The sequence below is a fragment of the Lynx canadensis genome, chromosome B2 (genome assembly GCF_007474595.2).
Source record: "Lynx canadensis isolate LIC74 chromosome B2, mLynCan4.pri.v2, whole genome shotgun sequence".
Classification (NCBI taxonomy): Eukaryota; Metazoa; Chordata; class Mammalia; order Carnivora; family Felidae; genus Lynx; species Lynx canadensis.
The window spans coordinates 110,017,639-110,089,727 of record NC_044307.1 but is presented as its reverse complement, the minus strand read 5'-3'; the positions used below and the strand labels follow the sequence as shown (position 1 = coordinate 110,089,727).

General features: G+C 36.5%; 1 protein-coding gene across 1 annotated transcript; it reads right to left on the bottom strand.

Annotated features, from left to right (window-relative positions):
- Positions 1-49,896: 49,896 nt before the first annotated feature.
- On the bottom strand, positions 49,897-63,031 carry GJA1 (gap junction protein alpha 1). The gene is made up of 2 exons (XM_030316252.1): positions 62,849-63,031; positions 49,897-52,832 (listed from the first exon to the last, which is right to left on the bottom strand). The coding sequence occupies exon 2, from the start codon at positions 52,814-52,816 to the stop codon at positions 51,668-51,670; it is 1,149 nt and encodes a 382-aa protein (XP_030172112.1). The 5' UTR covers positions 52,817-52,832; positions 62,849-63,031; the 3' UTR covers positions 49,897-51,667.
- Between the last annotated feature and the right edge of the window lie 9,058 nt (positions 63,032-72,089).

The following is a 72,089-nucleotide window of genomic DNA, read 5'->3' as shown; positions in this document are numbered from 1 at the left end:
AAACAATTTAAATCATGTTGTGAGGAATGAGCAAGATGTTTTAACTGTTCATGTCTTTTTTCCCAAACTGGTAGGCTAAGAGGAAAACCACTGAAACAGTCTAGAATAAGGGTGTGGTTATATTCTTAGGGTGCATCAGCCCACAAAAGTACTTTCCTACATTGGTTAAGTTAATATTCATACATTTATTTCCTCCACCACAATGGTCACTTAAAAGAAACTTATAAGCAACTAAAAACCACAGAGTTTCACTACTATAATATCAGTAATGCACTCCCTTGCATTTGAAAGCAAACATTTAAAACAACTTTACCTCTTTCTTCCTCATTCTTTACAGATGCCTATTGTTATTGAGCAATTTTAAGAAATTATTAACTCTGAATAAATGGATATTTTATTGATCACTGAGTTGGTTCCAGGTACCAAGTAGATCCTTTCTCTTTAAACCTCACAGAGAAAAAAACATCTTACATTATAGAAAAAAGATGATTCTTAGAAAAGCAAAAGAAAGAAAAAGAAAGAAAGAAAGAAAGAAACGAATAAAGAAGAAGACCGGGTATACCTGGGTTGAAGAAAGAAAGAAAGAAAAAGAAAGACAAGACGAAAGAAAGAAAGAACAAAGAAAGAAAGAAGAAAGAAAGAGGGGTGACTGGGTGGCTCAGTCGGTTGAGCGTCCGACTTAGGCTTAGGCTCAGGTCATGATCTTGTGGTCCATGAGTTTGAGCCCTGCAACAGGCTCTGTGCTGACAACTTGGAGCCTGGAGCCGGAGCCTGCTTCAAATTCTGTGTCTCCCTCTCTCTCTGCCCCCGTCCCCATTCACACTCTCTCTTTCAAAAATGAATAAATGTTAAAAAAAATTTTTTAAGAAGAAAGAAAGAAGAGAGAGAAGAAAGAAAGAAAGAAAGAAAGAAAGAAGAGCAAAATACTTTATCAAATAAATGATATGAACAGGATTTTGAACTCAGATCTCCTAACATCCTACCTTCTCCTAACATTTCTGTTGTTCCTCAGGTGCCCCAATTAATTTTGTCTTAATTTATCTAAAATAGATATCATAGAAATAGAAATAATAGAAAATCATAGAAAGAAAATAAAGAATGTCTATGGAAATCAGGAAATCGCACTTAGAAACATCTCAGGCCCAGGATCACCCCTTAGTTCTAGGCCAGCAGTGTCTAGCCTCACTTCTTCCTTTCCATTGCTCTTATTGTCACCCTGCAAGGCCCTTCAGGGTGTTCTTTCTTCGTGATGAGGGCTGTGGCAAGAAACTATACTGCTGATCACCACCACCTCAGGTTCAGGTAGGGATGGTTGCCTTGAAGACAAACACAAAGGCCCTTTTTATTTAAAAGTATTGTAATCACCGTGGGGAAAACTGAAACAAGATTTGAACATTAGCTAGTTACAAAGTTTATAAACTTCTACAAGAATGGTTTTCTGGCTTTCACAGGACTCCCTTCAGATAGGAATTGGTTTGTTTGAGGTGGACCTCCCTAATCACTTCCCTTATCTCCAAAAACACCCTGTAGATGTTTTCCCTGTGAATGAATGAACAAACCAGGCTTGAAAATTTTAGCAAGACAAATGTGTAGGCATCTCCTAGCTGCAGGTAGACAATTTGTATCTTTAAGAAACTTCAAATAAAAGAAAGAAAGAAAGAAAGAAAGAAAGAAAGAAAGAAAGAAAAGAAAGAAAGATCAACTGAATTCTATTTAGAAGGTCTGTGTCCTGTCCAGCAATGATCTTCTCTGGGTATTCCTCACAATTCAATAAAGAAGAAAAAAGTCACTTGCATTCAACAGACAAGAAATATTCCTTGCAGCAGACAAATCTCTTCATCCACTTAAAAAGATCTTTAATTCTCCCTTGGAAGCTGACTCTCATTGAGCAGTAACAGGTTCACTTGTGACACAAATAGGGAAAAAAATAAAAGCAATATTCCAAAATAAAATATGTAAACCTTTTGCCTGAAACAATAAAGTCAAGTTTAGTTGGTTTAAGTTTACAAATTATGACTAGTTTAACTAGCAGAAAACTCAAGACCAACATTGTTTTATCTATCATATTCTTCATAAAAGGTCAACCACAAGATTATATACTGACTTTTACTGGTAGTGATTTTGGGCCACTTCATGGTAAGATACCCAGTAAATCTATGAGAATGAACTCTATGGAGCAATAATAAACTCAAGTTCATTTCTATGGCTGAGCCCTCAGAGGTCTCCCACATTGCTCATTTAATTATACTGTTACCCTTCATCTTTATCAGTTTCAAAGTTTTCTAGCATATAAGTATATAATAAAAAGAATGCTAAAGAGAGTACAGAAAAGTGTAGTAGAGTATGTGGCTATGTAAACTGTGATACATTCCCTCAAAAGTTGCAGCAAATAATTCTTGACACATAGATTTAGAAGTCATTTTCAAGGTACAAACTAGTTTTCAGTTTTGTTAACTATAAAAATAGAGGGTTGGACCAGATGATCAATAATGTCCTGTGTGCTATAATCTTTCTATTTAATAGTGACTGGATTCAATTCTTGGATTTGCAGCTGGGTGTGAATAAAACTGCTGCTTTACTCAATCAGATTTAATTTTCTTTGAAGTGCAGTGTTGAAGTAGTCATAATAGTTGGCTTTGAAAGGAAAAAGAAACTTTTTTAGTAACTTGAATTACCAAGTTGGTTCCCTTTATTGATTGCACTGCTGTCCTGCAGGTCATGTAGTCACAGGCTTTAAAGCACAGCTTTACTACCAGTCATGTCATTAGATTACTTATTAGATTATCACTAAATTAACCATTGATTCCTTTCCAATATAGATATTGTGTTCAATCTACTAATAAGTCACTAACAACTTTTATTTTGTTGATGTCATTATTACCACAACATGACCTTAATCCAAATAACCATAATCAAAATAAAATTAATGTCACTACTACTACTACACACACACACACACACACACACAACCTTTAAAGATTAACCTAGTTAACATGTTGTATATCCATTGATTTGTGTTGGGGATTTTTTTTAATCAATAGTTATCATTAAAAACACAGTCCATTTAAATACAAAGCCAAATGATATCAAATAGGGAATAATAACCACTTCAGCCTTGTTTTCCATCTAGTTTTTTTTTCCCTACATATTTGATTTTAACTTTAGAGAAAGCAAATCACCACAGGTAGTCCACCTACTTGTGCTAGGCATTGGCTTGCTGCTTTCATACAGTCTCTTTTCATTATATGCAATTAACTTTTCCCAATTTGGATGAAAAATTAATCATTAGAGGAATCAGTGCTAATACTTTTGGTCTCTTTAAACCACTTTATTACCATAAATCTGATTGATTTTGATAGAGGTGGAAATAAGAAGAAGGAATAAAAGATAAGCCAGGAAGGAAAATTTCAGGTGCTTGAATTCACAGAGTCACAGGATGAGGAAAGTAGGAACCACGTGCCTCTGTCTTAGGCCCAGCAGCCTATGGCCAGGAAAGGAAAGTCACAGAAAGACCCACAGAGTCAATGGGTAGCAACAATTCATTAAGCCACTCTCTGTAAAGATCTACAGAACCAGTCACCAATGTGACAACCAATGTTTGTATCTTTGCATCAACACTGAGGTTCTGAGTAATTAATGTGACTCAGCTTTCTAGATCTCTTTGGGAAAGTTTTACCTGCTTTCTGGTGTTAGCTGCAGGATATGTTACCTGTCCTGGAAGGCCTGCCCCTCTTCAAGTCCTCTGGAATTAAATTAGAACCCACAACTGAGATATATTCAAAAGAATCACTTTTATATACAAAGTTAACTGCTATGATCTGTCCTTTCAGACTTGTTTATAAGGTCAATTTTCTCTTTGCCAATGGATACTTCAATTTCTCCCTTGTTTTTATTGCTCAGCTGTTGAAAATCCACTTCATGTAGGAGAAGACAATAACGTTCAATATTGTTTGTAAACCACTTGGTCTTAATTTTTATGAATAATCTAGAAATATTATTTTACATTTTATACCTACTTCCACATATGATGTCCGTTATTTCGGTACCAATACAAGTTCATCTTAAAGGTCAGTTAACTTAGGCAGATGTTCTCCCCATACAGATTTCTTATCCTTGTGTCATTCACTGACACACATTAAACCATGAGAAGTTAACTAAGGGTATCAAATAATATATATGATTGTATCACTTTTTGATATACTAACTCTCAATTTGCAAATTATTGAAGGATTAGTAATTTTATACTCTGGTCCAGTTCAACATCTTATCAATATTTCTGTGACCCAATGCCTCCTGTCTGGACTTGAAAAAACAGGAAGTTGCTCACCATCTTCCATCCTAGAGCTGGCCACAAAGTTACTCTAGCTACCTTCTGTTTTCTCTTTGTTTTGAGAGCATCTCTTTATAAGTTTCCTTCATCTTTTTTATTTCTGTCAGCATGGTAGTAACAATGTGTTACTTCAGAAAACACTCATTTTCTTGCTTAAATGGTTGGTTTGTTATTGTTGTTGTTTTTCCTGGTGTAGAAGTGTGCATAGCAGGTAGGGTCAACTTTATTATTCATTGGTTCCAAGTGACTTCTTTGAGGTCCAGTCACTGAAAAATAGCTACTCCGGAATGGAGGAGTCTGTACCTGAGTGTGTAAGGTCAAAATCTGCCCATTCTTGCAAACTACCACAACATTTAAAAGATAATTATTTATCGTTTCTAGCCCTTTTGTCATTGAAATGAAGTTGGTTGGATAGTTCAGAAAAAAAAACATGCGGGGAGCTGGGGGTGGGGGGACATTTACATATGGACTACCCAGAAACAACTGAACTGGCAATTTATCAAAAAACTTTAATGATATGGGAACATCTTTATGATAAATACTGAGCAAAAAAATAAGAGACATATTAAGTCTGATCTTAACTAGGTAAAGAAAAATTCATCCAAAAAAACAAGATATGAATCTATCATACTGTTAACCTCTTAGTATAGTTGCATCATTTGTTTTCTGCTTCTTTAGACTTCTATGGATATGACCAGACTTCTATCATGAGCACGTATTCTTTTGATTGCATGGGGGAAAAAAACTTATAAAAAGAAAATTAACAATGAGAATTAATGATCGTCATCATAATTCATATTTTAAGTACTTATGTGTCATTTAATTTACCTGTATTATCATGTATCCTTATAATAATTATTGTAAGGTAAGGTATCACTCCTTATTATAGAAGGTAAAACTGAGATTCAGACAGATTAAACAACTTTCCAAGGCAACACAGGAAGAAATCAGCAAAACTAAGATTCCAATACAACTTTGTACTTTTTTTAAGACTGTTCTCTTTCCATTATACTATTAAGGGAATGAGTAATCTATGTAGTTTCTACTTCCATGATACATTTTGAGGGAATACAGAGGAAGAAAAAATAGGAACCAGTTTAGAATGAAAAGGGGTACCATGGACACAGTTTGGAATGGATCCAAAGTCTCATGGGTCCAATATGCAATAAGAAACTTGATTCTGGAAAAAAGTTTTTATAGTATTTACCTAAGGTAAACCATCATGACTTATTATTAAATTACTTTTCTTTTTAACTGTAAGGGAACAAAAGTGACTTTATTTTGTAAAAACTTATTATGTCTGTATGAATTGACTTAGCATTTACTACAGATAGATAGTTACTTCAAAAAAAATTTCCTCTGACAGTTCCAAATCAGGTCATTTCTGGAAAAAGTCAGTCTGTTCCTTCATTGAAAAAAAAATACTTTGTCAGGGACTGAGTGGAGAAACTTTATTGTCATATGATTTGTGATGTACCGAGTAAATTTCAGCTTCAAGTTATTATTCTTTCCAAAGTAGTCTGGTCTTTATCATGGTTGAGACTCCCCAGATATAGGGCATACTAGTTTTGCAAGAACTGCACTTTCTTCTTCCCTGTTATTTTAGTATTACTAAGGCAGTGTATGCACAATGTTTTTATATCAATTTATATTCTTTGTATATTAATGAGGGGTTTTTTTTTGTCATTTAACCTTGATGTATCAAAAGCAATTGGAAGATAGTGATTGAAAAGAGAAAATTGCCAAAATTATTAAGCTTGCACATGAACAAGAATAAATGAAAGCACAAAGTTTAGTCTATTTTCTTACAGCTGACCATTTCAGTATTCTGGCCCATTAGGAAAAAAAGTAAAAATAGAAAAATAGAAAAATTTGAAGTTGATTATTGGAGAAACAATTGGTATATAGACGTAAACTCACCTGTAAGCATTTCCTTTCTAGTGTTCAAAATAAAAGATTTATTCATTTAGAATACTTATTCCCTATGTCGCTCAGTCAACACGTACTTATTGAATGCCTGTATTTCCCAGCAAAGGCAACTTCACGTATGTGTAGCCTATGGTATTGCACAGGGCTTCATAGTCAGAAGCGTCCAGGATTTGTGTTAATGTTTGTTAGTGTTGTCTCGAAATTCTTAATAATATTAGAACAAGGGGTTCCACATTTAAATTTTGCCCTGGGCCCACAAATTTTGCGCTAGGTACCGGGTATACAGCAGGAAACAACAAAGATATAGTTCCTTTCCCCACATCATTTCTAGAATAATAAAAGCATTATACAGTAATTGATAATATGTTATTAGTTATATGATAAGGAAGTACAGAGTGAATATTGTGAGGATTGATAGTTCAGAAGGTCCATTATGCTCTTTAGAAAAAAAAAGTGAAACGTAAAATCTACGACCAAATGATAATGGACACACACTTCTATTTTTTCCCATTGCTTCAATCTTGCCATGATGAGAGTTGAAATCTAGTAATTTTGTGGTTCATCTTTTTAATTCTGCTGATCTTTATCTTGTAATAGTAATATACTTAAGGGAAATCTAGGACATCACATAGCCAGAACTGTATCTGTGGCTTTTTCTGTCCTTGCCTCTGTAATTCTTATTCGCAGTGCTTGATCTTGTGGTAAAATAAGGTTGTAATCTGGGGTTGCACTTTTGGTAATGTTCAAAAGATGAGTCAAAAAAGAGCACATCATTAGCCCTTGTCATGTGAAGTTAAAAAATACCTTATCCTGCCAGAGCTCAGGGGAAAGTCTGAGCATATCTGCATTTAGCATTTAAGCAGTTGGATTTTTAATAGTGTGTTGGGTCTTTTCCCGGTTTGTTAAGGGAAAAGAGATACTTTCGACATAGGCCAGGACTGTTGCTATAGGAATAAACAAGAAAGGAAGCACAGTAAATCTTGTCAAAAAACCTTTGCTTCCTGGTGCTCTGGAATAGCATTGAAGGTAGTATCCCACTTAGAGAATGCTGGTCTCATGATTAACTCTCTCTATTGCTTTCTAAAGCTACTTAACTACATTTTATGGTTCCCAACCTATTACTAGCTCCTGATGACATTCTTTGTCTTTGAGTACCATTCTGCTTTCTATGGGATTTTTGCATATTTTATATTCATATTCACCAGGATAACAAATCTGATTAGAAAAGACTCACCAAGATAGAAAAATCTCTTTTGATTATTCCTCACTATCTGGAATGGACGCCACTTCTAGAAAAAAAAAAAAAAAATCCACATCAGACCATCTCATAGGCTCCTGGCCAACACAAAGAAAGCAGCCCTTGACTCAAATTCCAATCTCTGGCTCAAGCTAGGGTTTCAGGATCAACTGGCCACAAGGTGACAATCTCTACCCTTCACTCAAAAAAGGCTTGGGTGTGAAAGTCCTCAGAATATTGTTGGTATCTAAAAGAAAAAAGAATGATTATTTTATGTGAGTTTTGGGGAGGGCAAAAACACTTGCATGTTGTTTTTAATGTTTATTTATTTTGAGAGAGAGAGAGGCAGAGCATGAACGGGGGAGGGGCAGAGAGAGAAGGAGACAGAATATGAAGTAGGCTGTAGGCTCTGAGCTGTCAGCACAGAGCCTGACGCGGGGATCCAACTCACGAACTGTGAGATCATGACCTGAGCTGAAGTCAGACACTTAACCTAAGCCACCCAGGTGCCCCAACCCTTGCATGTTTTTAAAGTTGTATAGTAGAGAAAAAGGCCATCTGCCACTATACTCAATGTGTGACCAGATGTGCACATATGTGAGTATATAAATGGGGTGCAGGGAGTTGGAGGAGGGGCTAGAGGACATGAATGCCAGTGGAAGGAAAAATCAAAATATTATTTCAAATCTTCACAGTGCCATAATATTTTATTTTTCCTACATATATTTAAATCTTCTGATTTTCTGATGTGAGAATCAAACTTCCTTTTTTTTTTTAATGTTTATTTATTTATTTTGAGACAGAGACAGAGAGCTGGGGAGGAATAGAAAGACAGACAGAGACAGATAATACCAAGCAGGTTCCTCATGCCAGCAGAGAGCCTGATGTGGGGCTTGAATCCACAAACCATGAGATTATGACCTGAGTAGAAATCAAGAGTCAGACACCTAACCTGACTGAACCACCCAGGTGCCCTGAGAATCAAACTCTGTCTATTAGAATGTGATTTTTCACATTTGAAAATAAATAGATTAGTAACAGAGAAGAAAATATGCACAAATCCCAAGGATCAATGATAAGTTTATCATTATGAAGAGAAGGGTTTTAAGGCACCAAGTGGAATGTTATGGCCCAACTGAAATAGTGCTATCTGTGACTGTAGTAGTCAATAAAGATGTACTGAATAACAACAACAAATTAAATGTGTTTTATAATTGAAGCTTTAAATTCCAGGACATAGTTGGAATCTCCAGTCAGATGAAGATTCTTGAGGTCAAAGGGAGTCATACACGAAATATTTACTCCCTACAACCGTTCCTTCATAGGTATTTCCCAGCCTCTGACTTATGTGTCCACCATGGTCCAGCTACTTTTCAATATGCTTTTCTCTCCATTGACCTAATACTGCCTTAGATGGCAGCTTTCATTCTCCTCCATGATTCAGAAACCAGATGTAGCCCAGTAAGGTAGGAGGAAGAAATGTCTGACACGGTGACACATTTAGTTTTCCAAACCAGCTTTTGAGCATGTATTCCACAGCCCAGGTGCATCTGCAATGTCAGCTAAGATCACAACAGAAAAACACGATAAGGAGGAGGAGGGTTCTTGATTTGAAGGCCAGAGAAGCCACAACCAGGTGTCTGGTTTACATTTGTTGGACACCATAAATCCATTGAGAATCAGAGAAATTTTAAAAAGATGAGACTTGCAGGCCATCTCTGAGGGCTATCAGAAATTTCTGTCTTGAAAGACAGATCTAAATTACACCATTGTATCTAGCAAAAAAAAAAAAAAAAATTCAAACCATTACTCAGTGTACAAAACAAAGAATTGAAGCTAGATCTTTAAACTTCTACAACAACAAAATAACCTTTCTGAACTTTGTTTTCTTCATTACAAAATGTTTTAAACTAGATTTCAAAAGTTCCTTTCAGCTCAATAATTCCCCATCTCTCTATATACAAAACATAGCAATGTCTTAATTCTAGTACAAATTTACTTCTAAACAGAATTCGTTGACAAAGCTTCTAGGAGCCAACTAAAACTTCCTAATTATCTTTGTGACCTTTTGTAGTTTCCGGTTGGAAATTCCAATTTCACTTCCAGAAACTGAATCAGTAAATGCTTCATATTCTTAAGGATACTAGAAAGAGTAAGTAAAGCAAATCCTGGAAATTGGACTTCTGAACTCCACAAGGCTATCTGCTAAGACATGACCTAAACCACTGTATTTGCATGTCCTCTTAGTGGTACCAACATCACTTCCTCCTCTTCCACCACCATGGTCTGTGAATCATGCAAAGGCTCTGTATTCAGCAATGAAATGCTCTCAGTTTCTGGAGACAGAATTTTCACCAGAAGAAAGACAGAAAGGTAAAGTGGTGTCTCCACAGCTTTCATAGAATCTGAAGATATAAATAAAGGAAGAATATTTCCAACTCAAGGATGGAAAATGAAGCATCACTTACATACTTCTGAGCAAAAAAAATTAAAGAATATATCATATAAGTGGATTCAAACATAGTAAGGTAAAGAGCTGAGGCAATATTTGAGTCATGCAGGTTACCAAGTACCATTTTTATTTCTCAAAGCACATTGCTTGTAAAAAAGATTTTGTTATTTTTGAACCGTCCTGATCCTTCTTTTTCTCCCTGCCTCATTTGGTGTTTGTAACCTTCACTCTTAGTTCTCTCAGATCTTGTCTTATTTCTTCCAAACAAGATCATCAGCAAAGTTTAGAAGACAAACTTCCTGGCAAACTCCCTAAAGTTATAACCCACACTGACAGAATTTCCACCGCAACCATAACTTTTATGTTAAATTAAAATATGGTGACAATTCTATTTAAATAAAAGCTCCAGGTTCCGTCTCAAGTGTCAACAAATCTAACATCGAGTTAGGGCAATATCCTGTGTCGTCAGATTTTGTCTCTGTTACATAAATTAGGATTCTTCAGCATATTTGTGGAACAGCTGATTCAAATAGACAGAGAGTTGACACAGAAGAAATACAACATAAGTGGAAGAATATCTTTTTCATTCACCCCAATCTTCTAGGCTTTAAAGAAAACCGTGTACTATACCAGCCATCCATTTTTCTCTACTGCCCACTTATTTCTCCACTCCTAGACTCATTCCCATGATAGTAACTCCCATCCCTCTCACTAAAGTATGCATGCAACCATAGTATAGAGGTATAGAATTGTACAGGTATTGAAAATTGATCTCCTGTCTGACTGTATGGTTGTGATTAGGAGCGGGTAAAATGCCCGACACACCCAGACACAGCTGAGACTTTTGGATATCCTTAGTTGACAATTTTCAGGGTAGAAAAGAATACATTTAACAACCATTGTTAGCTCTTGGCAAGGGAGGCTACTGACTGTGAATCAGAAATTTTCCACTTGAGGGGTACCTGGGTGGCTCAGTCGGTTAAGTGTAGGATTTAGCCCAGGTCATGATCTCAGAGTTTGTGAGTTCGAGCCCCATGTCAGGCTCTGTGCTGACAGCTCAGAGCGTGGAGCCTACTTCAGATTCTGTAACTCCCTCTCTGCCCCTCCCTGTTCATGCTCTCTTTTTCTCTCTCTCTCAAAAATAAATCAACAGAAAGAAAGAAAGAAAGAAAGAAAGAAAGAAAGAAAGAAAGAAAAAGAAATTTTCCATTTGAGCTGGGTATAATCTGTGGCAAGAGCCAAATTCTAGAAATGATTACAATATAAAGGAGTGTTTTCTAGGTTTATATTTACACAAATTTCATTGTTTTACATTATCATGCCCTAAAGACAATCAGGTTAACATCTCTAAAGTCAAGCACAGAGGTAGAGAGGCACTTTTTCAGAGTGTGAGGCAATGCCAAAGTCAAGATTAATATATTAGTGCTTCTGTAACTTACTATAAAGTTAAGTTTTAAGGTCTGTGTTTTAAATGACAATTTGTGTGTTCAATTGTAAGTGTATACCAAAGATTTACTTTATACCTAGTAAAATTCAGATTATTTTTAATATCTATGTGTTTATTTTTTTAAATGCTATTATATACCCAGGAATCAAAATTCAAAAGGCGAAGAAAATATAAGTAAAGTTTTCTTCCCTCACTTGTACCCCAACCACCCAGTTCTTTACCCTTTGCTACCTCTTCCCCTATTAACAATCACTATTGTCCCTTTATTGCCTGTCCTTTCCCAAGGTATTTGGTGCAAATCCACTCATATAATATTGTCTTCCCTCTCTTTGAACAAATGATGGCACCTTATATAAACTATTCTGTCCTTTGTTTTTTTTTTCCCTTAGTATAGCTGAGAAGTGTATATATATATATATATATGTATACGTACATATACATATGTACGTATACATATATATATACACTATTCTGTCCCTTGCTTTTTTCCCCTTAGTATAGCTGAGAGGTGTATATATATATATATATATATACACGCACACATGTATATGTATACATATATATATGTGTATATATATACATATACACACACACACACACACACACACACACCATTTACAAGGAGCTTCCTCATTATTTTTTATGGCTACCCAGCATTCCGTTGCAGGAAAACCAATAGTCTGTGTTGAATATTTAGATTATTCCCAATTTTTTGTTAATTATGTTGAATTATATGAAATGCTGCAACTGATAACCTTCCTAGATATACAAGTACATCTGTAGCGTGAGTTTCTAGAATTTGAATTGTTAGCTCAAGGAATATGTGTATTAGAAATTTTGATAGATCTTAGCAATTTATACATCAACAAGCCTGGTCAACTATGTTCTCTAATCTGTTGATCTCTATAAATCTGATACATTACAATATATATCAGTATAGTATTATCTGTATTTATCTTATTGTGGCTGTTTGGATATCTTTTCTTATGCATATGAGGTATTTTTATTTCTTCTTCTGTTTTTAGAGTGTTCACACTTTAGACTAGTTTTATAATCTCTAAACAAACAAGATTTCTTACCAAAGCGTTTATCAAGATATACAGTGTTTAATTATGGACCCAACTATCTCAAGAGAAGTTGGCATTAAGATTTTCCTTTAAGTAGTGGAAGAGAGTCTCAAGAAATGGTCATTTTTTTTGGCATGTTTTGATTTTTATCATACATGATAAAAATTAAATTAATAAATTAATAAAAGTCTACATGATTAATTTCTCTAATCTTAATTTCTATGATATTGAAAATATTTGGGGAAGGGGACAACAGGGTGGCTCAGTTGGGCTCAGGTCATGATCTCACGGTTCGTGAGTCCAAGCCCTGTGTCAGGCTCTGGGCTGACAGTGTGGAGCCTGCTTGGGACTTTCTCTTCCTCTCTCTCTCTGCTCCCCCACTCTCAAAATAAATAAATAAAACTTTAAAAAAATAAAACGTTTCATTTCCATTGCCATAGTGTTTTCTTTACTTGTTAGAAATATTGTATATAATTGTCTAATTTCTTTTGAATTGTCAGGAATTATATTTTTGTTATTTCTCAGCATTTTTTAGCCTTAAATTATAATAAATCTAGAGGCTACCCATAAACTTTTTGTTCCTGAAACAAAGCTATTATTCCATGAGTTAGATGAAAAAACGGGGATATAAGGGGACCCTTCTACCATTGTTGAATACCAAAGGGCACATTCAACACTTCTGACAGTGAACTTGCAAACCTACTAGAAGAAAGTGTAGGAGAAAGATGTGGAACTGGGGAGTATGGGCAAAAGGTAGTGGAAGAATGGGTACAAAAAGGAGAAATTGGGGTGGTTTCTCACTTATTCATGGCAAGTTTATGGTAGTTAATTCCTATGGTAGAATTGTACTCCACAAATTTAAACTTAATAAAAGTTACTGAGGGTGTTTAACATTGCCATTATTATTTCTACTTGAGTTCCAAAAGAAATTGTCAGTGTGCTTTGTTAGTAAGCTGATTGGTAAAGCTGGTCAAATTATAAGGAAAACTTGTTGAGTGTTCATGATGACAGACTTTGTTGTACACTCTAGACAAACATCATCAAAAAAGAGAGATATCCTGCCCTTGGGGTGTCTGGGTGGTTCAGTCTGTTAAGTGTCTGACTCCAGATTTCGGGTAGGGTCATGATCTCATGGTCTGTGGGTTCGAGCCTCACCTCAGGCTCTGTACTGACAGGGTGGAATCTGCTTGGAATTCTCTCTCTCTGCCTCTCCATGCTCACTTGTTCTCGTTCTCTCTCTCTCTCTCTCAAAATAAATAAATAAACTTAAAAAAAAGAGAGAGACAAAGATTTCCTGTCCACAAGAAGTTTACATTCTTGTCGAACTAGACATAGAATAAACATGAAAACAAAAAGTAAAGAATATTTAAAAAAAGATAAAATTAAAGATAAGTCATATAGTTAGCAACTGACAAAACAAAGCATTCTCTGTTTACTCTTGTGTTCCTAAAGCTCATTCAACTTATTTTCAAAACAGCCTTTCTGTATATCCCAAATGTGTTCATTAGTTATGATATGAGTAAAATAAATCACTCAATTGGAAAGTCTACAAAGTACAGTCTACTAAATTTCTGATCCTTTGTAGCATGTTAACAATTTGCTAGAATTCTAGCCTAACATATATCTCTAAAAATGTAATAAAAGGTGTACATGAAAATGTTTGATACGCATCCTTCCTTGGTCAAGAAATGAGTTAAGTGATCTGGCAAAATACGCTTTTCTAACTTGAACAATGGTTCAAATTAGACTAAAAGGGGAAACAAAATGTAAAACAGAAACATCAAAAAGTACAAAAATAAAATTTAAATAATTATGAAATGAGACCAGAAAAAGGGAAAAGGCTTAGAAAAACTTTCAAGGGCATGAATTTGGCAATGCTTTAATTGTAAAAATAATGAATATGACAGAATTTGGAGAACTTAAAAGTACAAACTGTTTACAGTCCTAGTCCAGGCATAACTGCTGGCTAAATCTGTAACTGTTGAAGATTTCTCCACTGTTTTCTTATTGAATCTTCAGCCAAGTATCCATTTCCCTTTGCTCTTAAAGCCAGATTAATGACATTTTAATTTGTGCATTATCTCTTTTCTCTCTCCTACCTACAGTTTTAGGAGCAGTTTTTATATAACCAGTAAATTAGAGTTGAAATTAGTCCAGGGAAAATGAGTGATAAAACAGGGAAGATGATTGTCAATATTACCTCAGATGCCCACAGTGTGTTAAGTATGTTTCTGAAGTACTCTCGCCTCATCAATATGTATGCGTATTTCTTTTCTTCTCCTCCACTAGGATGTAAGTTCCATGACAGCCGCATCCTCCTCTATTTTGCTCAACATCTTATCCCCCACTACCTATCAGAGTGAAGAGCATACCACCAGTCTTCAAGAAATATTTGTTCAGTAAACAAATCCAAAATGAAATATTGTTTAAAAATATACTTAAATTATAACTTAAATTCCTTCTCTGCTACAGCTTAAATTGTTTCTCTGGTTTAGCCTCCACTGGAGAAAGAAACATTAGTTATCATAATAAAAGAAATGATTTGTTAATATTTTGATAATGGATTTAAAACCCACATTGAAGATATGGGTCGGTACACGTTGTTTGTATATTGTTACCGTCATCTCAATCTAGAGATTTTTGGTAACAAAATCTTTTTTGAGGATATTATAGGTCACAGAAGACAGGGGTTGTTTTATTTGTTTTTATTATTTTCATTTATTTTTTAGAGAGAAAGAGAGAGTATGAGCAGTGGAGACGGGCAGAGGGAAAGAGAGAGAGTCCTTAAGTCCAACACAGGGCTCGATCCCACGACATGGGATCATGACCAGAGGTGAAATCAAGAGTGAGAAGCTCAACTGACTGAGCCACCCAGGTGCCCCTATTTTATTATATTTTTCATTTGTTTCCACCTCCACATGTTTGAAAAGACTTCAGGCAGCTTAGGGATCCCTGGCATGTTTGTTCTTATCATTAAATTCCTCAAATTACATCACTTATTGCTAGACACATAAAAGATCCTCAGTACATTGATGAGATTAGATTGTTTACTCAGAAAAATTTCCTACTTGGGTAATGACACTCATGGAAAATGATTGAAAACACTTCTAATGTTTAACTTTTCTCCTGTGGTTGCTTATGTTGACTTTACATCTTTTTACACCTTCAAAACTCTCTCTCGTATACATGTCACTGATCAATCACCATCAACTGTTGATGGGGTCCTGTCCTACCTGAGGTTGAATGCTGGCTAACATCAGGCACCGAAGGAGACAAATTCATCCTTCTAAAATGTTGCATTATTTCTAAAGCCCTAAAAGAAACATAACATTTTGTGAAGCACAAAATATCCAACTAGTAAGCAACTTGGTCCTTTCAAGATCACCAGTATCTCATATGTAAGATTTGAGATTACACTGTTTGCCAAAACAGACCTTAACTTCAGAAGCGTCATGAATCTCCCATTGTCAATATTGCAATTTTGTCTGCCTCTGCTTCAGCAACTTACAAAGAAATATTATATGCATAATGATGATACATGGAAATCAAAATGACCTTCAGCTACACAAACCAGTCTCTAGGTGAAAATCTGTAGAAACCATAATGATTTAGAACATTATAAAGAATAATAGTTGTAATATAGAACACTTAAGTGACAGTTGTGAAAAAGAACTAAGAACTTTTTCAATCCAGAGCCTGTATTTTAAAGATGTCGACCAGGATATCAAAACAAACCATTTGTGTTATGTCTCCTGTGTCTATTCAAAATGAAAGTTCAAGGAAATTTGCCAGGTATTTTAAATAAACACTGCTGGTTAATGTCCCTGTACCAGAACAAGCAAACCTTGACACTCTATTTTTGATAGGTAGAAAATGCTTTTCATATCCAAAAAAGTAAATTCTCTTACATAAATTACAAATGTCCTCATTAAAATACTTGTGTTTTTTTAAAAAAAATCCTCAAGAAGGACAATATATGAGTGGCCACCTAAGGGACAAAAAAACACTATTTTTTTGTGTTAAGACACCGCTAGTTGTATAATGCTCCAAAAGTAAACAAGATCTTAAAAGTAGCTCTAGAATGTGAAAGGAGGGTGTCTCTGATAAAACGTGTCATGCCCTGATGACCACCAAGAACCAAATGTTAAGTGTCATATGGATATATTTTATTAAACATAATAGCCACTTGAGGATCATTCCCAGTTTATACATCAAGAACTGAGGCTTAAAGAAGTCAATCATGCAGCCACGAAGATGTGATATTTAAGGTTTGAGTCTACTGCTATCTGAAACTCTGAAAGTCGTTCTTATACTACTCCTCCTTTCTGCCCTTTTCCAAGGTTGTCTGTGGTTAATTACTGGGTTACTTTACAGACATTTTTCTTATTGCACTTTTTGGTGCTACATTGTTCATCATTATTTACCTCTTAATCTCTTTTTCTAAAATTGGATTTCCTAAGAGCAAGTTTTGCATCTTATTTATCTCCATAGCCCAGTACAACTCACAGGTTTGTCCCTCTTGAAGCAGATACTGAGTGATAGCTGAAATAAACTGAAAGAAACCTGTTGATCTCAGGTCCTATAAGAGTTTTCTAAATCAAAAGCAGAATCAGGTAATACTTTGTTAAATAACTTTATATAATTTCCACATGATAGTCTTTAAATTAAGCAAATAATTACCTTTTCAAGAACAGCAAATGAATGATTAAGGGCAAATGAAGAATCTACACACACACACACACACACCGCACACACACACACCGCACACACACACACACACACACTGCGCGCACACACACACACACACACACACACACACACCTGAGAGGAATCTTTTCCTTTGATAACAAAGGAGTATCTCTAAGTTGGTGCTAATTCATAGCGTTTACTTTCCCTAAAAGGTACATGTAAGTCTCCTTGAAGAATAATAAATACAATATTTGAATGGATACATAGCTATGCAGCCAAGTGTGCAAAGTTGTACTCATTTCTAGTAAGCTGTTGCTCTCAAGTACAAAAACATGAGAGAAACTGGCTGTTACTCAGAAATTATTTTGCCACTCCTGTTGCTTAAGCCAGATTCTCTTCTGAAGCAGTAATTTTCCTTCAAGAGGAGAACATTCTCTGAAATTTAAATCAGTATTTCATAAGTGTGGCCCTTGTCATTACTTGGCTTGCTTGTTAAATAGGACATTCTAGGGCTCCTCCTCAGGCATGGTGAATCAGAATCTTCGTAGGTCGTGCTCAGAAATCTATTTGACAAGTTCCCTCATGATTCTGATGCTCAGGAAATTTGAGAACTGCCCTGGTCTAACCTGATGAAATATTCCTCCTTCAAGGCTTCCTGTTCTCTGGGTCTGTCCTCTCTGGTCTGCTGCAGAAGGTCTTGACTTTAACACCTAAATGTAGTCTCAAATTACCACCTAAGGCTGGGCTTTCAAATTACATGCAGGCTGTTGCTGTTTCCATTGGAATGCTTTCATCCGTGGAGCAAGTTAATTCCATCTCCAGATACTTGAGTGAAATTCTTACAGAATAACTTTCCACTGACACTGTCTCTGGAACCTGGAATACATCCTACCAACATTTACCTTATCAGACCCCTAACACTATCTAGATATTCAGCCCTGTATTAGCTCCCAAACTGAAGCTTCTGGACCCCACCATTCTGCTTTTCCCTGTTATTCTGAGTCATCAAATGATCCTGACATCATGCTAATCACTCTTGTCTACTAACTTCTTGTCACTGCTAATGTCCATTCTTTCATTATCCATAGATTCCTCTGACCACTTCCTGCCTCACTCAAATGTTTCTCCCCTGATGACCTCTTCTAACAGAGACTCTCTAGAGAAGAGGCAGCTCATTCTACCACATTACACTTCAGACTCTACAGATCATGTCAACCTTCCCCTCACTTCTCTGTCCTTGAGGTTCATGTTATCTGTCTCATGAATATTTTCTCCTCAAGTGCTTCTTGACAAAATAAGGTGTCTTTGTTCATACGAATTAATTTATTCATTCACTTGGTAAAGTTATTGAGTGTTTTAAAATGCTCCAGGTGCAGGAGATAAAAGATAACGATAGACTGGTAAGGAAGACATATTGTAAGGAAATGTTCATATTGTGTCATAATGTTATTATAATAATAGGACTCTATTGAAGAAATGATCACATCCATGATTCAACTAGCACCTTAGAATTCCAAATCTTACCTCCAGTTCAGATATCTCTTTCAAGAACTTTCTGACAGTGATTGCCAACTCTGATGAAACATCTAAAGCAAAAATTGTCAATACTTTCCCCTAAGTCTCTTCTCCTGGATTCCATATCCCTCATCATTGCTAATCAGGCAGATTCGTAAATTAGAAACTATGGTACAGGGATAGAAAGCTCAAACCGTTACCAAGGAAAAATAGAATCCAAAAGTGAGTGAAGTAGGGCAGTGGTAAACAATTGGGAATGGTGGAACTGGCAACTGAAAATCACAGCCTCATTTTTAGGAGGTAGTCACTGCTCCCTTCCTAGCAATTACTGCAACTTAAGAATAAGGTTGCTACATCTCACAATTTTTAACAAGAACCAGGGAATCCAGATTTTGTAAGCAATTTCTTGGATTTTCTAACATTGTGCAGCCAGCTCAGGATCACCACTGTATGGCCAAAAGCTCTGGGTGAAAGGTTGTTAGGAAGCAGCAAGACATAACATGTTAAAATTTCCACCCCAGGGACTATTCATTAATTATAAAAGGAAAAAGGCGGGGGCGCCTGGTGGGCGCAGTCGGTTAAGCGTCCGACTTCAGCCAGGTCACGATCTCGCGGTCCGTGAGTTCGAGCCCGCGTCGGGCTCTGGGCTGATGGCTCGGAGCCTGGAGCCTGTTTCCGGTTCTGTGTCTCCCTCTCTCTCTGCCCCTCCCCCGTTCATGCTCTCTCTCTGGTCGCAAAAATAATAAACGTTGAAAAAAAAAATTTAAAAAAAAATAAAAGGAAAAAGGCATTTCATTATGGAGAAGTTTGACATAGACTTCCTTGAGCAAGTGATCAAACGTAACATCACCAACAAAAGTAAGGGGACAAACTGAAATTATGTGTCCCTGATTTAATTCAATGGGAAGTGCACTACGGTCCCATAAGGTTTAACCTGAGGAAATAATCAGACAAATTAAGAGGAGGGACAACTATAAAACAACTAGGTAGAATTCATCATAAATGCCACATAACGTCACAGAAGACAAATTTGAGACACTGTTTCACATTAAAGAGACAAAAAAGTCATGACAACTAAATGCAATGTGTGATCATTATGTGGATCTTGGATTTAAAACACACGCACACACACACACACACACACAACATTGTTGAAGCAGCTGGGAAATTCAAATATGAATCGCAGAGAAGCTAATATTACTGTATCATATTAAATTTCTTGAGGTGGATAATAGTTTAGAGAAAAATCTTTTCTGGGAAAAAAATCTTAGAACATACATAATAGAGTATTTAGGAGTAAAGTGACCAGATGTTTGAAACTGCTTTCAACTGACTCAGAAAAAGAAAAAGTGAAAATTAAATATAACAAAACGAACAATTGATGAATATAGGTTATATATGTGTGTTCTTGAACAACTGTGTCTTTGTACAATTTTGTTTTCAAAATAAAGGTACCTAGACTCAAAACCAACCAAACCAAAACAAACAAAACAAAAAACCATTCTAGTTGGACCACTCTCCCCTACTCCCAAAAATCTCCAAATGTATAAACCTGGAACTGAGAGGCAATTAACAGACCAACACTACCCTGCACTTGGTTTAAGAGACATCCCGTCCACACTTCCTCATTTAATCTCCATTTCCATTTTCATGCTGAAACTTCTCCAGCACCTGCTCACTGCTCCTAACCTTGTAATCCCCACTTTCCAACCCTAGTGTATGTGCTGATAATTTCTAACTTGTTCTACCACAGCCCCCCCACCTCCTGCCAATCCATGCTCCATACCCATGTCTTTTTCTAAAATACTATCTACCTAATAATCTCTTATTCTCCAGTACTCCAAAGAAAGTAAACTTATTAGCATTCAAATAAAATGATCCTCACAACTTGTCTCCAGACTGCATGCGTCCCCCTCTTTTCCATTATATTCTCTACACATGACTCAAAACTGCTTAGAAGTCCCAAATATACCACACAATTGTATTCCTTTGCTCAAATTGTTCCCTTCACTACAGTGACTTTCCTTCCCTTGTTACTCTAGCAAATAGGAATTCATCTTTCAAGACCCCTGTCAAAAATCAAGTTCCCTGTATATCACTCCTCTCCTCTGAAAGAATGAAGGGGTTCTTCCTGTGTTCCCATCCATGTGTCTATTGTACTATGGTCTCTAGTGTGTGTCTGTCTTCCCCTTCAAATTGTATGTTCCTTAAGAACATACCCAGGCCTAGAATAACGCTAGTGCTTGGGAAACTGTGCAAACATTTGACGAGTTGATTTTTGTTAATTGCTGTATTCAAGCTGTTTTGATTTCAGCACTTTCTGTGAAAAAGCTTACCTATTCAGAAAAGGTCAAAGCCAGGTACCCTGTCAGAGGGAACTAAGCATTAGAAGGAAGATAATCGAAAACCAATTGACAAAGTGTTATGGAGAATTACTTGCTTCCAAAGCAAAATTAAGTTTCTGGGCCTATCTTAGATGAGAAGATAAATCCCAGCACTGAGGCCTTCAAAGCATGACAGGAGAGTTTTGCTGCTCTGAGGTGTTAAAGGCTTAGTTTCTCCGCTTCCAAATGTCTGTGTTCTCAGGAACTCTGTTTCTTGGGAAATTCTAAACACATTGCCATAGCCTTTTCAATGCAAGGGTCTGTTTCCTGTAACCCTGTGCCTCCTTTCAATTAAGATCAAACAGAATTTAACGTTTAGCGGAGCCAGTAGTCTTTCTCAAGTTAATGTTAATTATAAGTCTGGTGGATGCCTTGCGGCATATTCTCAGCCTATCTGATTTTATGAGCCGATGGGGCAAAGCTTCAAGGAGACTGAGCATTCTGCCTCTGTTATTATCGTGTTTGCCTGGAACAATACATAGGAATTTTTTCTTCCCAGGAAATCTTCATATAAGTATTTCTTATATTGAAAACATTAATCTATTCTTGAGGCTAAGAATAAAATTATCGATTCACTTCTACTATGTTTTTGAGGTAATTAAAAAACTTGGATATTTTATTTTTACATATTTAATGTGAAATTTGCTGCCTTAAAAATAGAATATTGAAATACTTTACTATTGTGTAAAAAGGGAGAACAACCATCTCTGGATCCATCTTCAGAATATGTGATATCCTAAGTGAAGGTCATTGACAAACCTCAGAGGTGGATACACATAACAGGTCAAAATACCTATTGTTTCCTTAAACTACAGTTTGCACAGAGGTGGGTGACTTAGGTTTGCCAGATAAAATGCAGAGAAACAAATTCAAATGTAACTAGTGGTCCTATATCTTTATTTGCTAGACCTGTCAACCCTAAGTGTTGGCTGGTTTTATTTAGTAAATATACTGTTTTTAAAAAATAGATAAACAGAAGGGAAGGGAATGAAAAATAATAGAAAAACAGGGAGGGGGACAAAACATAAGAGACTCTTAAATATGGAGAACAAACAGAGGGTTATGGGAGGGGGTGTGGGAGGGGGTATAGGCTAAATGGGTAAGGGGCATTAAGGAATCTACTCCTAAAATCATTGTTGTACTATATGCTAACTAACTTGGATGTAAATTTAAAAAATAAATTAAAAAAAAACAGAAATCAGTTAAAAAGGAAGATAGAGCAACATTGGGTTCACATTCTTGCATTACATCATTTGGATTGCCCATTTTGTATATGATCATTTGCTCTCTGCTTCAATGCAGTCACCACCTGCCCCATTCCTGATTCCTGGATCCTGCAGACATGAGTTTTCAACCCTTGTTCTAATTATGTTTACAAACTATGTGTTTGCATACACCTACCAATGGTGGTACCTGCATGTGATGGGCATTTGACCATGTCCAAATTCCAACTGGGAAGCAGGAAATGTTATTTGAATGGTGCACATTCGTACTGATTATACACTGTTGCATCCCATCAGTTATACTTTAAAAAAAAACAAGTAATCTTTCACATATTCTATAGTGCTTGCTTTTTTTCCCCAGAACCTCCAGTCAGTTCAGCCTCAGCCCTAAGCATTTTAGGTGAGCTAGCATGCCACAGTGGAAATGTAGTGGGTTTTAAATGAGAACGGTGAGTATTTTAGCCCCTACTCAATACCTAAAACAATTGTTTGACTTTGGAAGATTATTTAATCTCTCAACATCTCAGTTTTCCTATCTGAAAACTATAGAGGTTGGACAAAACTCGATGGCTTTAAGTCTATATTGCTGTTAATAATGGATGATTCCATGAAGTTAGTTTATAGGCAACACTCTCTAAAACTCTAAAACCAGGACATCACCTTTTGAGGTAAACAGTTAAGTAACTTTCCTGTATTACTGTAAAGTTTTATGACATTGGAAAACATTTAGCTATTGTCAGACTTGCATAGCATCACTGCAGGATTGCTAGGAGACAGTAAATGTTTTTACAAGCAAAAAGCCTTCACTCTTTCCTACTGCTATCTGCTGCAAAAAAAAAAAAAAAAAAAGTTTGCACAACTACTGGTTCATACCTCTTTTATTGACTCAGAACAAGAGATGTATCTTTTAGAGATGTAAGTTGAAGAAAAGGAAAAAGCTGCTTTTACTCATTTAATTCCTTTAGCAGAAGGGAAAGAGGCTGTGTAGACAAATTTCAAAATAAAATAGTGTCATTGAAGAGCTATCCCAAGCAGAGGTTTGGTTGACTTAGATCCACCTAAAACAGAGGGTTTTCAAAAGCAGGGAGGTGAAACCGTCTTCCAGACTAGAGACAAGACCACACCTGAATACACCCACTCTCTGAAAGGATTAAACACTTACCTAATCATTATAAAAATCTTCCTTTATGCAAACTAACCAAATTGCCTCAACCTGAGGGGAACACAATTAACACTTTCTCAATAGATGCACTAATCTCCCCTCACTGCTTTTTTTCCCTAGGTTCCTATAATCATAGATCATAGCTTCTCAAAAAAGCCAACATTAATCCTACCTTCTTTCCCACAATTAACTTCCAAATCTAAATTATTCTGTTGTTAAAACTAAAGAATGAGCCAGACAAATGGTATCCTGAAGAGAGAATTGTTAGCCATGGGACCAGGAAAATACTTCTAGTTTATTAAATTGCTGTTTTTAAAAAAATGATAATAATCCACTGTTATACTTAGTAATTACATAGAATTAAAAGGGACCAAAGCAATTAAGGTGAAATGGGAGAGCACAAGAGAAGATGTGTTTAAAAGTTACAAAAATGGGGCGCCTGTGTGGCTCAGTCTGTTAAGCATCTGACTCTTGATTTGGGCTCAGGTCATGATCTCACGGTTCGTGGGTTTGAGCCTCATGTCCAGCTCCGTGCTGACGGTCCAGAGCCTGCTTAGCATTCTCTCTCTCTCCCTCTCTACCCCTTCCCCTGCTCCTGCACATCTCCTGTGCACGCTCTCTCCCCCTGTCTGAAAACTTTTTTAAAAATTTGCAAAAAAGTTCAAAATTTTGCAGTGACTTTATTCTGCCTATTATTTAATTTAAAAAATATAGCAGAGAATATAAACTGTCCCAGTTATTAGGATCTTAAAATAGATTATACATGCAACATTATTTATTATTTGTATCTTTAAAGAGTAAGGATAAAAACTTAGTTGTGATATTATTTTGAAACTAATAAAGGCATTAGTACAGGTATGCCATGCAAAAATAAAATTATTCTAAAAAAAGGAGCATTCTAAACTCAACCTCAATCTACCTCATCTCTGTTTAATACATGTTTGACCACTTGACAATGAAATATAATAAGCAAATAAAAAATCTATCATCTCAATAGAATAAAGATACCATGTTAATGTACTGTCACTCCATAGTTGGTATATAACCAAGTCAGTAAATATTAACTTTATATTGCATTTACATATCTGGTAATAGGCTGAGAAATGCCTTACAAAAATAATAAAAATTCTAATTAATAAAGGTTAAAAAAAGTCTTAAAAAATGCAAGTTAGAGCAGCCTAATTAAAAGAATAATTTGACAACGATTCTAGAAGTTCTATTTACAATAATGTGCTATGGTGGTATAGATCCTCAAAAGACAATACTAAGGAAATAAACTTTGTATGATGCTTAACAAAGAGACTTTCTGACACTTTCTTTTTCTGGAAACAACAACAACAACAACAAGGGAATAAGAATTGTGATGGGGTTATTGAGTTGTAGCCCCACATTGAGAGTACAGATTAGTTAAAAAAAATTTTTTTTAAATACTACCAGTAATTATTACAATTTTGGTTGGTAGGAAGACATAGCAGGAGGAAAAAGGCAGATGAGAAAATTCTTTTTCTATAAAAATCTCTTTCATGAAAGCACAAATAAATGTTCCACATTATATTGAAATATATTGTCTTTTGGACTACCTAAATAGCAATCCAAATTCTGACCTTGTTAAATTTGATAGAGAAAATAAGACAGGAGACATTACTAGAGCACGTGAGAGTGGATGCAGACACATCTTAAGAAACATAAAATGGCAGAATTTTCAGCTTTTCAAGGGGTTTTATAGGACTAAACTGATGTTGGAAATGAAGGAAATGGCAAATAATATTAAATTCCTTTATAACCTGCGGCCCATTGGCAAATACTTGAGGAGGCAGAGTATGACATTTCTCCAGGAACTCCTTACTGTCTTGATGTTAATGCTTTGCTAGAGGGAAAAACAACCTGAGCTTAGCAACAGCGAGGCCTCCAGTATCCTATAAGTCTTTTTAGGCATATGAAAATCCTTTTGGAATCTTCCTCTTGACTTTACCTCCTCCAAGTCCCAAGTATATAACCAGTCTCTCCTCATGGTCCCAGGCAGCTCTTCCTGCCCACAGGTCCTGTCCCTGTGCTTTAATAAAATTATCTTTTTTGCACCAAAGATACCTCAAAAATTCTTCCTTGGCCATTGGCTCCAAACCCCCATCACCCCAAAACCCCATCATAAACCACAAAATCCTATACTATTTTTTGTTAAATGTGAGTAGGAAAGAATTATAAAAATAGATATACTTAGGAGGTGCCTGCGTGGCTCAATTGGTTAAACATCTGACTTCAGCTCAGTTCATGATCTCAGGGTTTGTGAGCTCGAGCCCCACATCAGGCTCAGCACTGACAGTGTGGATCCTGCCTGGGATTCTCTCTCCCTCCCTCTCTCTTTGCCCCTTGCTCAACTCCCTCGTGTCCATGTGCTCTCTCTCTCTCAAAATACACTTTAATAAATAAAGATATACTTAGTTGTGGGGCTCATTATTATACAATTGTCTACTTTTTAACACCTTTCGAGTCACATAATTACACATTTCAAATATGTCTAAAAGGCAAAATATATAGCTTTGTCAACTTTTCATTATTAGAGTCATGGGAGAAAATGAAAGCGTTTATCCATGAATGAAAATATTTACCATTGGCTCCCACTTCGCTTTAAATAGCATGTAAAGAGCAGAAATTCAAAGATACAAGCAGAGTACTTGTCCTTAATTTGATGCCTTAATTTATAGAGAAAACAACTGCCTTTATGAGTCAAAGAGCAGCACAGAAGTTTCATCTTCAGCAACCAGAATGAAATTCATGTTGAATATTGGAGATGACTTGCAAGAGAAGGCAAAAGGAAAATTATTTAGAAAAAAAATTAAAATGAGAGGAAAATAGAAAAGGAGAAAAAGAGAATCCAATCTGATAGGTATGTTGAGAATTGTGGATGTAAAAAAAGAAGAATGGTTTTCTTGATGATGCTTATTAAAGGCTAATATGTTTAAAAAGAAAAATTAAAATCTCAGTTTTCTAACTCCTGAAAAGGAGTGATGATAAGTACAAGGTGAAACGTCCAGGAAAGTGAAGAGATTAGAATCAGACTAAAGGATGTGTTCTGTAATGGCAGGTTTAGGCTTCATTCTCACCCTGTAATTCGTGTTGAATAGTGAGTGGAATGAGATCATCTTGGTAATTCACAAAAGTGGGGTGAGAAGAATTGGCATAGTTCCCATATGAGTAGCAAATACTAAGTGTGTGAATATAGTTGCCAGTCTGTGATATAGTAAGAACATTTTTAAATTTAAAAATAATAGAAGTTACACATGAAAGGACTGTTCTTATAGAAATAGCAAAGAAAAAGTCAATTAACTTTAGTTGAATTTATTTGTTTCTAGGGTTTCAACAGCAAAACACTAGTTAAGTTTGATCAATTACACAAACATGTAAAGATTTCTCAAGTAAAAGTGGTGTCCCTGCAAGGGGGTAGCATTACTTTAATTAGGCCTTCATATTCTGGAAATCATAGATGAATTTGAAATTAAGAAGTCATTGGAGATTGAGTTAACTAACTCGAAAGAAACTGAGGGATAACTGCGGGGATAATCGATTTGTGTATTTTTTTTTTTTTTTTTTTTTTTTTTTTACATTTGGAACTAGCAAATTCATGTGGCACAGCTATATTCTTTCCATGTAGATTGGTCTTCGTGAAAAGTCAGTTTATGATTGGATCGCTGAGCAGTTTTGAGACAGTTATATGATTGAGAGATTCAATGACACTAGATTCTAAGAGTTTGAGGGATGAGCTATTTGACTCAAGACTTTCCCCATATACATGTCAATACCTGATCATTGTAATTTTGTCTTCTGTTTTCATGCTAAATATCTCTTTTCAGCTTGAGCTTTCCATACATTTTACATTTGATTGCATTTGATTTTCCTAAGCATTCCAATGAGATTACACCCAGAATGCTTTGTTAGAGTTTTGGGTGTTTCCAATGTTTTCAGTTAGAAAGTTAAGCCATCTTTTAGTTCCTCCCACAGATAATCTTATTGAATAACTGTGCATTTTACTAGCTTACCTCTCAGAGGCCATCTGCTTTCCCTAATTTCCAAGTGCTCAGAATAGCAAACTTCTTTCTAGGCTCCACTTACAAACTTTTTTTTTTTAATTTTTTTTTTTTTATTAACATTTATTTATTTTTTGAGAGTCACAGAGAGACAGAGCAGGAGCAGGGGAGGTGCAGAGAGAGGGAGACACAGAATCCGAAGCAGGCTCCAGGCTCTGAGCTGTCAACACAGCCCGATGCAGGGCTCAAACCCATGAACTGTGAGATCATGACCTGAGCCGAAGTCAGTCACCCAACCAACTGAGCCACCTAGGCGCCCCATATTTTTGGTCACACAGCAACCTCTCAAGTGGAATTTCAGTGGGAAGAAAAAGTATATGCTTTATCTCATTTAATTAATAGAAATATGCAATTTTTTACATTATACTACTCAAAATATCCTTGTATCCCCAAAACCAGTATATCTATATAATGTGAAGTAATGAAAATGCAAATATTCATAACTAAAAGTATATCCATCCATAAAGCTAACAGTGGTACTATTTTGACCTATGGAACCCAAGCTGAGAAGCAGACTTGGGGGAAATATGATTAATTTTATTTTGAACACGTTCTCTTTTGTGTTCCTTTGAGATATCCGAGTATTTTCCAGGAGACAGTTGTGAATGCAAAGGAGGAGTAGTTATTGATAGTGGCATATGTGTCCCAAGGATCAAGCAAGAATAGAAACTGTTTCTTGAGTTGAACAGTTTATGTCATTGATGACTACATGAGAATGGTTTCTCTTGGACATACAGCAGAAACAAGATTTCAGTGGGTGGAAGAATAAGTGGAACATGTTTAAACAGAGTATAGAGGAGATTCTTTCAAGAAGTTTGTGAAGGGGAGGAAAGAGAGGACCAGGCTGTTGCTAGACAGAAGCTGAAGTAAGAGAGGTTACTTTTTGTTTTGTTTACTTTGCATTTTTATGGGAGAGACTTGGACATGTTTAAATGCTTAATGAAAGCCCAAAAAAAAGAAGAGGTTGAAGCCTAAAGAGGCAGGCAGTACCTTACAATATTAACATTACAAATATTTACACAGACTAAATGAGTTTATGTCACTTTACTCATTACCCAAATCTAAAACAAAATTGTGATGCTTCCTGAGGGATGGTTTAAAACAAACAAACAAACAGCCATGAGTGTGATAAACTCAGGAGGGTCACACATGGCTCAAGAGTCGTAGCAGGGCTTGTTTTATTGTGCCAGCGGCAGATCACTGTATAGTCTGCAGATGGGATTGTGTGCTTCTTCCTGCTTGTGGAGCTTGGGGAGTGCCCAGGGAAAGAAAGTCGAGAGCAGAGCTCTGTGCTGGCTATGGAAGCAGACTGCTCTTTCTTCTCAGTTTGCAATATGTGCCAAGATGATTTTCATCCACCTTGGGTAGTTATCTGAAGAAGCCTTCGACTTCTTACCTTTGATTTTTCTAAAGAACAGCTACACATATTGTAAAGCACCAAACCCAAATATATGAAGATGCATAAAGGAAACATAATTCAAGAATAGCTAACTCCAAGTCAGATTATAACTTTGGAAAAAGAAGTCATGCAAAAACTTTGAAAAGAAAGCATTCAAAGAGAGAGAGTTAATAATGAATGAAGACTGGAAAGACCTTGCTCAGCTTATGACATTTTTATATTTGAAAACTTTTGAAAAGCTAAAGATGGTTCATCATAGGTGAAGCTGTACCTAGAAGTGAAAACTGAGAAAAATCTGTTTAGTTTCAAAAATAAGGATATATTGAACTTGTTAAAGATAATAAAATTTGTTACAGTAAAATGAAATCTTAGGAGGGATATGTTAAAAAGTAAACAATATGTCCAAAATGGAGTCACCCATGCTAAGTTCCATGAATGAAGTCACCTGTGCCAAATTCCTTGCTGGCAAACCAAGACTTAATACTTAACCTAATTGTAGTTTCAGCCTCACCCAGGAGTGGACTTTTAAACCAATCAATCTAAAATTTCCTGATCAACACCAATAGAGGTAATCTGCATGATAGACCCTCTCCCTTTCCTCCTCAAAAGGCGACTTTGCCTGAAATAATCCTTTCTTTCATTTATGACTTCTTTGTCCCTATCCAGTTCTGCTTGTAAGAGGCTTCCATTTTTAAAAAAAATTTTAATGCTTATTTATTTTTTGATAGAGAGAGACAGAGCACGAGTGGGGGAGGGGCAGAGAGAGAAGGAGAAACAGAATCCAAAGCAGGCTCCAGACTCCGAGCTGTCAGCACAGAGCTCGACACGGGGCTTGAACTCACAAACTGTGAGATCATGATCTGGGCTGAAGTCAGACGCTCAACCAACTGAGCCACCCAACCGTCCGGCACAGTGATCTTTAATGGTACTATTATAATTGTTTCGGTGAGTCATGAGCCACACCCACAGAAGATGGCAAACTTAATCGATAAATGTGTGTGTTCTGACTGCTCCACTGACCAGGCCATTCCCCCATCTCTGCCTCTCCTTGGACTTCTCTAGTCCCTGAGATACAGCAATATTAAAACTAGGCCAATTAATAATCCTGCAGTGGCCTTTAAGTGTTCAAGTGAAAGGAAGCGTCATCCATTTCTCACTTTAAGTCAAATGCTAGAAACGATTGAGTTTAGTGAGGAAGGCATATTAAAAGCCAGAAGAGGCCAAAAGCTAGACCTCTTTATCCCAAATAGCCAAATTGTGAATGTAAAGGAAAAGTCCTTAAAGGAAATGAAAAATGCTACTCCAGTGAACATACCAATGTTAAGAAAGCAAAACAGCCTTATTGCTGATACAGAGAAAGTTGCAGTGGCCTGCATAGAAGGTCAAACCAGCCACAACATTTCCTTAGGCCAAAGCATAGTCCAGAGGAAGGCCCTAAATCTTTTCAATTTTATGAAGGCTGAGAGAGATGAGGAAACTGTAGAAGAAAAGTTTGAAGCTAGCAGTGGTTGGTTCATGAGATTTAAGGAATGAAGCCATCTCTATAACAGGAAAGTGCAAAGTGAGGCAGCAAGTGCTGATGTAGAAACTGCAGCAAATTACCCAGAAGATCTAGCTGAGATCATTCATGACGGTGGCTACACTAAAAAATGAATTTTCAATGTAGACAAAAGAGTCTTGTATTAGAAGATGCCATCTAGGACTTTCATAGCTAGAAAGAAGTCTGTGTCCGACTTCGAAGCTTCAAAGGACAGGCTGATTCCTGTTGGGGATCATTAGGAGTTAATGCAGCGGGTGACTTTAAGCCGAAGCCAATGCTCATTTACCATTCCCAAAATTCTAGGATCCTTCTTTTGCTTTTTAAATTTATTTATTTAGTTAGTTATTTAGTTAGAGAGAGAATGCACACACCTGAGTCAGGGAGGGATGAGAAAGAGGGAGAGAAAGAATCCCAAGTAGGCTCCATGCTGTCAGTGCAGAGCCCGATGCTCAACTTGACCTCACAAACTGTGAGATCATGACCTGAGCCGAAATCAAGACCCCAGTGCTTAATCAACTGAGCCACCCAGGTACCCCTGAAAATCCTAGGACCTTTAAGAATGATGCTAAATCTACTCTGCCTGTGCTTCATAAATGGAACAACATAGCCTAGATAACAGCACATCTATTTGTAACATGGTTTACTGAAAATTTAAAGCCCACTTTTGAGACCTACTGCTCAGAAGAAAAAGATTCCTTATCCAAGAGCTCTGATGGAGATGTACAACAAAATTAATGTTGTTTTCATGCTTGCTAACACAATATCCATTCTGTAGTCCATGGGCCAAGAAGTAGCTTCAACTTTCAATTCTTATTTATTATTCAAGAAAGAAAGAAAGAAAGAAAGAAAGAAAGAAAGAAAGAAAGAAAGAAAGAAAGAAAGAAAGAGGTGACTGGGTGGCTCAGTCAAGTAAGTGTTCGACTTCGGCTCAGGTCATGATCTCATGGTTCGTGATTTCGAGCCCCGCATTGGGCTGTGCTGACAGCTCAAGGCCTAGAGCCTGCTTCAGATTCTGTGTCTCCCTCTCTCTCTGCCCCTCCCCAACTTGTACTCTGTCTCTCTCTCAATAATAAATGAAACATTAAAAAAATTTTTTTTAGGGGTGCCTGGGTGGCGCAGTCGGTTAAGCGTCCGACTTCAGCCAGGTCACGATCTCGCGGTCCGGGAGTTCGAGCCCCGCGTCGGGCTCTGGGCTGATGGCTCAGAGCCTGGAGCCTGTTTCCAATTCTGTGTCTCCCTCTCTCTCTGTCCCTCCCCCGTTCATGCTCTGTCTCTCTCTGTCCCAAAAATAAATAAACGTTGAAAAAAAAAATTAAAAAAAAAAAAATTTTTTTTAAAAGAAACAAAGGAAGAAGGAGATTAATTCTCTGTATAGAAGAATTACACAAAATACATGTAGATATTTCCTTCCTGAAGATGCAGACTAATCCCCTCTCTCCTTCAGTGTGAGCTAGATTTAATGATACCCCCAAAAAATAGAGCATGGAAAGGGAAAATTGGTAACTTTACAGCGGAAAGAACCAGCAAAAACTGTATCAACCAGGTCATCAAGGCTAATAGCACCAATGATAAATTATGCTAATATCATATACTACCTGATTTAATGTGATACTGTTGCTAAGTAAGAAACATTATTTTTCTTAGGAAGTGCACACTGATGTTTCAGTGGTAAAGGGGCATGATATTGAAATACTATTACATGGTTCAGAAAACACACACATCACATATGTATATATATATATATAACACACACGCACAGAAAATGACAAAGAAAACATGGCAAATATTAACCGTTGGTGAATTGGGATGACAGATTTATTGAAATACATTATACTATTCTTATAACTTTTCTGAAGTTTTAATGTTTTCAAATGAAAGTTAACAAAATTTAAAAGTAACAATTTTTCTTATTACAGGATCAATATATGGTCATGTGAAATAATTTTTGAGAAACCCAAACATTTTAAAAATAAGAATAATACCTATAGATTATGAACATTTCATACTTTCAAGATGCATTTACCTTTTTTAAAGAAACCATATCCATATTAGACAAATTGATTTTTAATCTACTTTTTTCCTATATTGTGAATATTTTGTCATATCATTATAGCTCTACTATTTTAATGGCTGAGTGGGATTTCATTATAGGATTATTTCCCCAATTCCCTAATGCTACTTATTTCAAAGATTGTTGACATGTTCAGCATTTCAGCATAATAACCAACACTGATGTGAAACATATTTGTAGCTAAATCTTTTCCCACATGCATAAATATTTTCTGAATATAATATTCTACCAGCTATCATTTTTTGTTAAAAAATAACATTATAAATAATAAATATTTTTCTATGTATAGATATATACATGTATCTATACATAGAAAAAAATTTCAACAACCCCTAGGGGATCCACAGACCCCAGTATTCTAATTTCATCCTGTGGATGTCATGATTGTATATGTATTGTTTTTAGTTCTGGTGGTTCCATTATAACTTTAAATAACAGAGCCCTTTTTCTTTGTCTGTTTATTTCCAGCTATGAAAGGTAAGGAGATTAGTGCACTTAAATCACCACCCACCTTTCTTCCCCCTCTCTACCTTCAAAATTATACTATAATCTTGGATTTATTATTAGTCAATATGAACCATAAGCCAGGCACTATATTAAAAAAGGAAGAGCATCAGAGAAAGAATAAAGGTAAAATAAAAATATTTTATTTTTCTTATTCTTAATTGATCTATAGATAACTTTGTTCAAAATAATAAGAGCCACAATGTATTGGGTGATTATGCTATGCGGATTAAGAATAAGAGAATGAAATTGAGAATATTCTGGGTTTTAAGTTTATTTATTTATTTTGAGAGAGAGAGATAGCACGCAAGCAGGGGAAAGGGAGAGAGACTGGGAGAGAGAGAGAGAATCCCAAGCAGATTCCACACAGTAAGCCCAGAGCTTGGTGAGGGGCTCGAACTCATGAACCATGAGATCATGACCTTAGCCGTAATGAAGAGTCGGACACTTAACTGACTGAGAATAGTTACAAGACATGTGCATTATACATGAAGTATTATGATATTACCTAAAGATGGACTTACTTTTCTGTAAATATATATTGCAAAGTCTAGGGCAACTACTAAAAAAGTTTTAAGAAGTATAATTGATATACTAAGAGAACAGAGAAAATGGAATCATGTAAAATGCTCAGTTAACACCACAGAAGGCAGAAAAGAAAAAAATGGAAGACAGAAAAGAAACAAAGAACAAGGACAATGAATAGAAAGCAGTTATAAATATGGTAGATATATTTCTCCCATGTGCTCAGAAACAGCTATCTGCTGTAGGGTGGTGCAATGATTACCTTTTCTTCTGTTTGCATCACTTGGGTCACCAGCTGCCAAGGATTCTGATACTTAGAAGCTGTCCTGCTGCTAGTGATCAGAGAAGTGAAAAGAATATATTATATTGAGTTATGTGTATCTTAAAGCTGCATTGAGCTAACAGCAGCTCTTGTAGGAGTTTTGGTGAAATTCTCCTCTCACCCTTTTTCTAGGAAAAGGGCACAAATTCATGGACACTGGGCCAAATTATTGAAGGGCAGACACATTTTTTTTTTTCTCTGAATCACTGTCCCTTCTTTCTCTTTCTGAGATAAAGTCCTTAAATCAAGCTGTATTTATTTATTCTGAGAAGTTATTATACATGGTGGGAAGCACTGGAGAGCAACATGAATGTAGCCCAGTTCCTGCCCTCAGTAACTTCACAATCTAACAGAGAAGGTAGAGAACAGAAATAAACACCATTACATGATAGTGTAATAGATGCTATGACAGAAAGAAATATACTGTAGAAGCACAGGGTAGAAGTAACCCAAACTGGAGGGGCTATCTAGAAAAGATAGGATGACCAAGATAAGTTTTGGAAGGTGGGAAAGAATTAGGTAAAGAAATATATCACAGACAATATGAACAATGTGTTCAGGAACATGAAGGTGGGAGAGAGCCTGACATTTTCAGGGCTGTGCTAACACTCTTAGGATAATTTCTTTCTTTCTTTCTTTCTTTTTCTTTCTTTCTTTCTTTCTTTCTTTCTTTCTTTCTTTCTTTCTTTCTTTCTTTCTTTTTAAGTTTATCTATTTATTTTGAAGGAGAGAACAAGTAGCAGAGGGGAAGAGAGAGAGAGAGAGAGAGAGAGAGACAGAGAGAGAGAATCCCAAGCAGGCTCCACACTGTCAGCGCAGAGCCAGATGCAGGACTTGAATTCACAAACTGTGAGATAATGACCCAAGCCGAAATCAAGAATAGGATGTGACTGAGCCACCCAGGCGCCCCTAGGATAATTTCTTTTTTTATGTTCCCTGGTTACTTTTACAACGTGACTGCTGTCTGGGCCTGCACCTCAATCTGCCAGACATCTAGGGACATTTCTTAAAGCAAGGGTTAATAGTTAAAGTACAAAGTGGCATCATGCCTGAGGAAAAATCATTGTTAAAGCATTGCTAAAAAAAGAATACAAGAAATAAAATAAGGAAGAAGAAAAGAGACAATACCTAACTCCTTTCCCCACCAAATGTCAGGAGGTAGGTGTTTGGTTCTGGGTCAAGAAGTGGCCTTGGAAGATGGTATACAATCAGGCTGGTCATGCAGAAGATATTTGCACTAGTATATTTGTGACCTGAGAAATGCCAATACCTGGAAAGTTAAAATATGAGAAAATATAAGACTTTGTCAGCAACTGTTAAAAATGACAAGTGCTACCTTTCCTAATATGATTTGATTCAGTGAGTTCTCATCCTTTGCTGCAAAAACAACTCCAGAAATTATCTGATGATCTGACATCCTGTGTTAGCCTTGGTCATTCAGCTGACATAACATGCAGGATGTTTGGCAGTAAGAAGAGGGTCAGTTGTGTTTTTAAGACCCATGCTTTGGGGTCCCACATTTCAGTGTCCACAGAAAATCTAGCTAATTTTTCTTTAATTTTTTTTCCACCTTAATACATAGTGTCCTACCCTGAATTGAGAAATCAGCCAACGATACCTAAGCTGTCTTCGATGTCAAAATCTATCATACTTCATCTTCTAAACAAGTTAAACAAGTTGCAAAAGCTTGAAATGTCATCCTGACAATATGTATCAACGGCTATAAATTGTAAAATTAACATGTCAAGGAGAATGCATCAAGGTAGACATAATATAATTGGTCATCTAAAGTTATCTCTGCAATGGGCCTGGATCTCGAAGGAAAGGATTTTTTAGAGTGTCAATGAAAATGCATACATTTAACTCCTTGCCTTGCCTTTCTACTCTGCTCATTCTTGATCAAGATTACTAAATCAATAAGATGTTTTTGAACTTTTACCTTGATTTCATAAACATTATTATCTCTAGCTTCCCATCTTCTCACCTTTCCCCTGGATTCAATTCAGAAGTCAGCAAAGTGTTCTCACCTGCTACTTAAACCACAGCAATTCCCATTCACAGCAATTCTTTTCTTTTGCATTATGTCCAGGTGATCTAGTAGAAAATAATTTATTTCATCAAATTAACTTTTGAACTAAATGAAGGTAATGAGTAGATCTGGTTTCTAAATATGTTTTCAGAAAGTTTTTATGTGGAAAAAAATTAAAAAATAATACATTGCTTCAGAAATTTTTGGTTTATGTAAGTCTTTTATGTCTGGTAAGAACCTGTGACCCAAACCTTTGGGTTTAGACATACCTGTTTTGTTTTTAAAAAGTTAAAAGGATTGGGGTGCCTGGGTGGATCAGTCGGTTAAGCAACTGACTTCGGCTCAAGTCATGATCTCGCAGTTCGTGGGTTCCAGCCCTGCGTCAGGCTCTGTGCTAACAGCTCAGAGCCTGGATCCTGTTTCAGATTCTGTGTTTCGCTCTCTCTGCCCCTCCCCTGCTCGTCCTCTTTCTCTGACTCTGAAAAATAAATAAACGTTAAAAAAAAAAGTTAAAAGGATCTACGGTAGCATCTGGAAAGATAAGTAGATAAGAACATTTAATAAAAATAGAGTTCAAAATCCTAGACTGAGTTCTAAAATGCCCTTCTAGATAATAAAAGCTATTCTGAAATTAACATAACTTTTATGAGACTATTATAACATAATACTAGACACAATGCAATAAAACAGACTTGATGGACCAGAACTGACTCTATTATATGTAAATTATAATATAAGAAGCATCACAAATCAATGAGAAACAGATGCACAATGTAAAAAATTGCATTGGCCAAAAAATTCAATGTCATAGGAAGGATAGAAAGAGACAATTAGAGACTTAAGAGACACAACAAAATGCAACATATGGACTTTGGTCTCAGATGCAAAGAAATCAATTACTAAAAGACACCCTGCAATTCTTAAGGAAATCTAAATATGGACTGAGTATTAGTTAATATTAAGGAATTGTTTTTAATTTTGTTTCATGGGATAAAAGCATGGTAATTATATATATCCATTTTGAGAGACAGAAAGAGAGAGTATGAGCACAAAATGAATCCATTTATCCATTTTGAGAGAGAGAGAGAGAGCATGAGCATGGGAGGGGCAGAAAGAGAAGGAAAGAGAGAATCCCAAGCAGGCTCTGCACTGACAGCAGGACTCAATCTGACAAACTATGAGATCATGACCTGAGCTGAAATCAAGAGTCAGTCGCTTAACTGACTGAGCCACCCAGGGACCCTGGTAATTATATATTTTAAAAGGAGGTGTCTTTCTCAGTTAGAGAAACATACTAGATTATTTATGGTGAAATGACCAGATCTCTAGGATTTGTTTCCAAATATTCCAGATTAAAAAACAAAAGAAGGGGAGGAGAGGAGAGATGAGATAAGGAATACAAAATGATCATTGATGAAGTATGAGAATTCATTATCTTGTTCTTGCTATTTTCCTACACTTTTGAAATTTCTATAGAAAAAGTTATTTTAAGAGAACACTGGAATCAGTTCTTCAAATAAAATCTCACATCATAATAGGAAAAAGAGACAAAGTATTTTTCTGGAGGAAGACAGAAGAGAGTGCTACAACCTTCTAGCTCTTCACCCTTTCCCAAGGGAGCCCCTGAAACGTCTCTATGGAAAATGGTTTGAAAACTGCTGCAGCCCCTGCCTGGTTCAACTCCCTAGGCGAATAGCAGAGGCTCTTTCCAAGCACCAGAGTTTCAAAGTTGCCTGTTCCCATCCCACAACTGACCTGTTTATAGGCATACATACTGTACTCACCTCCCTGTACAACCACCTCCTCCCACCTCCCCAGGCAATGACCTTCCTTGTATTCACAGTGACCTTACTGCTTCCCTTGTTCTTGATGAGTGAGCACTTGGTAAAAATGTTCCTCATCTTTTGATTTGGTGTCCTTGTGGGTAGAATATTTCACCATAGCACTAACCATAATTTTCATAAAGGACTGTTAAATTGGAAAGAAAATACTGTTGAGGCAATTGGTCAACTATTCAGAAAATTCAGTATATGCCTTAACATACATTCATCAAAATTTCAAGAGCAATAAAGAGTCAAATGCAAAATTAAAATGCAAGCACAAAATGAAGAGTTAAGGTAAAATTGTAGTTGAATATCAAATCTCTGTGTGAAACTTCTACTTCTACTGTAGAGAGTACAGTACTTCTACTGCAGAGAGTCTAAGAAATTTCATACCAACAACATGCCAATGTTTTAAAGCTTAAAATCACATAATAAGCTAGAAAAAGAGCCACAGTGAAAAAAAAAAAACAAGTGATTAAACTTTTTATTATAAAAAAGAGCTTTTAAAAACACTAAGATCACGAAAGAGCAAAAGACAAATGTCATAAACATTCATTTCATATGAGAAAAATACCATAGGTATATTTATATAAATATAGATAGATATTATTAATGTCTCTATTAATTAAAAAAATGTAAAACAATGAGTTTTACCTATTAAAACAGTAATAAAAATGTCTCAAATATAATTCTTGCTAGGTTCAAAAAGATTTTACTTTTTTTAAAATTTTTTAAAAATTTATTTTGAGAAAGAGAGAGAGCGCGTGCACACGTGCACACATGCAGGGGAGGAGCAGAGAGAGAGAGAGAGAAACCCAAGCAAGGTCTGCACTGTCAGCACAGAGCCTGATGCAGGGCTGGAACCCACAAACTGTGTGATCATGACCTCAGTCAAAGTCGGATGCTTAACCAACTGAGCCACTCAGGCACCCCTCATAAAGCCTTTACAACTTTGACTCTAGTTATTAAAATTTATACTAAAGAAACAAATCTTAAATTTAAAAAAATGAATAAGGTTGTTCATTAAATGTTACTTATAATAGCAAAAAAATTGGAAACAACCTACTGTTCAACAACAGATTAATTAATGGCTCAAATGCTCAATGGTATTTAAAAAGATTCTGTTATGAAAAGACAATCTACTGAATGGGAGAAGATATGTGCAAATGATATATTTGATAAGGGGTTAACATCCAAAATATATAAAGAATTTAGACACACAAAGAAATAAATAATCCAATTAAAACATGGGCAGAGGAACTGAATAGACATTTTTCCAAAGAAGATATACAGATGGCCAACAGACACATGGAAGATGCTTGACATCATTAATCATCATAAAAATGCAAATCTAAATCACAATGAAATATCACCTCATATTTGTCACCAATACCTGTGTTGGTAAGGATGTGGAGTAAAGGGAAGCCTCACACACTGTTAGTGGAAATGTAAATTGATGCAGCCACTGTGGAAAACAGTATGGAGGTTCCACAATTAAATACCATATGATCCAGTAATTCCACTACTGGGTACCTACCCAAAGAAAGTGAAAACACTAATTCAAAAAGATATGTGCACCCCTATATTTTTACATCATTATCTACAATAGATAAATATGGAAGCAGCCCAAGTGTCAATCTATAAATAAATGGATAAAGAAGTTGTGATAGATGTATATACAAAATATTACTTGGCCATGAAAAAGAATGAGATCTTGCCATTTGCGGCAATGTAGATGGGCCTAGCAAGTATTATATTAAGTGAAATAAGTCAGAGAGAGACAAATACTGAATAAATTCACTTTTGTGTGGAATCTAAAAAACAAAGCAAAAGAATAAACAAACTAACAAAAAGCAGAAACAGACCTATAAATACAGAGAATAAACTGATGGTTGCCAGATAGGGAGAGGGAGTAGAGGGATGAGCAAAATGGGTGAAGGGGAACCTTCCAGTTATGGAATGAGAAAATCACAGGGATAAAAGGTAGAGGTTGGAAATACAGTCATTGATAGTATAATAGCATTGAATGGTGATGCTACACTTGTAGTGAGCATAGCATGATGAATAGACTTGTCAAATCACACAATGCTGTAAACCTGAAAAAAATGTAACATTGGGTGTCAACTGTGTTTCAATAATAAAAAAATTAAAACTTAAGAGATTCTGTTAATGCAAAAATGCTTACATTTTATGGTTAAGTCTAAAAAAATTGAAGGATGTAGGTTTCCATATAAAACTATCACTAATAATTTCAAAATAAAGGCAAACCTGTTTACAAATTCAAAAATATTAAAACCAAATCTCTATATTTAGTCATTCTTTCCTTCAGATATTGAGATTGTATGAGCTTTTCCTTTTTTTTTAGTTTCTGTTAATTTTTAAATTTCTTTTAAATTTTCTCTAATAAATTTTCATCACTTTTATAATTTTGTTACACATTTTTTGGAAAAGATATATGCTGTACTTGCAGTGTGAACAACTAGTGTTTATTAGGAAAGAATGACAAAGAAGTTGGGCAATCTAAGCTGTCTTTGATCTTCGCAGTGATATAGTGTGCTGTAATGAAGTTTATCTTGTCCTTTAATTACAGATCTTTGTATCAAACTGCTAGCTGGGCAGAAAGTGAAAAAGAATTGCTGAGCGCACATGAAATAGAAGTCTCTGGCAGAGGTCTTCATCTTCCTTTGGACTTTATGAAAGAGAACACCAAGAACTGCCATCATAATCAAGGCTTTTAATATCATGAGCCAAACATAATGTCAATCGTATTAAGAACCATATGCTGATTATGGGGAATGGTGAAATATTTAAGAAATATCACCTAGAGGGAAAAGGACATTCTCCTAACTAACATTTCTTCTTTTAATTTTAAATACATGGTTAAGATATGTGTACAAGAATTACAGTTTTGTTTGTAATAATGACATAATAGGAAAAAAATAAAATACCCAATAACAGAGAAATAATTAAATATTATACAGAATATTCATTCTGTGGAATGTTATAGAACCATTAACAATGAGGTAGGTCCATATAGTTTGACATGAAAGTTTACCATAGAGAATAAATGATTCACAAGCAGTATGTATATGTGTATAATTTGGTAACTTCTAGTGGGGTGGATAATAAGGGACCTTCATTTTTTTTACATACTTCTACCTTTGTTTGCATTTTGTGATGAAATGGCATTGTTTTTATAACTAAAGGAAAAGAAGAAGAGAAAGAGGAAGAGGAAGGAGGAGGAGGAGAAGGAGAAGGAATCAGCAGTAACTGTACCAACAGCAGCAGCAGAACAAGGAAGGAAGGTAGGAAGAAGAGAAGGGAGGAAGGAAAAAAGAAAGGAGAACATGGAGCTGCTGCCCCCAGACCCGTGGAGGGCCATTCTCTAGGCTTGACCTTGACTAACCAGAGAGTGTCACACTATAGCATTATCTTAGTGAAATCTCTGTAGGCCAGGGTATGGTTCTGAAATTTTGCAACTTGAATGTCCATGTACCAAGAGCTGATCTATTTGTGAAAGGTGAGCCAAAAATTTTCTCCAAATATGAAGCAGATATAAAAACTTGGAATTAGAAATCACGCAATTGGCCCTCAACAAGGCCATTTGGGACAGCGGAATAGTTAAAAGAATACAGGCATGGTTTCAGATCTTGACTGGGCCATTTACTACTACCGACTCTGGTCAAGTTGCTTAACCTCAGTTTACTCATTTGTGAAGTGCGAAAAAGACAATATTAATATACTGAGGAGGTAACTGGATGAGCATAGAAAAAGAAGGAAGAGATTTGATGTGAATAGTTAACTTCAACTTAACGCATGTTGCCCTAATGAAGATATGTCTGGTTTAGAACTAGAGAGGTACGTGAGCTACAATTGCACTCAGGGACTAGCAGTTAGTAATTGTGAGGTGTTACTGTTATTTCCATGCCAGACAAAATGATGGCAACAGCAGAGAAAAAGACAGAAGAGGCTTCCTTTTTCATAACAAGTATATGCAGGAACTTACAGACTGAATCATTTAGTCCATGTTATGATAAGAAGAGGGCAAAGTGCCACGGAAGTATAAAATGAGCATAAAAAGAAAAAGGTTTGGGGAAGAAGCAAGATTTCAGCTGAGAACTGAAGGGTGGGTAGGTTAGTCATGTGAAAGAGAAGGAGGAATGTGATTTGAGCAGAGGGAACCATCTGTGCAAGGACCACTGGTGGGAAGAAAGTGAGAGCTTCCGAGGTGCTGGGAAAAGTCTAGAACTGCTATGGCTCAGCTGCGAAGAGCAATGAGACAAGAGACCAGCTGATGTAATGTCTGAGAGGCAACTGAAGGATTGCAGTCATTATTTCCATAAAGACAAAGGGAGCCATTAAAGATTGCATAACTGGAAATCCATCCTTCCTTCCTTTTCTGTTCTTCTTTTTCTTTTTTTTTTTTTTATGTTAATTATAATGCTCCTTCTAGCTACTCTATGGTGGGGACACATTCTGACTCACCCTTACAGATTTACTCAAATTTACTCAAATTTTCAGAGTTCTGAAGGTTACTTACTATGTGTTCCAATCTACTATAAGGAACTGAATTTATTTAAAGTGCTTCTCACCTTGTTTTCTTTTCATATTTGTACTCTTCATATTTTCTAGTCCTTGTCTACATCATTGACTATAGTTTAAGACACTAAGACTTGTTTTCCAATGGCCTTGTGATTACACAAATTGACATATCACTCTTTCACTTATTATAATTTTAATAGAAGTAGAAAGCACGCACACACACACACACACACACACACACACGAAAGAAAAAGAAAACACAGAGGAAATGTTTTGACACTCTGAATTTGACTGTACTGGATTCCTGCTGCACCCCCACCCCAGAATTACTACCTTTCCCTTTGTTCATTTCCCTTGAAAGGCATTGTAACTAATAGTTACCATTTTCCATTTCTCAAGGACTTACTGTATATCCTGTGTACTTTATTCATATCTCATTTAATCATCACAACAACCTTGCAGAAATGGATTTTTATTTTTGTTTATAGTTGGGGGACTAAAGCTCAGAGGTTATAGATCTTGTTCAAGGTCACACAGTGAATAATGACAAACAGTAACCCAAGTAGTCTGTTTGGGTTTACCTGTGCTTCTGCCAGCTTCAAGAATTCCTAGAACCATAAACAAGTTAAAAAAAAAAAGTATTGGGGCACCTGGGTGGCTCAGTTGGTTAAGCGTCCAACTTCGGCTCTGGTCATGATCTCACGGCTGGTGGGTTTGTGTTCCGCGTGGCGCTCTGTGCTGACAGCTCAGGAGCCCAGATCCTGCTTCGGATTCCGTGTCTCCCTCTCTTTCTGCCCCTCACCCGCCCCCACTTTCTCTCTCTCTCAAAGATAAATAAACATAAAAAATTTTAAAATAAAAATATTTCTAGATAGACTCTCAAAAAATTCATGTTTGAAATTACGGGCATTGAAAATTATGAGGGGGGGCGGCACCTGGGTGGCTTAGTTCGTTAAGCATCCAGACACTTGATTTGTCATGATCTCATGGTCAGACTCCACACTAAGCATGTGCAGCCTGCTTGGGTTTCTCTATCTCTTTCCCTCTCTCTCTGGCCCTCCCCAGCTCACATGCGCGCACTTGCGCACTCTCTCTCTCTCTCAAAATAAATTAATAAACCTTAAAAAAAAGTGTGAAAGGAAAAGTATTCTACTCCTCAAACCTCTAGCCTACAAGCAAAATATGTAAAATCTGATCACTGATGAAAAATACATGTTACTTGCTATAAATGGAAACGAATGGTAAAAATAAAAGTACACCACGTCCAAACCATCAATACAGCTTTACCCTGACATATGGTTGTATTTATGGTTTGGGGAAATACTAAAAATAACAAGAAGGGCACAAGGCTTGTTTAAAGCACCATCTTTAAAAATCTGTAGCGTGTAAGGATGAATACAAGAACAATTCTTATGTAATGCAGCAAAACATTTTTCAGACACCATTTTCTTGAAATTTCCTAATCCTACTTATGTCATTTTTGCTTAACATAAGATTTCACCACACAGCACGCATGTATTGATTACCCGAGGCTTGTGAACACTTTTCAAGGAGCAACAGAGTTTATGTTCTACAAATATTGGAAATTCCCCAGAAGTCCTGGGATTTTCAGAAAATCTTAAGACATTCATGCTTCTAATTCTTGAAACCATTCACGGCCTTAATGTAATGTGGCTTTTAAAAACAGTGCCTGTACTTTAAAGGTCATCTTGCATTTAGTCACAAATTGAGAAGATTGTTAAAAATACTTTTAAAATGAAAACCAAAATCCAGTCTAAATACCTGAACCAATCATCAGGTTATCTTTGTCACCACACAGTACAGATATTCCTCGACTTACGGTGAGATTACCTTCCAATAAAACTATCTGAAGTTGAAAAGTACATTGAGTACATCTATCCTATGGAACATTATAGCTTAACCCTGCCTAACTTAAACACACTCAGAACACTTCTATCAGCCTATGTACAGTTGGGCAAAATCATGTAACATAAAGCCTATCTTAAAATAAAACATTGACTATCTCATGTAACGTATTGAATACTGTACTGAAAGTAAAAAAACAGGACGCCTATACAGAATGCTTGAGTATTTGCCTTCCTGATTGTGTGGCTGGCTGACTGGGAGTTACAGCTCTCTGCCTCTGCCCAGCATCACAAAAGAGGATCCTACCATATACTGCTAGCCAGGGAAAAGATCCAAGTTCAAAAGTTGAGGTACGATTCTACTGAATACTATCACTTTTGCACCATCACAAAGTCAAACAATCCTAAGTCAAAGTATCGTAAATTGGGAACAGTCTGTATGGGCTCAGCCCTGTGTTAGACTGATTCATGACAAATCGAAAGAGCGAATTTTTTTGTTTGTTTTAATATGTTATTTCCAAAGCTACGGTGCTACTGTAAACCTACCAAAGCTGTAAATTCCTATTAACTAGCTAACCACACTTTTTCTATCAGAGCTGCTCTTTTTTTTTTTTTATAGTGTTAGTGTATTTTATGTGAACATATTCCCACATTGAAGTGTTTCTCTAATTCAGTGGCACTTGGAATACATTACAGCTTCTTTAACTCTTTTTTTTGCTCACACATAATAGCTAATTATCATAAAGAATCATCAGTTTAGAGGCAGAGCTTAGCTATAATGCTGACTAAAAATGACGGGTCAAATGCCAGAAACACCCTGGTTCCCACATTTGCCACGTCTGGAGTTTTAGATAACCATCACCTACAGTTCTTACACTCTTTAATTAAAAATGCTGCAAGTCGTCCAGACAAGTGAGGACCAGAGTAAAGATGAAAATCAAATGAATATTTTGATGGTTTTCAATGATAGTCTTTAATTACAAATGTTAAACATCTGCTATATTATTCCAGAGTTACTATTGAAATGTTTCACTTGGCACTTGTTTGCTAAAAAGATGTTTACGGGAGCAAGGTATAAGGTATATATGAAAAAAGGAAGTGTTTCTACCACAAATTCACAAACATCTAACAACAATCTAACAAGAAAACTGCTCTAAATGTGTGTAACAAATAGCAGGGCAGGAATTTGATGGAAGCTTTATGGCATTTCATCCATTTTATCTTCAATTGCAGATTCAGGGTGGAAAAATTCTAGAATTGAAACTTCAGCTATAAACAAAATTTGAGAGGAAAGTGTATATATTTATACAGCTATCACAAATCAGAAAACTCTGATGAGAGGTTAGACTGGAGAAATTAAGAATGTGAAAATGGAGAAGAAATGTGATTTAACGTTCTACACTGAAATACCCTCAATGGCAATCTTATTTATTGTATCGCTATTTTATTGTTTTTAAAATTATGAATTATTAAATTATAAATTATGGTCTATTTTAAGTATGCAGAAATTAACATAACAGGTAAATCTCTGTTATAGTTTTAACTTACGTTGAATTATAGATGACAGTATGATGGATATAGTTACATTTAGTCTCCAAATTACTTTGGTTTCACTGAAATTTGAAACTCATGAATACAAAGTGGTCCTTCCCAAATATTTTCAAATTACCTGCCCCCCAAAAAGGCAGTCATTGACAAATTTGGCCAAACTGTGGAAAATTGTCTCAGAACAAACATTGTCTTTAACTAGTTCTGCTGTTCTGTCTTTGAATAAATATTTATATTGTGAATAGCTTGGATGATTAGAAATCAATATGGTAGAGGACTATAAAGGCCAATGTAATTCCAGTTGAACTAGAGGCAAACTTGAACTAGAGCCACAATCACATCAAAGTCTTCAAGGGAAATGACCTATTCAACTTTGGGCTTTCTGGCTGGACTTGAGGTCTCAAGTCCTGTTTTAATGAATCTCAACCTTTTTCCCTTTATTCCCCGGAGTTGACTTAACCTCAACTGTAGTCATTTTCTCACAGTTTAGGCTTAAGGTTAGTTTACATTTTATGTAGGGAAGGTTTTCTAACTTAGTTAACTGTGTTTAGAATTAATAAATATGACTGAATATATGAAATATGTAACTCTGACCCAAGTTTTTCAAAGCAGACGAGAGTCTTACACTTTTATTCATTTACTTTTAAAATAAATTGCATGGTTTCTCCTATCATAGCAACTAAAAACTATCTTATTATCTATACCAATTCCAATTAAGTTTTGGAAAGAGTAACCGACAAGACATTCCAGCACAAATGCCCGACCAGGCTCCAGTTAGCCTCATATTGCACAGAGGCACATGGCTCATTGCATTAAATAAGACTCAGGCTCAGGCTTTGCTTTCAAAGTGAGTGCCTCTTGAGACAGTTTCTGTATTCAGCAGGAAAGTGTGTAGGCATTGAAATTGCTCTACACGTCATAGCCCAAATAAGCATTTGGTTGTTTGGAAGAAACATCCGGACACCAGAAGAAATAATCTGACTTAAAATTTCAACACTTTTGAAGACTAGGAAACAAAGGCAACATTTCCCCCCCAAATTAGCTTTCTTCTTTGCACTATATTCTTTGAAGACCAGGAAACAAATGCAAAATTTTTCCTCCAAATTAGCTTTCTTCTTTACACGATATTTTTTATTCTTGTTGAAGCGCTGTTTCTATGGTGCTTGTTCCATGACTGCTCTTGAGCTCTGAAAATTGCCAGCTGCGAATTCTGACCTGCCAAGGGCTCAGCTATATTTGCCCAACCAAGAAAAGGTAAAAAGAGAATCTCAGAGCCAGTAAAGATTATAAACATGTTTCTACACTGTTGGTGTGCTGTTTATAAAAAGAATTCACTTTAAGACTTTAATAAGCCCCCAAACTTCATTATTTTGTTCTCCCTCCGAGTACAAAGCACAGATGTTTTGGCATGTTGGAATCTGAAGTTTGGAATTTTTAGGAGAGGCAGTGTGTGGGCAGAAAACTAGCATCCTGGGCAGGTTGAGGTTCTGCAATTTTCTCAAAATAAGGTAAAAGAACAGCCCAGGGCCTGGAAACTTAAGAGAGATTCACAAGTGTTAGGGTGTTAATGCACTGAACCAAATAAGGGCACTGAACTTCTTCCCAATATTTGAAGACATTAGACAACCATACCACTTTTAAAAACAGGCAGCATAAGCTTGTATATAAAATTATAAAATTCTGAAGTAAAACAATGGCAACATAAAATCTATGATGATCGGGGCACCTAGGTGACTCAGTCGGTTAAGTGTCTGACTTCGGCTCAGGTCATGATCTCATGGTTTGTGAGTTCGAGCCCCGTGTCAGGCTCTGTGCTGACAGCTCAGAGCCTGGAGCCTGCTTCAGATTCCATGACTCCCTCTCTCTCTGCCCTCCACCATTCATGCTCTGTCTCTCTCAAAAATAAACATTTAAAAATAAATAAATAAAATATATGCTTATCTAACAAAAGACTAGCGAATTTCACATAAAAGCAGAGGCTTTGTTTAAAATAGTTTCCTAGTGTTTACAGAATAAGAAATACTGTTATAAGACTCTAAAAAGGACCTCGGAGTTTCTCTTCCCTATTCCTTTCTAACATGACCATCCTCTCCCCCATTTCCACTCAATATTAAACTTTTTTTCCCCTGGCAGACTCTAGAACTGCCCTGTCCAATATGATATTCACTAGCCACATGTGGCTATTTAATTAACATTTAAATTAATTCATTTCTTCAGATTCACTAGCCACATTTCAAGGGCTCAATAGACACATGTGGCTAGTAGCTACCGTAGTGAACAGAATAAAACATTTCTACTACCACAGAAAGTTCTACTACTTCTAGAAGATTCAAATTTTTATTTTTTTTAAATATTTATTTTTGAGAGAGCGTAGGGGGAGGGGCAGAGAGAGGGAGACAGAGGACCCAAGCAGGCAGCACAGAGCCTGATATGGGGCTCAACCCCACAAACCGTGACGTTATGACCTGAGCCAAAAGTCAGATGCTTAACCAGCTGAGCCACCCAGGTGCCCCTCAAATTTTAATTTTTTAAGCATGAAATTTTATGCGAAAAAGTATCTAATATTTGTGGAATGAAACTGCATATTTTCTCATAATTTTTAAACACAAGTCAATTTAATTTTTAGTTGTGGGAAGCAGACAATTAAGCAAAATGAAGAGTGGAACATCTTTTTGAAAACTTCTGGAAGGAAAAAAATAATAGATACTTCTGGAAGGATTCACATTGTAAGCTTCCTTGGGCTGGAATTATGGGGCCATTCTAAAAATCACCTCTCCTCAACAAAATGCCTGATGTGTGGTTGGTGTCTGACTCTTGACAATGATTTCCTTTGGGAATTAGAACTTCTCTGATGCATGTATACATATACAAAACTGTGTATATTTAGTACATGCTTAATTTTTTTTTTTTTTTGTAAATAGTGAAAGCTTTAAATTTGGGAAATGTTTAGAATGCACTTTCTGAAAGCCGTAACTTGCCCTCTCACCTCCATGCACCTAAATCAGAACGCTGTTTCATACCTCCACTCTCCTACTCCAACATTCGATGGTCTAATTATTTATCCATCCATATCTCATGAACCCTGCATGTGTAGTACATAGAAACACATACACTCAAATAAATAATTCATTTCTCTATTTCCCATAGTAAATGCAAATACACAGAAAACTTGCTTCTTCAATAGGTTTCTCAGCCAGCCAAATGATAATACCCAAAGACATGTTGACATTACCAATTATATTGACTGGAAAACTGGTTATTAGATAATCCTTTGATTTTAGGCAAATCTCATAACCCTTGCTCATAAAAAAAAAATAAAAGAAGCAACTGAACTGGACTAGATTTCTAAATTAGTACTAATTTTATGTTCTAGTAATCTAGTTTGCTGTGGTATGTATGCAAATTTTTAAAAATTTGAAACGTGACTTATAAGTATTAATATATTTTATATATTAAAAAAAATTTTTTTAATGTGTATTTTTAAGACAGAGCATGAGCAGGGGAGGGGCAGAGAGGGACACAGAATCCGAAGCAGGCTCCGAGCTGTCATCACAGAGCCTGACATGGGGTTCAAACTTATGAACCATGAGATCATGACCTAGGCTGAAGTCGGATGCTTAACTGAGTCACACAGGCACTCCAATAAATTTTATATCTAAAATTATAGCAATATTATACACTGTCCAAAACTATTCTACTCCCTTTGAATGATTCAGTTGGGTGGGAGGGTGGGGTGTTAGGAATTTCTAAAATCTATTTTTTGTATTTTTCACAATGTCTTTAGGTATAAGATTCCTAGATCTATTGCATTCTTTTGTCATAGAGCATAACCACACTTAAATGGACTTTGTTCTTGGTCTTTTATCTCCAGGAGGCTCCAGTTTTAAAATTACATCGTCCTTATCTTTTCATGCTTACTTCTCTCATGTATGGATCTACTAAATTACTTAACATTAGCTTATTTTAAGCTTTATCACACATATCACTAATCTTATATTCCAAATCCAACACTAATGTACTTTATCTTCTCTTAGTTGAACAAATACCCAAAACTGTTATCAATGTTGCACTGAACCTAGCTAATGATGTTGTTTTTAAAGACTCCTGAAGCTTGTGAATCTTATTTGCCTAAATCATCAAAACTAATGGAAATGTCTTTGATAATCGTGAATAGATGCAATATAAGTTTTAAAAATCACACAGGATATAGATTGCTCTCCTTATACTAAATTAAAACTTTATTGAATAAGGAACACTCTCCAGAACACATGATCTGATGGACAAGGTCTACATTACATGCAACGAAGCTGAACGTAACAGTAGTTTAACATGGAATGTCAAACCAATTAGTATTTTTCATTGTACAAAACTGTTTATGTAGCTGACACGCAAGAAGAAAAGTATGATGCTCTGCATTTTCATGAATCATCTCTGATGAGTTTTAAGAAGACATTTGAAGAAACTGGTAGATTTCTTTAGGGTAGATTTCAAATAAATTAGTTACATGTGTACTACTGAAACCTCTTGTCAACCTCTCTTGCATTCCAAATAAAGTCTTAGTGCAAACATCAAAGTTGCTGGTCACTCCAAAAGACTGTCAAACTCATAACAGAATACAAGTTCTGAACTAATGTGTATTAAGTAGGACAAAACCAAGGATACCAGTTACTGCGAAATTCATTTAGGCACACTTAAAAGCCCACTCTAAGCATTTCTTCTAAGTGTCTCACATTACTTACTAAAGCCTGTTTACAGTACTAAAATTCTATCATTCAAGCATTCATGATTACACTTCAGAAAAAGAAAATCATTCATTTCAGCAATAGCATTACTGCTATATTCTAAAAAAAGAGAAAAAGGAAAAAAATCATAATTAACAATACCAGTATCCATAATAGGATACATGGGGAAAAAAAAAACCAGTTAGGGGGAAAAAAAAAAGTGTGCTTTACTTGCACAGCAGGAATTATAGAATGTAAACACCATATTGGCCCACACCACAAAATCCATGAGAAAGGCTCAAATTTGAACACTGTGTATGCATTATTTTCAAATCTGTATTTGTGAGTTTATACTGCATCTGCTTGTACCAATATATGACAAATAAAACACACTCTTCCACACACTTACACATATAAGTGATTGTTAAATATTGAGCATGGCTTGCTTCCCTGACTCTAATTCAAAAAATGTTAAGTGACATCCCAACTGTTTTCAAAATGTTTACAGAAACCACTAAATGAATGTGAATAGTAGCTGAGGAATGATGAAACAGTGATGGCAGTTACATGTCACAACTAGATGTAAAAGAAATAACGTCCGTATGACTGGCCGAGATTTGAAAATGCGATGGAAAGTCTCTTTCTGTGGGCCTTGTCTGGACTTTTACCTGATACCAAGAATAACAAATATAGTATCTCAAGTCCACTGACACCTGGAGGGTCAGGCCTAGAAAGCTTACCTTCAAAGTGCAAATTTTAACAATGGAATGTTTTAGCAGGGACATAAGGACAATCCTCCAACTTTTTCTTGATAAAAAGAAACAAGATGTCCAGGAAGCATTTTTTTTTTTTTTCCTGGTCAAAGTTATTTCAGTTTCATGGTAGAATAAAAAAAGTACTTATCCAAAAATATCACCCACTCTTTCACATACACAGAACTATTCTTAGGGGTGTGTGGGGGGAGAAAAAGCCCTTAGCTATGTATCACCTAATGCAACTTATATTTAGAACTACAGTTCTTTGAATCAACTACATTAAATACCAACATGTACCTCCCTTATCCCCTCCCTCTCCACCCACCTATCCCAAATACCCCCAATGAACCTAGGTATTCTAATGTCTTTGTGTTTTCTAAGCCTCATGAGGAAGGCTGTTGAGTACCACCTGCAATGGAACAAAATGAACACCTAAGGTGCACTTTCGACAGCACCTTTTCTCTTCTCCACAAGTGAGCAGAATCTCGATGCTCTCAAGCCTGGATCTAGATCTCCAGGTCATCAGGCCGAGGTCGGCTGCTGGCACGGCTGCTGGCTCTGCTGGAAGGTCGCTGGTCCACAATGGCTAGTGGTTGCAGTTCGTGCCCAGTAGCTAGTTTTTTGGAATTCTGGTTGTCATCAGGGAAATCAAAAGGCTGTGCATGGGAGTTGGAGATGGTGCTTCCTGCCTGCCCCATTCGATTTTGTTCTGCACTGTAATTAGCCCAGTTTTGCTCACTTGCTTGTTTGTTGTAATTGCGGCAGGAAGAATTGTTTCTGTCTCCGGTAACCAGCTTGTACCCAGGAGGAGACATGGGTGAGAGTGGAGCAGTTGGTGAGGAGCAGCCATTGAAGTAGGCATATTTCGGAGATCCACATTCTTTTGAGGGGCTCAGTGGGCCAGTGGTAGCATGGTAAGGATCGCTCTTCCCCTTCACACGATCCTTAACACCCTTGAAGAAGACATAGAAGAGTTCGATGATGTTCAAGGCAAGAGACACCAAGGACACTACCAGCATGAAGATGATGAAGATGGTTTTCTCTGTGGGACGAGAGAGGAAGCAGTCTACTTGATGAGGGCAGGGATCTCTCTTGCAGGTGTAAACGGCACTCAGGCTGAATCCATAGATGTACCACTGGATCAGCAAGAAGGCCACCTCAAAGACAGACTTGAAGAGGATGCTGATGATGTAGGTTCGCAGCAGGCCCCCTCGCATTTTCACCTTGCCGTGCTCTTCAATACCATACTTGAATTTCTTGATTTCAATCTGCTTCAAGTGCATCTCCACATTGACGCCATCCGTTTGGGCAACTTTGAGTTCTTCCTCTTTCTTGTTCAGTTTCTCTTCCTTGCGCATCACGTAGAACACGTGAGCCAGGTACAACAGTGTGGGGACAGACACAAATATGATCTGGAGGACCCAGAAGCGTACGTGAGAGATTGGGAAGGATTTGTCATAGCAGACATTTTCACAACCAGGTTGCTGAGTGTTACAACGAAAGGCAGACTGCTCATCACCCCAGGCCGACTCAACCGCCGTCCCCAGTAGCAGGATTCGGAAAATGAAAAGGACAGACAGCCACACTTTCCCTCCAGCGGTGGAATAGGCTTGAACCTTGTCAAGGAGTTTGCCTAAGGCACTCCAGTCACCCATGTTGCCAGAGCACCACCTGAAAAGAAGCAGAAAGACAACTAAATGATCATAGACTACAAATTATTAGTTAAAATGTATAACTGTTTTCAGTCAATAGTCAACATATTATTAAAGTTCTCATATCTTTCTAGCACACCCCTCCCGCCCCTGCCCCGCCAAAAAAGTGCAAACTCTTCCTGTCCCATTTTCCGCCTGCAAAGATGTCTCACAATTTTCTTGAAGTAAGGTAAGTCTTAGAAGCAACAGAGCCGATGTGCCTGGTAAATTGCAATCTTAACTGGCAAGGATGTTACTTGCTCAACCACTGCCCTATCATGTGACTTGAGAAACTATCTATGCTAAGTGCCTCTGCTTATTTTATCCATCTGGTAAATGACAATAGTTCTCGCCAGATAGGCTTGTGTCTGGATGCATGCCTTAGCAAAATGCTGATGGATGGTATTCGAAAAGTATGGGTATTTAAGAACTGAAGTAAGAACACCCATGAACACATTTATACACAAGCTATTTCCAAACCTTAATGCTATTATACAGCATTTTATTCCTAACTACTCTGAAATGTTTCACCTTGCTATTTCAAGTGTAATTTGTGTATATTCTATATTACGGTCATTTATACTTCTGTTTCTTCTTAAGCAGTGATTTATGTGGTCCAAAAGTCTGTCTTCTTCCCAGAGAAAAGTATAGTGTACTAAAATACACCATTTTGACACACTGTCATTATATGCAGGGTACTTCTTTCAAAAAAGCAAAGAGTAAATAAATGCACATTACATTTCAAGTAAAAGTTCAATTTGTCTCACTCCTATTAGACCACTTTAAAGTGTTATCTCTAGCAAAAATGGTTTTCATCTTTTGATTGCTGTACACTTTCAAGTTCACTTACCAGGCTTTGGGCCCTCAGCCGATATACTAGATTTAACTTCCTATCAATAGCTAGATATCTTAAGCCTAGCACTTCCCCATTGCTGGGGATGAGAGAAATAGATCCAACTCTGTAGAGATCTCAACATGGATCCCAAAAGTTATTTATATAATTCGATTGATACCTCTAACTGTCAATAGCTCCTTCATTTAATTGATGAAAGTTGAGCTCTTAGGGGTATAGGAAATATTTAACTATTACTAGAGCCACAAGAAGACTTATGATCCCAAGGCCAAGGATTTCTAGTGTTAAAATTATATTAAAACTAGTTTTAAAATTATAATAAAGCTGGATTAAGGCTAGAAATGTTCTCATGCTTTCATACAATCTTAGCAAGGGCTGAGAGCTGGGAAGAAATGAGTAACATTACACGTGGCAGGCATAGAGAATACAGTCTAATTTTCACCAGAGTAGTAATTGGAGAGTTACAAAAGTAAGAAGTGCTCAAAGATTATTTAATAATCAAAAACAAGCTAAGCAAAGTCTTTCCAGGAGATTCACAATAAATTTTAAACAGTGTAACTGAAAGTAGGATTATATAGGCTTCTTAGAAATAGAAATATGTTCATTATCTGAATATAAAAGCTTCTCATCTGGAATTGAACTATGAGCCACTTTCTCCTTGTAGGAAGTTAATGAAATCCAAGGGAGTCGTCTTCCCCACCATGCAACATTACAGTGCCATTTAATGCCTATCCCTCCAAGGGAAGTGAAGAAATGAAATGGAAATCTGGCTTGGGATTTCCCAGATGGAACAGAGAAGAGATGGCAGATCCGTAAAATGAAACTATGTGCCAGCTATCTAAATCAGCAGTCGATGGGTATCTTTGATGGCAACCCAAAGAATGCTGAAGGAAGACGGGGAAGTAGGTAGGCAGATCACAGAAGTAATGCTTTTCCAAGGGTCATTAAAAAGGGGGCTTCCCTTCCACTTTTGGGAAGGGCCATTTTAGATTCTGAAGTGACACGTTAGACAGTGAAGCTGATGTATGGAAAGAGCAGTCAAAAAAGAACAAAAGGAAAACAAAAAACAAAAAAACAAAGGCTTATAAGGTTACAAAAAGAGTTAGAGTCCAGGGGAGGCTCAAAGTGATAGGAGTAATTTAGCTTTGATGGACAGTTTAATGGTGAGAGAACATAGAAAAAAACCTACAATTTAGCAGAAAATAGTACACTGGGAATGAAGAAGTACAGTCCATGAGGGTCAAACAAACAAAACAGAATTTTTGGAGCTGTATCAGTAGATAGTTTCTATGTGATGATGTGTAAATTGGCCTTAATTCTGTTTGCAGAGAATTACAATATTTTGCCAGTGTCATCTGCTTTTGCTCAATACTCCAATTGCCGGGGGAAAAGGGGACCACAAAAACAATCAACTATAAAATGATAAACTGTCTGCAAACATCTCATCATACTCACCCAATGATGGAGCTCAAGACAAACTTAACATGTTTAGATATTACCAGGCACACTGAAAAGTTGTCATTTTGGTCAGTGCTTCATCATTATTCAAAGTAAAATATGATTATGTAGATGCTTGTGGAAATTAAGTACTATACTAAGTTCCAGTACATATTATGGAAAATAAAACTCAACTTTCATGTAATTCTGAGATTCCCAAAAACAACCCCATAGTGCAACAGTATGTGAATTGGGTCACTGGGCAGTTCACTAGGTAATAGTTCTTTATTAATACACCAGCAACTTAATTGCAAAGTTGTCTTTTCTTTAAGCACCCACGCAGTTGTCATTTGCATTAATGAGTTTACTCTTTCATCTGAATAAGATGAATTATCCAATTGGATACCCAGTATCCTGTATCCTGTCATTACTACTCTCACAGAGACCATCAGGTAATGTTTAATGCGATGGCTTATAATGCTTGTGATTTTCAAGGAGAGGTAACAAAAATAGTTACTTTTTCTGGTAGTTGTTCACTTTGTTTTGAGTCAAAAGTTCTATCAACTAGTTGACCCTCTACCCCATTAGTATTTTCATTTTTCCAAATCTTAGTTAAAAAATTAATATTTTTTAAATAAAGAATGGGCATAATTATGTTTACTGAATCCCTGGCATTGATTTACAGACTGTATACCTCATTCATATTTACCATCAAAAGACAGGTATATTCCTTATGTGATACAGGAGAAAAACACAGGAGCTGAGTGTACTTCATGTATATTCATGCCTTCACCTCTAGGTTCCCAAGCTGGGACTTTATATGTAGAATAAGGTCTAGGTTAAGGAGTTAATGCAAAATCTTCATTAGAAGCAAATGCTTGACAGCAGCTGGATCATCCTTGTCTTCTATGTACCATGTCAGGTCAGGTCACATTTTTCCCGTTGCTCTTTATGGCCCTCTAGACTAGAGGCCAAAAGCCACGGGCATCCAAGCATGACCTCTCCAAGGACCCCCTGGACCCTCTGCAGTGGTTCCTGAACCACAATCATTTGGTAACATTTGTTGAAAATATACATTCCTGGCACTCACCAGCCTGACTTAATCTGATTGGGGGGTGAGGGGCAGGAGGGGAGTGCAGGGAAATTAGTTTTTGGTTTTGGTTTTTGGTTGGGTTTTTTCGGTGTTTATTTTCTTTTTTAAAACAAATGCACCAGGTGATTCTGAAGTTTCAGGCCAGGAGGCAAACAATGGTTCCTTGACATTTTTGGTGCTTATTCAAAATATTTAGGATTGGAGAAATGTTAGAAGAGCAGAAAGGAAAATAAAATCTAAAAAGGCCAAAGGGGTGGTCCAGGATGAGGAGCAGAGGCTCTCTGGGCATCTGGGAACTGAGCTCCCCCTTCACTGAACCACCCTGCGTCACTCTACTTCCATCAGATGCTCCCCAAAAGCATAAAGATCCAAACACTTGATTCAAAATGAAAAGAAAGCTTCAACTTTAAATTACTTTTGAGTGTCCCTTTTGCTAGGCCCTTAAAAACAAATCACCACGCCAAAACTGTAGTCAAGTCACTCCATGTCATTAATGCCCTAGTAATTGTTAGGAAAATTAGAAAATATTTTCATTTTGATTTTAGAGAATTTCACAAGTGACAGCTGTAATGAGTTTAGAGTAGGGACTTAGTAAAGTTAAATAGGATTAAGAACTAAAGTGAGACTTGATATCGATCACCTTTCAGTGATTGAAAGTAAGCACTTAAAGGGAAAATAAAATCACACGGGCTAAAAATGTATAAGAAAATGACTATCGAAGTGCCTGATAAAAATCATTTCATAGATTTATCTGGGGGAAAGGGTAATGCAGTGCGTGTGTTTAATATACAAGACCAAAAAATTTTAAGCCGCTCAAGCTAAAATGTAAATGCTCCTGAGGTTTTTAATTTTTGTAAGAACCCCTGTCCCTTGCAGTAAACGTCCTTGACTGAGTTCAGTTGCGACCATTCCTCTACAGTCACAACAGCCAGATGTTCTTTGGTAATATTCATATCCACACATAATTAACATAACTCACATTCATACTGTCAGCAAATACTATAGGCTTTATCTTCCCCCAAAACCCAGACTGACGGAGTCTCCCCACCACTTAGCCTGATCTCAGCCATCATCACCTCCTCAGGTTTCAGGTCACTAGCCTAGTCACCCTGCTTGCCAAACTATTCTCCTCCAACAGCCAGCCAGTCTTGAAAGAAAAACTAACAAGTTGATCTGCCTTGATCAGCTCTGCTCTGTCTACGCGGTTCACTTTGTCACATCTGTAGGTCTCAGTTCTGGTCTCACTTCATCAGCCAGCCTTCCAGTCCTGTCACTTCCTATTTCCCTTTGTCCTGCTTTTGTTTCTTTAATGGTCTTTAGCTCTACTTGACAGGTTTTATATGTATTTACCTGTCTGTTGTTTGTCTCTCTCCAGGACAAGGACTTATTACCGTCTGCTTTCCTCAATCAGAATGCAAGCTCCACAAGGGTCTGTCCACTGTGGTCTCCACAGTACCCAAAAAGGCACCAGGTTCCATTCACCAGTCTTGTTGTTTACTACCTCTTTGGGATTCTCTTACATATATCCCAAACTTCTGAAGTTTCAAACTAATTTTTTCTTTACATTAGTTTCATAGTATTTAAAAAAAAAAAAAAGTACTGTCAGCATCTCATATGCAGACATTAACTTTTCAAGTGATAATTGCTAAAACAGAAAACTGTCTGTTGAAACAATATGCTTCAAATGACTCCTGAGCAAGCAGTAAGGACTGATGTAAGTAAAAATGTTCCTTAACAAAGAGCTTCTTGAATTTATTACACAGCACAGTAATTTGGGATTCTTGCAGAACTGCGTCAGGTATCAGAGATGTTTATTCAGTCTATTATGTTGTTACAGGTTAAGATATTAAACAACAAACTTGTGTTGTCATCCCCCTTCTGCTGTATTCTCACTCTGTACACTACGTGGTGAGAATAAATAACACCATAGTGTCTTGCCCGTTTAAACTTGTTTTTACTTCAAGAATGACAAATCTTGAGGTAGGGCTGGGGCTCTGAAGGGGAAGAGCAGCAGCTGATATTAACCCTGGTTCACATAACACCTCTAAGTAGCCTGAGTCTATGCAGGCATTGAATGATTTGAATCCAGTACCATGGTAAATATTCCCAGTTCATTAAATAATACACAACCTTTGCTTCCTCCTATCTGCAGGATTAGCCTAACTCTGTAGTGTATCAAACCTATTCCATTTAAATACCTATTCTATTTAAAAAGAAGCATACCATTATATTTCCTCAGCTTTCATGTGAGCATAGAACTGTGTAGTTTCGGGGGGACAGGGGCTACAAGACTTTCTTTCCTTGGTTCCCTCTTCACCATATAGTCAACCTACATCAGCCTCCATAGAACAATGAGAGGAGATAGGGGTTGAGGGACTCCAAAGATAGTATGATACCTATCACATAGAGACACCCTCTCCCCCCCCCCCAGTTCAATGGCTACCACTCAACTCCCCCACTAACAGGAGTGCCTCATGGTCACTTTAGGGATGCCAGAAGAAAAACCTTAACTAAGTCAGAAGCTGCAAGCTGAAAGCCATGTTCTTTTTTTTTTTTTTTTTAATTTTTTTTTTCAACGTTTATTTATTTTTGGGACAGAGAGAGACAGAGCATGAACGGGGGAGGGGCAGAGAGAGAGGGAGACACAGAATCGGAAACAGGCTCCAGGCTCTGAGCCATCAGCCCAGAGCCCGACGCGGGGCTCGAACTCACGGACCGTGAGATCGTGACCTGGCTGAAGTCGGACGCTTAACCGACTGCGCCACCCAGGCGCCCCAAGCCATGTTCTTCTACTGTGAGGTGACAGACAAAACAAAACACAACTTCTATAAGTTCTTGGTGTTCTCCTCCACTTACCTCCAAATTGACTATTTTTATTGAATAGCCTGGTTATTTTGTCATCACATAAATACACCATTAGAGTACTCACAAGTGTATTGATTAAGAACAGTCTGTTTTCTTCAGTAAGCACTGAGTAAGATAACTCTTGCACTTGAAAGCTCATAGTAAGAGCTAATAAAGTTTAGCTAGTATTCTTTAAAAGATCTTTAGATATAGATATAGCTCATTTATTTTATCTTGGAGTATTTTTTTAGCAAAATAGCAGCTAGGAAATGATTAACATTTTCCTAATGGTAATCAATTAGTTTTTAAGATGCTCTTGTAATGATTACAATATTACTATTTTAGCAATTCCCTACAGATCTAGAAGGAAGAATTTACCCTTTATCAGCTGTTAAGGAAAAAAAGAAAAAAATCATGAAGAACATCTCCTGTCTTTGTTTCTATTTGAAGGCATCTTCCTCAAATAATTAAAAGAGCCATATTCTATAGAATGTATCTAGCTCACAGAAGTTGCTTTAAAAAAACAAAACAAACAAAAAACCCCCATTCCATTTCTATATTACTCTGAATTTTAAACACTCCATAAAATCTGTATTTTCTAGAAATTACTTAGAAAGCTAGGGAAATTCGAATATGGACATTATGGAAAATTTTAAGGCTAAAGCCATTGATATACATATCTCACCATGGTTTGTGTTTTCATTTTGGCAAAAAATAATATGTACATACATAAATGGTGAATTTAGACAGGCAAAGTGAAAAATTTAGGTAGTTATCACAAGGATCCAAAAAACAAAACAAAACAAAACAAAAAAACCCCCACACAACCACCACCACAGAATTCAGACAATTAACTTCCCATGAAGGAAAAACTCTGGGGATTTTTTTTTAAACTGGACTTACCTATATTGAATATTGACCTTAATCATAAACACTAGATAACTACTTTTCCCTTCAGAGCTGAACTGGTGGTATCTGTGGATAAGCTCCAACAATCTATTCAAACAACCTAGAATCTTGGAGGGAAGTCGGAACAGGAAAGGTGGAGTAGAAGGTATTAATCACTGGTGACTTTCCTATCATTCTCTTCCCTCGGGTATCATATATAAAAGGCTCTGAGACTTCATACCAAGCTACACCTCTGGATATTATAAAAGAAAGGAAGGAATGCACTGTATCATGAGTTTCCATCCTTCTCTATGCAGGAATTGGAAACATCTAAGAAAACAACTTTCAGTATCTGAAAACGCACCCTTTAAAGATGCTTGCTAGAGAGTATCTTTGGAACCTTGTTTCCCGGAGTCAGCAATGAAGGAATCACACGGGAAAGGCTGAGAAATCCAGTGGATGGGGCAGCTGTGGTGATAAATTCTAAAAGGCATTAGAAAAATGTGGAACCTGTTTAAAATGTGAAGAAAGTAGGAGCACAGCAGTACCACTGCATTTTCCACGCAAAGGACAGGTGACAGCTATACCCCTGACTTTGGGAAGTACAAAGCATCACATACATTGCCAGGACAGAATGTACTCCTGTTACTGGTATAATTTCCAGTAAATTCGGCCTACCTAGAAAAATTACACTTCCGAGTTATTTTCTAACCAGTTTATTTCATTATGTGAGATGGAATTAATGAGACTTCTGCATTAATACTGTCTTTTATTTTCAACAATCTTCGTACAGAAAGTAAAAATCAGCCTTCCTTAAGAAATATCTATTCTTCAAATTGCAACGGGGCACTTGGTGATCAAGTGTGCCCAATTTTCGGGGGTGGGGGGGAGATTAAGCATGTTTTTACTACTAACTTGGTTCGTGAAGCAAAGGAAATTAAACTCATTTCCAAATAAAACCAAATCTATTTTACCAACAATTTATAGGTCTCCTCTTCCCACCCCCACTTAGCACTTGTAAAGAGAGATACAGACTTGCCCCAGGGTGAGGGTGAGTGTGAGGCTGGTCAAGGGGAGATTATGATAAACTTTATCAGAAACGCTCAGTAAACATTTGGATGCCTAAGTGGATTTATGGGCAATCCGCTGCTCGGAACTCAAGGTTTGAGTTTCCGAATCCTGTACTGATTCGCCTCTGGACACGTCATTAGCTCTTTCCTCATTTCATTATGCTCCCCCCGCGCCCCCCCTTCCCATTCTTGGGAAGTTTCGAGAACTTGCAAGAGTTACAAGTGCAATATGAGCACGGTAATTCCCGAGGTACTCAGACTGCTTTACCAACGTTTACACAGTAGGGCTCAGAAAAAAAGGGGAGGGGGGGAGAGGGAAGGGAAATTGGATTGACACGTTTAATTGAATTAATCGTTTGCTCTTCTTTTACCATTTGGCACGCAGTCCATCTGCCCCCGCTCTGCTCCCCCTCCCCTTCCTTTTCAGTGGCGGAACGAGGACCTGCGCTCGGTTTGGCTGGTAAGGATTTCAGGGAAATGTCTTAGCAAACCTCTCCAAACCCGGGAGCTCGGGCAGCGCAGGAGCCCGGAGCGAGCCCGACAGATGCTAAGATGGCAGAGGCGCCCCGCGCCACCCCCCCACCCCGCCCCTGGCCTCCGCAGAAGCTTTCATTTTTATTTGCTTTTCAGCATTCGCCGGTGCAAATACTTCAAACTGTAGGGTCGCACTAAGAATTTAAACTAATTACTTTGGCCTGTGAAGTGTGAACAAAATCTTTAGCAAGCACCAAAATGCATGGTTGCATTTCTGGATAACAGAATGTGTTACCAATAGAGCATTTAAGGAACTGAACCCTTTAAAATAACAAATCAACATAATCACTGCCTACTGGCAGCACCCAAGCTGCTCCAACCCAAAGTCGCTCCAGAGCTCTGAAGTCTGTTACAGGTTCGGACGGACGTTAAGAGGGGCATGAGTCGGGGGGGGGGGGGGGGGGGCTAGCTCCCTTAAGGCGATGTTTAAGAAATTTTATTTTATTTCATATTCTTTCTAGGAGTTTCAGTGTTAGGAGACGGTTTTGAAAATGCACCCTGGCATTCACTTTTTTCTAAAAGTTTCTTCCCTTCAAATGCTTTGTGAGTAACCACCCATTCAAGGGATTTCATCTGCTGAACTGCCAACGTGGTCGAGTAAAAAAGGTGCTTCTCCTAGGGTCTCAAATCTTTCCAAAGTGGTTGCTAACATAAAGTAACTATTTGTTTTAAAAACCTCAATATTACAACTCTGATTTTTATATCTTTTTGTTTACTGAGGAAAATTCTAGGAAGGGACCACGTGGAAGTCAAGTAACCGCAAGGTCTTAACAAAGCACTTTGTTAAGAAGTTTGCTTTGCAGGGCTATAGAACATCAATCAAGATTTACATATGAAAAAGCACATAGTGTAGAATTCTATAGCAAGCACGCTAAGCAAATTTGCACTTTGATTTTTGTGATGTTGTCAGTCAAATCCCCAACCCAGGCCAACCTCCCCCCCCCACCCCAAGTTACAAAGCACCTAGACTATTATCGACTCCAGAAAAAAGAAAAATTATACTCTAAAATGAAGAACCAAATATCCAGTAAACTAGTGCTTCATTCCAATTGGAAAAGTTTGAATCTTATTTTACCTGTTGCATTGTTAGGAACTTTTCAACAGTCAAGAAAATAAATACTGAATGCTCAATCTTAAATTTAAAACTACAGACACATTTTCAAGTTCACCATTCCATTTACAGTACCATATCAAAGCTCCGTTTAATAAATTTTCAAACTTTAGAAAACTTTTACTTAGAAAAAGAAACGAACAGGTAAAGTATTTTTTTAACTTACTCTTTCTCTTAAAAGAAGTAGGCACGCCAAGTGATTGAACTCCTTGGAGGATGAAGTAAAATGAAAAAGCAAGTTCAGGCACTCAGACCTGTCTATTTAAAGTTTAAAAGTCTGCTGCTGCTTGGTACTTTCTTCACTCCTTCCCCCTAATGAAAGAAAAGTGCTGATACCTCGTAAAAGCTTTTTTCTAATTGGAGCACAGAGCTTTTAAAAGTTTCAAGCCACTGACTCAACGAGGAGGAGGGGCTGAAGAAGGGGAGGGGCAGAGGAAAGGCGGGGAGGAGAGTGGAGGGGAGGCCGGTGAACGTGGAAGGGTTGGGGAGAAAAGGCACTGAGGAATAGCCAGGTTGAGATCAAGTTGTAGTTTAAATTTGCTGACGAGAAAAATGGAAGAGCATTAGAGGCGTGAATGTCACTACTTGTAGTTACTCTTTATAGATAGCAATTACTGGTTTTAGTGCTTGTTTCACCAAAAGTCCAGGGATAATAAAAAGTTCTCTATTTTATAATATTACAGTCTTTTCTAAAATTATATATATTGCATGTTTTGTGTTGCAGTAAATAAAAATGGTGGAACAGAGTATAGCCAGTGCAGACTTGTTTCATATTGGCCAAGGTGTGTGAAGTTAAAGGTGGGTGTGAGTTATTTGATGATCTAATTCCTTTCCTCTTAAGTGGGACAATTAACAAAGGAAATGGTGGGATGGGAGACAGACATTGCAAAAATGAATATACATGGTGGTGTGCTCATCCCAAATCTACCTTCCAACCCCCCTCCCCCAACTGCTTTGAATTTTTACTCTTTCCTTCAGTGTAGCAAAAACTATAACTGTATTATATATAAAATATTTTAATTTTGAAATTGTGGTATCTGACCTGTATCAGATCTTTGAGGAACTGAAAATTTATAGTATCTCAGTCCCATTCATGGCAACACATTAAAAATCAGTATCTTCTGTAGTGAGATGTCAGGATTTTTTTTAATGAAGTACTCATATGATAAGTTGGCATTAAGTGGGTCCCCAAATTATTGACCCTCCTGGTGACCATCTCCCTCTCCTAAACGCACTGTAGAGTTTTCTGCCCAATGACAGTAAAGCTGTGCATATAATTTTTGTGTATGTGCATAGAATTTTTATGTGATTTTCCTCCACTTCCATGGCCTTCCCTCTTTGGTGCTCTGCATTAATGTTTATAATAACCTGAGTCATGTTGCCTCATTCTTAGAGTGGGTAGCTCTTTTGAGGACTCCCCAGATGCCATACCAGAGGGCTGTGGTAGGACAATTCCCCATAAACAGGCTTCAGTGATGCTCCTGAAGTTGGGCCAGCCTTGATATTCCTTACTGTTTTCTCAGTAATACGAATACCAAGAAAAAGGAGATGAGAAATATTTCTTGACAGATACATTTCCCTAAATATACTTTCATTAAAATGATTAGAAAACACCTTTTGAAATGTTTTAGTTTTAAGACACAATTTTACTCTCGTTTGTTGGGCTATACTATTTCCAAGTGTACATTTTCTTTAAGTTAAAGAAGGGAAATAAAGAAATTGAAATCTAACTTTCTTGTCTCCAAGGTCAGCAGCCCATGAATATGTTTTGGTCTTGTATTTATATTGTCCTTTCCTTTAAATGAGCCTAAGGTGTTGTCCTAACTAAAAATTATTTTATTCAATTCAGAACACATTCTGAATTCTCTTTATTATAAGAAAATCTGTTTTTCCTCTTGAAAAAAAGAAATCTATGCTTCATTTAGTTTACATAACTATGTGTTTTACCTTAGTGAAATTGTTTATCAAGTACAATTATTACTGAATTTGTCCATTTTATTTAAAAAATTTATTAAAATGCTAATTCAGAATTAGTTTCATGACAGAACAATTATGATTATTTTATAACAGGGTTTTTTAAATGAAAAATTGTGGTCTTTTTCAATTATGTTTTGTTAGGCATATGAAAGAATATTGATGTCTAAGTATTCTGCTACCTCTTCTTCTTAGTCTATGCCTCTATGACCAACTTGAAATAAGACTAAAGAACTTCTTTATACAAAATTAAGTTATTCACGGATATCACTTGAACCATTTTCTAAGCCAAAAAGATTAGCTAAAGCATGAGCCAGTAATTAAATATTCTCTGTTTAACATATGGAATATACTATATCTCTTATCTCTAAAATTATTTTCATGTGATCTTTCATAAAAGACACGCTATGTGATTTTCTCTTCTTTTGGAATAATTCTACCAAAATGTGATCCAATAAGTAATAATACTCAAGGGGCATTGCGTTACTATGGATGGCTTCCCTGTTAGAACACCAACAACGCAGTTTTCTCTCATGAACACCTACCAGCATCTCCAAATGCCTGGTAGTAACTCCTATTATACTTCGTACTCTAGCAGTGCTGATGAGTTACATTTTGAACCATAATGTACTTTTATACAGAATCTCACTTATCTGATCTTAGAATCTTGTCTCAATTGAAATGTTTTGTAAAAAATTGTGGGACAGGTTTTTTTTAAATATGTTTTTCTCAAATTCTCAGAAATATTAATGCCATTTCATTAATATAAACACTGACTTCCCAGCACCGCATCTTCTGAGATTGCCAGGTCTTGTCTCTGCAGAAGAAATGGATGCACTCTGATTTGCTAGTCAGGCAATACTGCTCTTAAGGGATGAGGGACAGTCATTTACAGTTCCTGTCATCTGCATGGCTTCTTTAGGCCCCACCATGGGCCAGGGCTTAGAGCCCACTTTATCCATGTTGCCCTGTGTGTTGAAAAATGCACATTATTGGCACAGTGGCAAGCAGACTCTTATTCAGAACTGTGAAAAGGATTTCTTAATATGGGAGCCAAATGTATTTTTGGATATTTACCTTTGTTCCTAAATACCAGTTTCTGAAATTTTAAGAGATGAATGGATTAGTTTTTAAGCACTTTCAATGCCTATCTCACGTAAACTGTGGTGGATTACTCACTTCAATGAGTAGCATAAACATTCAAAAGTAATTGATGGCTGTAGATTGGAGACTAGTAAAGAGAATATGGTAATGGTAGGTGAGTGAGTTATAAGAAGCTGAACTAGGGTTCTAGAAGTAAGAAAGATAAAGGGAAATTGAATTATCAGAGCTTAATGACAGATTGAATGAGGAGAACAAGGGAAAGAAGGTATGGAAGCAGAGACTGGAGTTTTGATTGGGAAAATGTTGGTAACAAAAAGAAGTCTGGAGGAGGAACTGATTTGCTGAAAGAGATGTAATGATTTTGGCTTGAAGAATTTTGGCTTTGTAATGATTTTAGCATGAAGAAGTGAAACATCTAAGTAAAGATATCTCACTGGCAATTTAAAACATGGGCTACGGAGTTCAGGTTAAAATTGTTGTAAGATTTGGTTTTATACTCATAGAATTGATGTTTGAAACAACAGGTATACATGAGATTACCAAGAGATATGATGATTTGGGCTAAGTGCCAAAAAGCACACACACAGCCTGAGTGGATTTCCAAATAAATAGCTTAAAAAAAGAGGCAATGTAGAATCTGGGAAAGAGAAGGGTATTTAAAATGACCACAGGGGGTTATTTGTAAGGAAAATATCACTTGAGTACTGGGGAGGGTCTCAACTTTGAAAAAAGGACAGTTATTCCTTTAAACCAACAGTGAATGCAGAACATGGAGGGAAAAAATATACACATTTTGAGGTGAAGAGTATGAGCATTAGGAAGCTGGGGGTTGAAGATAATTTTTCAAGGTGGTGAGGTTATCAGCTGACTCCAAATGAAGAGCAAATTGAGCAGAGTTGAAGTTTGCCATACCTCTGGGGGATTCTGAAGACAGCTGTAGATGAATAAAAAGATTATCTAAGACTGGGAGGGTCTAGGATGATTATGTATTGGAGTAAGATGGCATTGTTTATTGCTTTCCTTTCTTTAGCATCAGAATAATCCCTTCTATGCACCAAATTTCCATTTTATCTAACATTTATTGGACAGTAAGGAAGCAGAAAAAGTTAATTTGAACCTCAATAGTATGCAAGTTCTACCTAAATTGGTAAAACCAGCCTTAAAATGTGCTTTTAATGTGACTGTTGATCAATCATATTTCCTTTAGAGTAACGAAAATTTCCCAACATATTTGCTGACTTGTGCTAGAATCCGTTTTCAATAGAGTTCTGGGGTCTGACAATTGGCTTCATAACTCCAGAGAATTCACTTAGCCTAGACTTGCTTCCTATTTATTTAGCATTCTGTCATCCTTGAGAGAGATTTAAGGATCAAAGTTGGTCTCAACTTGGGTAAAATCTGAACTTATTCTGACAGATAGCCCACACCTATCTTCAAGTGAATCTTACTGTGAGGCTACACACACAAAAAGATTTGTCAAGGGAAGAATTATTTTGTTTTGTTTTGTTTTGTTGTTTAATGGGAAAGAGCCCCAGCCAGTAGATAAATATGTCTTTGGCTCCACCTTCTGTACAAAGTGAAAACGAACATCATCAGAAGTAACAAATTAATACTTCCACTTAAAAAAAAAAATCACCTTTTTAAAAATTAAGCTTAATTTTATGATCATTTGTGAATGTTTATATTCCTTCAGCAAATATTTCCTATGTCTGAGGAACTATGCTAGTAAGGATGTTTTAGTTATGCATTGAAAACAAAAACAGTATTAGGTTGAATTCATTCAGCTTTATGGTTTGAGTTTTCTTTAACTGAATTTTGAAAAAAGAAGCAAATAATGCTTGGGTAAAAAATATTTATATTTTAAGGAACGTGTTCTTTTCCTCTACGTTCTACAGGGGGTTGCTATTTTTAAGCATCCTATTAATGGCACGCCCACTTAAAAAAATTACCAGAAGCAAAGCTAGAGGTTTTGTATCTGAAACTACTGATTTAGCACATATGCTAGTTTACGTTAAGGAGACACAATAAAGCATTTGAACAGACTGACAATTGACTGCTCTAACAAACTTAAATCAGCTAAATATCATCTAACAAATGAGAAAATATATTTTAGGGCAAAGAAAATGAACATTATTTCATTAATTAAAAATCATTCATCAAAGTAGTTATCTCATCAACATAATCATTCACCATCATTTTATATTTGGCATTGTACTAAATGCAATGGAATTTTGGAGAACAGAGAGAATATTTTATAAGTGCAGGTGATTCCTTTATATGAAAAATGTTTGCAAACAATCAAGAGCATAAACAAACACATAGTTATAATAACAATTAATGCACAAAATTATTTGTATGTGTGTTGAGTTGATGCCAAAGGAAAGGAAAAGACTTAGCATTGCTTCAGAAGTCAGCTGAGATAAAAATTCCCAAATGAAAAATTTATATGCTTGGTTATAGCACCACTTACCAAAATCATTAAAATATCTTTCTGTTGTATGTTTAAGTGCACAGGGAAAGGTACCTATGGGCAGCTTTAGACAGTACATGTCCTTTATGGACACCACCAAATTTAATAGAGTCTTCATTTAGGATAGTATGAAACAAACAATTATCTATAAGAAATTATGCATGATAGTAACTATAAATTCTATATGTAGTAAAAATATTACAGCCCACAAAGCTCTAAGGATACAAAATTAAACAAAAGACCGTAAGACAGCCTCCAGTTTTCTTATTAATTAATTATTTGCTACTGGAAATGAATAGTACTTTAGTGTCAGATGGTTACTGACATAAAAACAAGGTCCAAAACTATTGTAGCAAATTTAATAAGTTTGCAAGGCTTAGGTGACTTTTTAAATTCTTGAAGATTCATGTAGTCACCTACAACAAAACACTAGAGGTCAGAGCCAGCCCAATATAAAGTCAGAATATTACCACCCAGTGAAGTATAGCTTAAAGACCTTCAAAACTCTTTCAGACCAAAATCATCTTCTCTAGCCATTCACTCTGAAGGCTAGATTTTCCACCATTAAAGTTCTACCTGTGGATTAAGACATTAGAGTCCTTAAATAGGTGGCAAGGTACCTATGGGCAATTTAACAAAAATTAACTTACCATTGTGATTTATGAAGAGAGCTTTAAATATCTGGGAATATAAATTTTTATGGAAATAAGCAGTCAAGAGATCTACAAACTGACCTAAACCAGTTTGGTTGTGCACAACTTCTGTGCTCTTTTTGGCATATGATTAGTGGCCATCACAAAAGATTGAGGTGTATTAAGGCTACTCTCCTGTGACATTAGTGCCAGATGAAAATAAAACAAGCTTTTAGACCAAGTTCAGCCTCAGGTTTACGTACTTATTTAATAAGCACTTATTAGTAAGCAGGCACTAAGCATTTTGTATAACTTGTTTAGTATTCTCCAGGAAGTCCCAACTCTCTTCTTTGTAGGTGCTGAGCCCACTACTTCACATGAAAAGAAGTGATGATATTCCAGAAACAGCATACATATTGTAATACAAAGACTTGGTAACCAGATATCTTCCAAACCAATGAATGGACACAGAACAAAGGGTCAAGTTACTGGTTTCTTAAATCCTGTTCATGCTAAATTACAGCCAATGTACAGATGTTGAATACCACTAATTTCCCCAAGGGGAGCCTATGTTTAGCATTCATTTTGCGGATTAATAAACCACTAATTTCACTAGTGAAAATCTGTATCTGACATTTGGGATGCTAATTAACAAATGTCTCATGTATTTTAAGAACATGGATACAGCAGCACTTGTAGTTCTCTCTGAGGTCGGCTTTCTGATGTGTATTTGCCACCAAGACCCCTAGAACATGAATTCTTGATAATAAAATTCTTTCTTTCTTTCTTTCTTTCTTTCTTTCTTTCTTTCTTTCTTTCTTTCTTTCTTTCTTTCCACACATTTTTTTAAAGTCTATTTATTTTTGAGAGAGAGAAACACAAGCAGGGAGGGGCAGAGAGAAAGGGAGACACAGAATCCGAAGCAGGCTCTAGGCTCTGAGCTGTCAGCACAGAGCCCAATGCGGGGCTCGAACCCACAAACCGTAAGATCATGACCTGAGCCAAAGTGGGATGCTTATCCGACCGAGCCACCCAGGCACCCATGCTGATGTTTTAAAAAGTGAATTATAGACATCATAAAACAGGGAAACTATGCTTGCTTAGTTTATTATTTAGTATACTAGATTTAATATACTAGAATTTAGTAGACTAGAAAATGGAGTTACCTTTTGGATGCCTGGTGGTAAGAGGGGAAGAGAAAGCCAGGAGTTCGAAGGAGATACCGGAAGAATTGGGGGGTATTAAGAACACATAGGGATATTTAAAAAATTTTACCCTTGAATGGTCCCATCTCAAGAAGTTACGAATTTACTCCTAAAAAAAGGCATGGATATTTTAAATACTTTTAGTTTAAAGTGTAATACTTCATAATACTTTATATTTCCTTCATAAGTAACTTGAATCTTATATCATGTAAAGTTCAGATTTATACATATTCAGTGGACTTTCATTCATGTTTCACACTGACCTTCTCCACTCCATACCCCTGCCATTTTCTTGACCCTGAATCACTCTTGTTGAAATACTTGTAGGCAGGTTGTTATCACCTGACTTCTGATCTTGAAAGCAGCAGAGGCAGCTGGTATTTTGATATTCTCTTGACAATCTTGTTTTATAAAATTTCCAGTCAAAATAGCAGATTTGATATGTTTGGAAGGTTCACATGACTTTTTAATCTATTAGAAATTCATGCAGTATTGGGTGGAATTCATTTCAGTAGCCAATTTCCCTTCCATAATTTTAGTAGTTCTTTTATTTTCAATCTTGAATGAAACACTAATGGTTTTTAAATACTGAAATTCAAAATATTAAAATGTGGAGAATTAAAGAAATCAAGTTATGATTATTGTAGGTAATAGAGTATTTTTTTTATTCTAGAGCATTAATAAAGACAATGGAGGTACTTCAGGAATATAAGTCTTGTTTCATGGATTTGTATATAAAGATTTCAGTAATTTCCTTGGCTTCTTTGAAATAGTTTAGCCAGTGGGGAAAATACTGCATAGTTTTGAATCAGACCTTTTGATTATACTCATCCATTAAAAGACAGCATATTATGTGTTTAGACTAAATTCTAAAATATAGCCAGCCTGAACAGACATTTTTTAATGAATTGACCACAAACCAGATAGGACATAAAATCAATCTTTATTTTAGACCTTAATTAGGTAATGAAAACTGCAATTTTGTATTCAGATTTAAGAAACAGTTATAGAAAGCCTATTATGTCTTTAGTATTTCTGTGTTTTTATCTACAGGCAATCCTGATAAGTCAGATTCATTTGGAGGGGCTTCCAATATCCTTAAATATGAATATATGCTACAGCCAGATTATAAAATTCTTGGTACACTTTAATATTTAAATTAACTAGTTAATAATTTTAATATAAAACCTCATAAAGCTATACAACTTTACTATTCATATCACAAATTATAGGGTTTATTTAAAACAATATAAAGTTGCCTAATGGTTCATCATGAGGCAAGATGAGTCCACAATGTTTAAAGTTTTCAAATGTCAGTTTATCTAACCATATGTATACTCTTATTTAGAAATGATATCAAAATTCCACATTTGAGGCCCAGACCTAATAGCCCTTTTGATAATGGCCTTTATGTTTAGCTCCTACTCTATCCCCTGGCCTCTTAGTAAAAGGATCTGGATTCTAAGCTAGAAGTTGGAGCTCCTCCTTTGCCATTGACTTACTAGTCACTTTTGCCTTGGATAATTCCTTCTCTTTTCTATCAACTTTTTGATGTGTAACATATTTGCAGAAGAGGGAACATATCTTAAATGTGTCATTTAAAGGATTTTTGCATATCAGATGCATCTGTTTAACCTGCAATCCTACCAAGAAATGGAGAATTACATCAATATCATCCCCATAGCTTTCCTTGAAGTCCTTTTCTTTCATTACTTCTCCCATATGGGTAATACAATCAATATCAGTCTTTCCTATTTTTCCTCCTCTCTTTAATTAAATGGAATCTTAAAGAAATTGCTTTTTTGTTATCTGACTTCTTTTGGGTTCATCTATATTGTTGTAGACAGTTACAGATCATTCATTATTATTGGTCAGTAATATACTCTTGTATGAAATACCAAAATTTATTTTTTCTACCTTTAATGGATTTTTGGGCAATTTGCAATTTTTGGATTTTACAAATAAAAATCCTCTTAACATTCTAGTACATGTCTTTTGAGTTTTATATCATTTTTTAGTGAT

What these genes read in the sequence shown, in the direction of transcription:
- GJA1 (XM_030316252.1), bottom strand. Translation starts at nt 52,816, where the DNA reads ATGGGTGACTGGAGTGCCTTAGGCAAACTCCTTGACAAGGTTCAAGCC.